Source organism: Myotis daubentonii, chromosome 10 (assembly GCF_963259705.1).
Source record: "Myotis daubentonii chromosome 10, mMyoDau2.1, whole genome shotgun sequence".
Lineage (NCBI taxonomy): Eukaryota > Metazoa > Chordata > Mammalia > Chiroptera > Vespertilionidae > Myotis > Myotis daubentonii.
Window position 1 is genome coordinate 55,072,496 of NC_081849.1, and position 72,089 is coordinate 55,144,584.

Genomic DNA, 72,089 nt, shown 5'->3' on the forward strand with positions numbered 1-72,089 from the left:
GCTACTACTTTGAAATGGTAATCTATTGAATTTTTTTTAAAGGTAAAAATAATAATAAAAATATTATATCTTTGACTATTTTATCACTAGAGGCCCAGTGCATTAAAATTCATACACTGGGGGGGAGGGGTCCCTCAGCCTGGCCTTCGCCCTCTTGCAGTCCAGGACCTCTCAGGGGATGTCTACCTGCCAGCTTGGGCCCGTTCCCCGGGGCATTGGGCCTAAGCTGGAAGTCAGACATCCCTCTGGCAGCCTGGGAGCCCTCGGGGGATGTTGGATTGACAGTTTGAGCTGCTGTCGGACATCCTTAGCACTGCCGCGGAGGTGGGAGAGGCTCTTACCATGCTGCACTCTCAGCCATCAGCCCAGTTTGTGGCTGAGTGGAGCTACCCCTGTGGGAGCACACTGACCACCAGGGGGCAGCTCCTGCGTTGAGCATCTGCTCCCTGGTGGTCAGTGCACATCATAGTGACCAGTCGTTCCCAGTCATTCTGCCTTTAGGGTCAATTTGCATATTACCCTTTTATTATATAGGATAGTTTGAATTTAAAATCTACTCCCTAAACAAACCAATGAGCAATGAATGCTCTTTTGTAATAGTCATTTACAAGGGAGAGAGAGATCTTCTCTGATATTGACCTTTGTGCAAGTATTATAAATTTTCTTTAGAGTACTGCTTACCCAACACATTTTATGGCTTCCTGTATCATAGATTTGTATTAGGAAAAATGTGGTTATATACACATTGGTGAAGTCTTTCTTCTCCCCTACTGAAAGCACCGCATAATGTACATTCTATTTCTCATTATAGAAACATGTTTATCAGACTCCATTTGAGTCTCAGTCAACAGATTTATATATGTCTTCAGCAGGAAATGAAAGCTTTGAAGAGCTTATGATGTATACTGTGTAGTAATACTTCTCTCTGGAATAGATATTTAGCAGATTTTAAAATTTCATCTAGTAATGCTTTTTTGTTTTATTTTGTTTTGTTTTTTTTACACATGATGAGCAACATAGACATCTGTGTGTGAACCTAGATAGTTAACAAAAGCAAATGTATGCCCTCACCTGAAGAAAAGGGTGAGGAGGAAGATTTCTACTTGTAATCAGTATGGTAGAGGAAGCTTTTCTCTGCCAGTTTCCTGGAAAATGTTGCTAGCTGACATGCTTCATCATAATGTAATTCAATGACTCTGAACTAATCAAATCTAGGATCCCTTTGGCAGAGATTGGGGTTCATAAATATTCACTTGAAGTTCTTCTTTGAAGTTAAAAAAAGCTCTAGAAATATGCTTCTATTATCATTAAGGAGCAAAAGAGTCATTACTTTTATGTCTTATTCTATCTCCCCAAATCCCTGTAAAAAGAATCAGTCATAGAGGAGAGTCTCAGAGAATGAAAGATTGAGTCTTGGCCACTATGTGTGGTTGTGCATGTTGTGCAAACCCCTATGTGAGAACTCTAACTTTGGTGAAGCCAAGCTGGGATTTGGATACCATTCAGCTTGCCAACCTAGAAATTTAAGTTTATTACACTTCTTCCTTTGCCAGTCCAACCTCTGTGACTTTCTATAATAAATCCCAAGTCATTAACACACTATCCTTGTGAAGAATTGATATAATTATATCGCTTCTTCAGCACATAAAGACATTTGAGTAAGGTAACCTATGAAAGAATCTTACTACAGTGTCTAGAATATGAAAAATAATAAATGTTATATATCACATTAATAATAAATGACTAGCCCAACCTTTCTCTTTTTATCCCATACTCAAAATCCAATATTGAGCAACTCATGGACTTCTTATAAATATATTCTATCTTTAAAAAGCAACACTAGCTGAGACCGGTTTGGCTCAGTGGATAGAGCATCGGCCTGCGGACTGAGAGGTCCCGGGTTCGATTCCGGTCAAGGGCATGTACCTGGGTTGTGGGCACATCCCTGGTGGGGGATGTGCAAGAGGCAGCTGATCGATGTTTCTCTCTCATCGATGTTTCTAACTCTCTCTATCTCTCTCCCTTCCTCTCTGGGAAAAATCAATAAAATATATTTTAAAAAAAAGCAATACTAGTGGTTTATAATTTTCCTGTTGAGCCCTAACATGTATGTGCATGTGTGTATATCTATATCTCGATCTATCTACCTTCCTACCTACCTACCTACCTTCCTATCTGCCATTATTTTCTAAATATCCATGCAATCAGAATTTGGTAATACTTTTATGAATCAATTTTTACATCATAATATTAAATCATAAAAACATTTGATATATTAAATCTTTTATTACACAAGATTAAAAGTGGTCTGAATTTAGAAAAGAATTTAAAATATTAACCAGGATTAATAACAAAATCAATCAAATCCACAAGGCTATGATGATTCTCCTTTACTTGCTAATAGACTTATTTCAAAAGAATTTAATTATTGAATGTTGAGTTATGTTATATCAGACAAAAGTAAGTCTTTAATTTAATACAGCCCTATTTTATGGAGAAATTTCATCTTAAACTTAGGGTAATACTTATGCTCAGCAATTAAAATTATACTAGAAAATTTTTACATGGGAGAACTAATGAAAACATTCTTATGTCACTAAGAACATAATCAAAACTTTGGAGTCTATTTCATAAGAACTCAAATCCCAAAATATAATAATCTGTTCCTGTCAATATATTTTTCTTGTGAGTTCCTGTGAATCTTTCCATTTCTGACTTAGAAATTTTATAATAAATATTATTTATTAAAGACCATTCTGGGAAAACCAAATAAGTGATAATTCTTATACTGATTCTGTCATACATTTTTCTTTCTTAAAAGTGAAAGACAAATAAATTTGAACTTCACAGCTGATACGGTTTGATACACAGTAGACAGTTATAATTCTTTTCCAAAAGAAGTTTATTATCAGTGTTTACCTCATGGGTGATGTTGAGTCTCCGTGTGAAACCACAACTCCATGACACACGTGGTGCTTCTTATTATTTGAAAAGCATAATGATTATGACACAGGAGACAAGTTCTCTCTTCAGTTTGCTAACTAAAGTAGCATTTAGTCATTGAACTGATCTTAGTGTTTCTTATGAGAACTGAGTCCTCTACAGTACCAGTTAGTAGTAAGCTAAGTTGTTGGTGTGGGGGTGGGAATAGAGAGCAGTTTGTCACAGTGCAGACAGCAAAGGAATTAATTTTCCACTGGCATTTTATAAGCAATATTAAACTCAAAACTAGCTAAAAGTCATCTGCTTTCTATCATTACCATGTGCTGGCAATTCTAAAAACATGTCAATGATAAAATAGTCCTTCTCGTTGGAATTGACTGCTTTCTTTACATCACTTCCCAACATCATCTTCATTATGTATTTGAAAATATTTTATAATTCGAAGTACTTATGGTAAGTTAATTCATCATTAAGAGTCAGCCCATCCATCTTCCTTCTCCTTTGATCATCTGGAATTGTGGTAACATTTAATTACACCAAAAATACCTCCCCTTTCTATTGTCTTGCATTATCTTAACAAATTAAACAAGTGACAGTGGTATGTCACTTAGTTGATATCTTTGAATTGTAATGAAGTTAAACGTTTTATGTAGTTATTCAAGGGTATAAGTTATCTACCTGATGAGAAAACTCAGCTGCTGACTCCAAGCCCCACATAGCTTCTAGGGTGCCCATGGATAAATGCTCTGCTGCTTCCCTCTTAAAATTGTCTTGTGCATTTTGGGGGTATAGGTAATTGCTTCTTACTCAGTCAGATATAATCCATGCATGGACTGGGCCAGAAGGATTAAACTCGGAGTTGAACAAAAAGTTTCTCCTCACAGGATACCAACTTTACCTTCTACCTTAGTACCAGTTTTCTGGAAATATTGAACTCCCCCAAACACCACTGGACAACCTGTTCATAAAGCAAAGGCAGGCGGATTAGAATTCACTGTAGAATGGGAGGACACCACCATGACAGTCTTAACAATGTCTCAGGAGGAGTGAGTCAGAGAAGAATATTTATAGGACTTGAGGGTTTATGCTAAAGAAGTTTAAATGAGTCTTTCAGAATAGAGAACTGGTCGGGATTGGGCAAAGATTGTGACACAATTGTTTAAGATTGGTACATATCATAAAGAAAGGGACTAATGGTGCCCTGGGAGTCTAACTCTACAGACATGGTGTAAACACCAAATGTTTAAAAAATTGACTTTAATGTTGTTAGGGGGAAAAATGGGCCTTCTCTATTTTACCATGATTCCAACTTGTTTTATGGGAAAAACTTTACAAAAAAACATTTTCTACCTGATTCTGGAGACATCTGACCTGTAACTCCTTCTATTACCTACTTAGTGGACCCTATGGTAGTGGTTTCACAGATGTATACTTTGTTAATGAATACATTTAAAGTAAATGGATTTTAGAGCACACACACACATTTAGATAGTCGCTTAAAAGTTTACATTTAGAAAATAAAGTGAACATTTTTAGTGATTTGGCAATATGCTTGCTGTAAGTTTGGGCATGGGCTTTAGAACAGGAGAGTTAAGAGTTAAAATCTCAACTCCACCACTTCCTAGCACTAGCTGTTAACTCATAGCAAAGTCAGGCAACTCTTCTGGGGATAGTGTTCTCAGCTTTAAGTGAAGGTAATAAAATGTTTTGTGTTGTTTTTGTCTTTTATCATAATTAGAAATAAATCTTGAGTAGACTGAATAATTAAAAGTTAAAAATAGTTAGTATGCAACAAATATAGAATAAAATTGAATAGTGGATTTAAAAAGAATTTTCAAAAATTGTTTAAATAGAAAAGAAAATGAAAGATCACAACCTAAGTTTTAAATACTTGACACATAAACCTAGGAGGGGCATACTTTTGTGTGAAAAAAAATACACTAAACAAAGCTAAAGGTAAATTATAACTTGATATTTTAAAAATCAATATATAAAGCTCTAACATGCAGTAAAGAGTAAGCAAAAAACATGGATAAAATTCACTAATAAATATAAAAAGGACAAATTAAATAAGAAAAAAATTCACAACCCAAGTAATAAACAAAAATGTTCAACATTACTCACTATTAGAAATTTAAAAAAATTTAAAAGTTCTAGTTTACTAAGTTTAGGAATCACTGTTAAGCCAGAGTGATCAATATAGCATAGTACTGGCCAAGGAATGAAAGATCAAAGGAACAGAAGGGTTCAGAAACAGTTCTACTTATACAGTCAATTGATTTTTGACAAAGGAGATGAATCATTGCAATGGGAAGAGAAAAGTATTTTCAACAAATGGTGCTGGAATATCCATAAAAAAATGAATCTCAACCCCTACTTCATATCACACAATCCTGGTGTGAGAAAAATGGTGTCTTTTCAAGGAAGATAAATCAGTTGATCCAACAAAAACAAATGTCCTTCTTTCTCTAAATGACTCCAAAGAGGAAATGAGAAATAATTTCAGATGTTATAGCCTTGGCATAGCTGAGCCAGAGAGAAGCATATCTTGTCCTACTTGTCAAGATAAGATCACGAACTTCACTCAGGGATGTCTACTAAGTTATTTCCATAGTCTTAAACCAACCTTTTCATTTTAACTAGGACATTAAAGATGGGGATTCAGTGGATTACTAATATTTCTTCCAACCACATCAATCTAGAGTGTTAAACATCTTTCTTTTGATGGCATCCTCCCCTGGATCCAATACTAGGAAAATGCAAGTGATAAAAGCTTGCCCTTACTTCCTAACCCTAACCCTCACCCTACTTCCAATTTACTTCATCCCTCATACCCAATAAAAAGGTTTCTTTCTTCTTTTGAGTGGCTAGTATTGAAGGTTTACCATGATTTGGCAGATGAGTTAGAAGATTCTGGATGTGTTGAAATAACCAGACTAGCAGCATTCAAAGAGGCAAGGCCTTGGGACCAAGCTACTAAAGAGACAGACCCTAGTTCTGAGGGGACGTGTTCTGGGGATCGAGCACAACAGCACACCATTTCAGGAAGACTTAACAAAGTATGGACTAGCCATGCAGAACTGTTCCTTCACTGGAGGAAGTGGGACACTCAGGATCACACCCATGTGACCTCATAGAGAGTGGGGAGAGACTGACAAAAATTAGGGAAGGCACTGGTGCTAGGAAAATGTTGGTGCTAAAATAGCTTTTTGAAAAAGAACTAATACAGAAACTAAGGCAAAAGCTCAATTGTTATTTAGAGCTTTAGTACTAGTATATGTGGCACAGGTGGGAAGTGGGATGCGATGTGGGGCAGAGAGCCTAGGGTTTGGGAATAAACATGAATGTTGCGACCACAAGTGGAAAAGGCAAAGGGTTACCTTCTGCTCAGCCACTGAACCTGAATCCATTTCACTGTACCTGAAATCTCCAGAAGGTAAGTAATACATAGTTTTGAATTTATATTTCTAAATTCTGAATAATGTTGTTGTCCTGGACTTATACTTAGCCATCTGGTGAAGATGTAGATCAAATAGAATGTTTCATGATCTTTTTATCAACCTACTCTTAAACCTTTGAACTCTGTTTTTAAAAGTATGGCTCAAAGACCTTATTCATCATATTCACTCCTTTTATGGATCCTTTTTTTGGTATCATGAGTAAGAACTCTCTGCTTAGTCCTAAGGTAAGATTCCCCTGTACTACCCAGGCTGAATTATGTATATTTTGGGGGGTGGAGCCCAGAAATTGACATGGTAACTAAGTTTCTGAGGTGACATTCCAAAGTTTCAAGATACAGCTAAATAACATCAGAGAAAATGAAAAGGTAGTGATAAAAATCAGGCAAATACAGTTATAGGACAATCTAGAGAAATCACCTAAAACTGGGTACTAGTTTTTTCTGTCTTCCTTCCTTCCTTCCTTCCTTCCTTCCTTCCTTCCTTCCTTCCTTCCTTCCTTCCTTCCTTCCTTCTTTCCTCCCTCTCTCCCTCTCTCCTTTCTTCTTTCTTTCCCCCTTCCCCTTCCTCTCCCCCATCTCTCTAGCTTTTCCTCTGATTTCTTTTAGTATTTGAGAGGCAAAGTTACACTGAAACAGACTCCAAGACCCAAATCGCTCCTTCTAAGACTGAATACTTGACATGCTATGCCACAAGGAGAAAAGTGACCAATGGTGAGTGCCAGGAACATTACAATTCCCCCGCTTTCCCTGACCCTCAGAGGCTCTTTCCAAGCACATGGATGTCAAAACCCAAGGAGAGAGGAACTCTTCCAGCCTCTCTTTTTCTGTCGCATACTAGGTACACATTTCTCCCTGAAAAGGTACAGAGGAAAGAATGTGGGGTTTACAGGGATTAGCAAGGTAAGAGAACAACAGTATCCCCGGCTCTTCCAGTTTAGGTCAAGTATAGAAAAGAATAGCGAAATACAACTAGCAGAACTGGATCCTCAGGGTCAGAATATCAGGTCAAGTTGTCTGTTACCTTCCGTCTAAGGGTGAAATGGAGCCAATGCCTATGGTTGTTCAGGTGCACAGGAAATAATCAAGTGTTCTGTAAACTGAATCAGAATCAGGACCTCTGACAAGAGTCTGAGCACCTGAGTGGGAATAGAGCTTAATGGGAAAGATAGTTTTTCCCAACTATCATGAGAAAATGTTGCTTTGCGAAAAGGAATGACTATTCCCAGCAAAACCCAGTACTGGCAACATTTTTGTCAGTGCTTTTGATTCTTACAGCATTTGACCATTTAAATACTCTTCTCTTTTAATAACTCCAATGACTCATTCACTTGTTGCCATTAAATGACAGCACACGATCAAGCTTTAAATACAGAACACTGAATCCTATGATCAGAAAGAAAGAGCACTCGCTATGTGGCCACCATGGCTGGCTTTCAGTGTGTGCTTTGATTCCAAAACTGGGTCACAGCGGTCGTAATTACAGCAGTGCCATTTAGCCTACCTGGCAGGAGAAAGGGCAATCATCACGCATTAGAAAATGGTGACCCAAGGCATCCATTACTACTGAGGGCATTAGCTTTCCTGGGCTCACTTGAAATGCACCACAAGCCTGTTTGGAAGAGGGTGTTCTAAGAAAACACTGGCACTCATGAGCAGTGTCAGTGATTATCACAGTTTTAATGACATCTCACCAAAAAATGACCCTGGGAACACTATCCAACCTCTCATCTTAGGCATCTAGCCAGACAAACACGATGGTTAAAAGTAACTGTGACAAAGAAGCTGTGTGGGTTTTAGACATCTAATCTGTGATTTTTTTGCCAGCTCCTGCTGACAGTTTCTTTATTTCAGAGTGTGCGTTGCCTAGAAAAACATTTAGCAGAAGGTGAAAGCCAGCTTCATTTTCTCCTGACTCAAGCCTGATTTGATTACAATAGGCTCTGTGGGACTGTTCGACTTTGCTAGTTGTCACGGAATTTTATTTCATCTCGAGTTGTTTGAAAAGCGTAAGCTCTCCCTGTGTGTGTATAGACTTTCCTTACAGCACCACTACTCCAAAGGAGGCTTGTCCTGTCCTTTATCACTTTTATTGGCCAACAATATTTGCCCGTGTCTATAGTAACAAGCTGCCTTGTTTTAGAAAGAAAGAATTGAAAAGCACATAAACACTGTATTCACATTCCAAATTAAAAATGCTCCTAATAAAGGTAAGCTAAACGCATGTTGCATCCAGTACATGAAAACAAAACAAAAGTTAAAGCAGTTATTGTAAATATCTCTGAAATACCGGCATAAAAATTTTAAGTTAGTCTTGTGTTACATCAAATGTGTTGGTATTTTTTTACATAATTTATTAGTGTATTTAAACGCATGTTACTACTGACAATGATACTGAGCTAAACACACCATTGTATCTTGTTACAATATCAGGCTTTGAGTATTGCAGGCTGGGACTGACTCTCAACTTCAGTCTACAGAGGGATCACCTTAGTTCACTGTGATGGTGAAATAAAAAGAAACAGCCACACAGTCCAAGACAGTGTTGAAAAGACAGGAAATTCAAATGAAACTCAGGTAATGCCACTGTCATAAGCTCACTCTAAATTGGGGACTGGTAGCAAGCAATAGTTCTTGAGCTTCACATAGATTTGCCCACGGAGCTTTTTCTTTCTTTTTTTTTTTTTTTAAAAAAAAACAAAAAACAAAAAACACACACAACATATTCTGTTGGAACCACCATTGACGAAATAAATTAGAATCTCTGAGATAGATTCTTAGTGGATTGTTTTCATGTTACCTTTTTATTTTGAGGTAGTGGTAAGTTAGCATGCAGTTGTCAGATATAATATAGAAAGATATAATATGTCAGATCCTATCTAATAAAAGAGAAATATGGTAATTAGCGTATGTCCGCTACCTTTCCCATTGGCTAATCAGCGAGATATGCAAATTAACTGCCAGCCAAGATGGCGGCCGGCAGCCAGGCAGCTTGAAACAAACATGAGGCTTGCTTGCTTCAGTGACGGAGGACTCCAACATTCCCCGCCTGCCGCTGCCGGCCTCTGAGCTTGCAGTTTGAAACATTATAACAAATATAGAAGCTAAACAAAACCCCAGAAACCTGCTTTCAGCCCACCGGGATCTCAGAGCTGGAGTTGTTACAGTGTTTCGATTATAGAACCCAAACAAACCAGATACCTGCTTTCAGAAGCAGAGGCCTCAGAGCTGGAGCCAGAGCTAAAGCTGGCCCAGAATAAACAAAAAAGGAAAAAAAGGAGCGGTTGGGAGCTTCAGTCACCCGCCAGCCTGAAAACAGCCCTCAGCCCCTCACCCAGGCTGGCCAGGCACCCAGTGGGGAGCCCCACCCTGAAGGGTGTGTGACCAGCTGCAAACAGCCATCAGCCCCTCACTCAGGCTGGCCAGGCACCCCAGTGGGGACCCCCACCCTGATCCAGGACACCCTTCAGGGCAAACCAGCCGGCCCCCACCCGTGCACCAAGCCTCTATCCTATATAGTAAAAGGGTAATATACCTCCCAGCACCGGGATCAGCGGAGCTGCAAGGCCTCCCAGCACCAGGATCAGTGGAGCTGAAAGGCCTCCCAGCACCGGGATCAGTGTGACAGGGGGCAGCGCCCAAACCCCCTGATCGCCCTGCGGCTCTGTGTGTGACAGGGGGCGGGGCCACAACCTCCCTATCTGCCCTGGTCTGTTCATGATAGGGGAAGGCGCCCCAACCCCCTGATCCGCCCCGCTCTGAGCGTGACAGGGGGGAACTCCCCAACCCCCTGATGGGCCCTGCTCTGTGAGTGACAGGGGGCAGTGCCCCAACCCCCTGATTGGCCTTGCTCTATGCATGACAGGGGGTGGCGCCACAACCTCCCCATTGACCCTGCCTTGAGTGTGAAAGAGGGCAGTGCCCCAACTCCCCAATCGGCCCTACCCTGAGCGTGACTGAGGGTGGCATTGCAACTTCCCGATCCGCCCTGCTCTGTGCATGACAGGGGGCGGCGCCCCAACTCCCCAATCGGTCCTGCTCTGAGCGCGACCAGGAGCTGCACCTAGGGATTGGGCCTGCCCTCTGCCACCCGGGAGCAGGCCTAAGCAAGCAGGTCGTTATCTCCCGAGGGGTCCCAGACTGCTAGCGGGCACAGGCTAGGCTGAGGGACCCCCCCCCCCCGATTGCACAAATTTTTGTGCACCGGGCCTCTAGTATAATATAATATTGTATATCCTTCACACAATAGTAAAATCTTGCATAACTAACTGTAGTACAACATCTTAACCAGGAAATTGATACAATTCATCTCCCTTATTCAGATATCACCAGTTTTACAAGCACTCATTTGTATGTATGTATATTTGTATGTATTTACTTCTCTGGAAATTATGATGTGTGTAGATTTGTGGGAATGCAGCATAGTTACGATACAGAGTGGTTCTATCACAAAGATCCCTCATGCTACCCCTTTATAATGGCAGCTACCTGTACATCCTCTCCACCATTTGTTGTCATTCTTATTTTAGCTATAATAATAGGCATGTACAGATATATAATTGCTTTTTAAGTACACTTTACATTTAATATTGTTTTGTAATATTTTCAGGTGCACAGCATAGTGGTTAGAAAATCATATTCTTTTTAAAGGGTTCAGCCCTAATTTCTAATACCCACCTGGCACCACACATAGTTATTAAGATATTATTTACTATACTAGTAGCCTGGTGCACGAAATTCATGTGCATTAAAAGGGAATTAATTGCCCTAACTGGTTTGGCTCAGTGGATAGAGTGTCGGCCTATGGACTCAAGGGTCCCAGGTTCAATTCCGGTCAAGGGCATGTACCTTCATTGCGGGCACATACCCAGTGGGGAGTGTGCAGGAGGCAGCTGATCGATGTTTCTCTCTCATCAATGTTTCTAACTCTCTATCCCTCTCCCTTCCTCTCTTTAAAAAATCAATAAAATATATTTTTAAAAAAGGGAATTAATTGGCGGAGATATTTTAATATTGCTATTTGCCCTTTCTCTATAATAAAAGTGTGAGAGACAAAAGGAAATTAGTAAAATGTATATGAAAATAATATACAAATTTATTAATAAATAAATAGTAACAAAAGGATATAACAACAACAGAGGCATGATATGAAAATGACAAAAACATGATATGTAAACAGCAAAAACATGATATGAAAACAACAGTGATGCAAACGATGACTGATAAAGTGATTAAACTTATTCTAATATCTTCCTGTACACCACATTAAGAGTGAAAACACTTTCAGAGTGCTTGACTAATTTCCCTTGTGATGAAGTACTTAGAACTTTATAACGTCACATGCTCTTCAAACTCGAGAGAAAGCAACATATAACTGACCATGTGCAAAAACGGGTTCAGGTAGGAATATGCCTACTTTGTCTAGAGTTTGTCTTTGTGATTTATTAATAGTCATCACAAATGCTGGCATCACGGGAAACTGTCGTCGAATCAATTTAAATGGGAGGCCAGTGTCAGATGGGGAAAAATTAATTCTCGGAATCAGAACAACCTCTCCCTCTGCAGATCCTGTTAATACTTCAGCTTCAATAATGTTAGGTCATAATCTTTTGATAATAAATCTGGTACCATTACAAAGGCCCTGTGTATGTTTTGTTAGCTCTTAAATTAAATTAAGTATTTAATTTTCTTAGGTCAATTATAAGTGGTATTGTGTTATTAATTTTTATTCTCACATGTTCTTTGTTAGTATACTAGTACAGAAATATAATTGGTCTTTGTACATTGAGCTTTATTTTTGTGCATTGAACTTGTATCCTGTAACCTTGGTGAGTTCATTTGTTTTTGGAGGATTTTATGTACATGACTTGGAATTTTCTAGATAGACAATTATGTCATCTGTAAGTAGAGGCAGTTTTACTTCTTTGTTTTTTATCTGTTTGGCTTTTATTTCTTGTTTTGTACTGTCTAGAACTTTCAGTACTATGTTGAATGAGTATACTAATATTGGGAATCCTTGCCTTCTTAATACCTTAGAACAAAATTATTGTTTTCACTATTAAATATGATGTAAGTTTCAAGTTTTTTTTTTTGTAGAAGCTCTTTATCAAGTTGAAGTACTTTTGCTTTAATCCTAACTTGCTGAGAGCTTTCATCATGAATGGTTGTCAGTTTTGTAAAATGCCTTTTCTTCATTACTTCTTTAGCCAGTTGGTATGACTTACTAGTAGTCTTCTTGGGCTGCTATAACAATATACCACAGGCTGGGTAGCTTATTAACAACATAAGTGCATTTCTCACTGTTCTGGAGGCTGGCTGTCCAAGATCAAGGTGCCAGCATGGCCAGGTGAGGACCCTCTAACAGGTTAAACTCATGTTGCATCATCACATGATAGAGGGAGCAAAGGAGCTCTCTTGGGCCCTTTTATAAATAAGGGCAATAATCCTCTTCACAGGGGAAAATTTAATAATGTATATTATAAGCATTTGTTAGGTTTGCCAATTTCATATTTATTATTTTTATTTGTATTTCCCTGATCATGGATAATTTTTTAAATACCCATGTTAACGAGTCTAAATTTTTTAGTGATTTATCTGCAAATATGACATTTTTATTTTTTTTACTGATTAATTTTGTATATTAGGGAAATCTCATTTTTTTTTGCCTGTTATATGTAATGTATATATGTTCTTTATGTTTCCATTTATCTTTTATCTTTTTTTGCTGATATGCTTGGTCAAGATGCAGGTAAACTAGCCATGTGGTCAAATATGCCAATCTTTCCTTTAAGGCTCCTAGAATTTGCATTGATCTTATGATAGATTTTCCCATTCAAAACTTAAACCACATTTTCTATTGAGATTTTTATGTTTGAGTATAAATTATTCTTTTTAAAAAAATTAATCCATTTGTTGGGACTCTGTCTACTTGTCTGTAACTGAAAGTTGACTAGGGCACTGTCCTAATTCCCGTCCTGGCACCAAGCACACCCAGAGTTCCCTCAGCCAGATGCCCATTAGAGGTCACACGCTTGCGCCTCAGAGCTCTATCCTGGCACCACAGTTACATGGCACTTTAATTAATTACCTTGCCATTTGCCCCAGGGACCTGCTCTGACTCCCAAGCCAGACTTCTCTAATCACGAGGAGCTTTCTGGGTTCCATTTGGAAAAATTTATTTTTTTTAAATGTCCCTTCTGAGTTATCAGTTGCTCACCTCTGTGGGGTTTCATTTTCAATTAAATCCCATCTGCTTTATATCTCTTAAGAGATTCTTCTTATATCAGTTCAATGGGTTTTAGGGAGAGCAATAAGTTAAAACTTAGGTACTTAGTCATCTTGAGCTAGCAAAGAATGATGGATATTTGAAAATTGTTATTACATGCAAACTACAGCTCAAAATGAGGGTTGTTTCTAATTGGATTAGCACTCAAAAGAGGAAATATTTAATTCAGAAGATTTGGATTAGATGAGCAAGAATAATCTCTTGTCACACATTAAAATGTACTTTTATACTTTCGAATGTGCAACTAGAGGAGTCAAAATTTAATTCAAATAACATTAGATTTAAGGGAAAGATTCAATCCTGAACATGACTAATTCCTAACCAAGGTAAAGTCAGGTTAAATTGGTAATAATATTTAAAATAATGGCAGTTAGTGACATTATTAAATAAAATTATCATTAAAATACCACGCACTTAAAAATATGTCCACACAAAAACCTACAGACAGATGTTTATGGCAGCTTTATTCACAATTGCCAAAACTTGGACGTAACCAAGAAGCCCTTTAATAGGTGAATAGATAAACTGTGACAATCCAATAGTAATCAGCATAAAAAAAAGAAATGACCTATGGATTTTACATGCATATTGCTAAGTGAAAGCAGTCTATCTGAGAAGGCTACATGCTGTATGATTCAACTACATAAAATTCTGGATAAAACAGTACTATAGATACAGTAAAAAGGTTAGTGGTTGGCAGCGTTTGGAGCATAGGGAATAAAAAGAAGGAGCATAGAGGGTTTTTAGGGCAGTGAACGTAGCCTGTAGGATACCGTAATAATGGTAGATGTCATTATGCACTTGTCCAAGGCATAGAGTTCCCAACACCAAGATGAACCCTCATTTAAGCTATGAGCTTAGGTGATAATGACATCTATGTAGCTTCATCAGTTGTAACAAGTGTACTAGTCTGGCGGGCTATGGTAATATAGGGTGTCCCAAAATTCACGCAAGATTTGAATTTTGCGTGAGCATTAACAACAACAAAAAAAATAAAAGCCTAATTTTACTTGGTTCATTGAATAAGATTTTAATATCTGTTGCCCTTTGATTTCAATCCCTTCAATTTGATAAGCATTACCAAGTACCAATTATGGCCCAGGAGCAGGGACAATGAAGACTAATGAAGATCACGACTTTGGTATGTGCCAGCAAAGCCATGGAGGCCATTTACCCAATATGCTATTCCATACATAACCCTATACTGTATACTTTATGAATCAATAAAAAATTTACAATTTTTAATTATAAACCTGTGTTTTCTATCAAAATTACTTCTTGCGTGAATTTTGGGACACCTTATAATAAGAGAGGCTATACGCAGGTGGCTGAGAGTCTATGATAAATCACTGTACCTTTCTCTCAGTTTCATTGTTGACCTTGATTTGCTCTTTAAAAAAACTCTTACTTAAGAAAATATTATGCAAATTGTGAGTGAAAGCATAATGTAGTGAGCTCTAGAATGATAATTTAACACCCAACTTGAGATAAAGTTCAATTCGGAACTGTTAATCTCTGTCTTGTTACTGCAGTGACAGAAGCTGATACCATAGCACGCAGGTAACTGGCGGGAAGCAATGAAAGCACAGTCTATGGAAGGTACAGCAGGATCACAGTGCCACTAGGTAACCGTACTGGGCACCAATGACTTAGCAGCAATGAGACAGACCCTCATGAGTCACTTACGGAGCAGTGAATGGTATTGCCCTTTGCACATGATCAGTAGGTGCATCAGCAGTGGCAGAACCAGAGCCAGGAAGATGATATCAGAAGCCACTCAGCTGTTCAGAACAATTTGTCAAGAACAGAGAAGACACTATTCATTCCAGTAAAGGATTTGGTAAGAGTCTGATTAAAAATTCTGTGCTAGGCAACAGTTAAAATGCTTGTTTGACTTCATTTTCACTGTCAGAGAGAGAGAGAGAGTGTGTATAAATGAATCAGGAATTCTAGCTAAGTCTGTGCTAAAAGTATTTCTTAGTGCATTTGGTATTTTAATAACGGGAGTGAAAGAACTCACCCCAGGGGAGCGTGAAGATTGACAAGAAGAGACAGGGCGCAGGGACACCCCATGTAGACAAATGCTTATTAAATATGAACTTAAAAGTATAGATCACAAATCTGTTATTAATCAAGTGCCTACACAACTTATGGAAATAATTGTCATAAAAGTGAAACAATTCATTAAAATAAAATATGTTGACTTTTAGTCTGCAAGTTTCTTTTTTATTATTAAATATATTTGTATTGATTTCAGAGAGGGAGAGAGAGATAGAAACATTAATGATGAAAGTGAATCATTGATTAGCTGCCTCCTGCACTCCCCCTACTGGGGATCGAGCCTGCAACACCGGGCATGTGCCCTTGACTGGAATAGAACCTGGGACCCTTCAGTTCTCAGACTGATGCTCTATCCACTGAGCCAAACCAGCTAGGGCTGCAAGTTTCTTTAAAATATATTTTTATTGATTTCAGAGAGGCAGGGAAAGGGAAAGATAGAAACATCAATGATGAGAGAGAATCATTAATTGGCTGCCTCCTGCACACCCCCCACTGAGAATCAAACCCACAACCCGGGCATATGCCCTGACTGGGAATCCAATCGTGATCTCCTGTTTCATAGGTTGAAGCTCAACCACTGAGCCACGCTGTCTGGGTTAGTCTGCAAGTTTTGATGTAATACTTTGGAACACAAGTTAAATTGTATGAAATCACATAGTCTGACTGCATCAACTCTTCAGCTCTTTCATTCCTATAGGAAGCATGTTCACAGAGATCTATACCAACATTGAAATTAATTTAATTGAGTTAATGTAATATAATAAATATATGTCATGTTTCCAGGAAGAGTAAGACATTGCACTTGGATCTTGTTTTGAGGAGTATTATCATTAAAAGCACAAATCTTACCTTCAAAATTTTTGCCTAAGTAGAGAGAAAATATATACAGAACTAACCACAGGAACAGAAGAAATGTGGCAAGTGTAAATAAAGAGAATGGAAAAGAGAAATTGAACCCTACTGTCAGAATATGGAAAAGCAATAAGCCAGCGGTTCTCAACCTGTGGGTCAAGACCCCTTTGGCGGTTGAACGACCCTTTCACAGGGGTCACCTAAGACCATCCTGCATATCAGATATTTACATGACGATTCATAACAGTAGCAACATTACAGTTATGAAGTAGCAACGAAAATAATTTTATGGTTGGGTCACAACATGAGGAACTGTATTTAAATGGCCAGATGGTTGAGAGCCACTGCTAAGCTATAATTTTAGATAATTCCTAAATAAGGAATATATATGATGCTAGTATGTAGATATATAGAGATAACATGTAAGGGAAAATGAAGAAAAACCATGAGTCAGAAAGATATTCCCATGAGAAAGTATGTCAGGCAGTACTGAAAAATAAGACGTTAGTTGCATTTATTTGAGAGTAGGTTGTAGGTGGGAGATTGGTTTATAGAAACAATATTGGAGAGTGGGTGTGTTCTACTCTGGCTTTGACAGCACTCTACAAAATTAAGATGAAATGTATTTTACTAGGAGAAAGGCTTGGCAAATTATTTGTTATATAGATACTAACCATTTGATTGCAAGTAGGGATACAAAGGAATATTTACACCTCCAAATTATAAACAATGGTGTATTCTGTAATGTTCCTGCATCTAACCTGAATTAGTATTTTAAATATTGTCGTAGGGAGCTGTTACTAGGGATATGTTTCTTTCCCCCTCTTTCTACTTTTAAATACTTTTCTAATTTTCTTTAGTACACATAAATTGCTGTTCATAAAATCATATTTTCCCATTATGAAACAGAGTACACATATTTTTCACTCACTTTATTTAAATTATAGCTCATGAAATTTCCTTGCAGTTGGCTGAGTAAAAAAAAACAAACCACAAACCAATATTGTTTATCATTCTTGAAATATATTCCCATATTTTTCCTAATGAAAAAATTACCAATTTTTATTTTACCATTTTCCTGCCAAGGTTTTTAACCTTGGGTATTTCAAATGTATATGTGTGTTTGTATGTTTGTGTGGTGATTTATATAATTGTGACTGTGATGGGTATACAATTGTATTAGAAAATATAAACCTTTTTAAAAGACATGTTCAATAATCTAGACATGTTCAATAATCTAGTTTACTTGATTTAATAAAGATTCTCCAGAACATAGTTTAGTTGCCTGGAATAATATAGCTGCTTGATTATATATATATATATATATATATATATATATATATATATATATATATATATATGCATTCACAGACAAATTTATATGTTTATCTCTAAGATCACTGTGAGCATTTCCCAGTCTTTTGTTCCCTTTGAGATCCAGAATTTGAGTTAAATCTCTGAATACGTGAAGTCCCCTTTAAATTGGTGTCTGAGGCACAGTTGCCAGGTCTGCTAACAGGCAGCTCGGTTCTTCCTGCAGATGGAAGCACTTTCAGTGTCAAACAGGTCTCCCTCCTTTGGAGGCCAGCAGAAGCGCAAGCAGACTCTGCAGATGGAATAGCATCCAAGGCCTCAGCGTTGAATTGGAGGCGTCCTCCAAACAATAGCACACTGATTGTCTCATGTCTACGCTGGACAGCAACTTACAATTTAAAATGCTCTGTACATAGACAAGCAGGCTTGATTAAGTTACCCCCAAGGTCCATCCCATTTTGAAACTTTTATCTTTTTATACATCTGTGAAAAATTAAATGCATGAATTGACAAGTAATTAACTGAGAAAAATGTACCTTGCATTCTGTTTTTTTCTTCTATGACACAATTAGAGGTCACAATTAAGCATTTGCTACCCAGATGGCTACTCTCAGCTACTCATTAGCATGTGTAGTTATTGTTGAACTGAATGGAGGACAAAATAAGGTCTACTCATAGAGTATTAATCCTTTTGATTTATACTTACAGGGATATTCATTCACTCGGGAATTCTAATGTTGTCTGTGAAGAGTGAGCCAGATATATCCCTGTGTTAACCAATGTCATCAAAATGTGAAAATGCAGAGAGTTTTTGTGTGGGTTTTTTTTGTTGTTGTTGTTTTCATTCGTGAAAAACTGACAGGCCAATTAATTATACCTAATTGATCAGAAGTAAGTCATTAAATAATCATTTTTCTCCCATTTTGATTTATCATTATGTCTTTCTATTGACATGCTTTCATTCATCCTTCCATGGGCATTTATTTACCATACCATGCAAAAATGATTTTGTGATGTTCATTGCTTCTTCTTTTTTTAATCCTCACCCTTCCCATTGATCTTTAGAGAGAGACGGAAAGGGAGGAGGGAGGGGGAGAGAGAGAAACATCGATGTGAGAGACACATATCGACTGATTGCCTCCGCACATGCCTAACCAGGGTTGGGGATCAAACCCACAACCAAGGTATGTGTCCTTGATGGAGAATTGAACCTGAGACCCTTCATCCAAGGGCTGATGCTCTAACCACTGAGAAACTGGCCAGGGCATTGCTTTTTTTTTTCTCCCTATTCATAGTTTCCACCACTATCACTCCCAGTTTTCCTAACACCAGATTTTTTATTGTTATTACCTATAAAGTGAATCTGCCATTATTCCTCCCTGTGAGAGGTTTGCATATATTATGAGAAATCAAGCACAGTGAAGACAGAGCTGAAGGTGGTGAAAAATGAAAAGCCACCTTGGTTACCTCGAATACCCTGTTTTTTTTAGAAACTAGGGAGGCAGAGTAGGAAGAAGCTTAGAAAAAGAGGTCGTAAAGTCCTGACAAAAATGTGTGATTTGGGGAAAATTATTTACCCCATTTAAGTCATTCCTTGCCATGAAAAATGAATAAGATAAGCTAAATTTAAAGTTGTTGAGATTCACATAATTCATATATACCAGTATATAAACCTCGCCAAGTCAGCTAAGTATATTATTTGCCTGTCTTTCAGTAGCCTTTACCGGCTTTATGAATTGGTTCACACAATATTTCATTTAAAAAATGAAATATGGATCTTGTCTGTGATGTACAATGCCCTTAGATTGTGGGAGCACCTTGGGGGTAGAAACTGTATATATTCAGCACAGGATGTCACATGTGCAGGTGTTAAGTAAATATTCATTAAATTGAATTAGTTATTTTTATTGTTTATTCATTCAGGAAAATAAAAGGTATGTATAAAGCATCTACATAGCAGATACCAGTAAATCTTTCACAATACTTAAGTAGTAATTATTCATTTTTATGCACTAAAATAGTGCATTTTTATGCACTATTGTGTGCTAAAAATTATATAGTCAGTACAATTGTTTGGTTTTAACCATGTTATCCAATTACTTTATAAAAAGAAATCAAGCTATTTAAGTATACTTTCATGTATGTAATCAATTAATGTAAGTGTAGTTATTTAGTGACTGTCTCTTAGACTTTGATTAATATACTAATTAGAAAAGTGTATAAAAGCTTAAATTGCCTTTCTCACGGACCTTGATTTTAAGTTACCATATAATATGGTGAATGCACAATATTTTAATACAACTAAATTAATTAAATATTTTACAAACAGTTTTATTAAAAATAAACATACATTTTCTCTTACTTTGAATAGTCCTTAAATCAGTAATTTCCCAACTGTGCAAATTAAAAATAGATTATCAATGCAATCTCAACCAAAATCCTAGCAAGTTGTTCTGTGGATATTGCCAAACTGATTCTAAGGTGTATGTGGAGAGGTAAAAGACCCAGAATAGCCAATTTGATATTGAAGGAAAAGAACAGTCAAAAGACTGCTATTACCAAGGCCAAGACTTACTATAAAGGTACAATAAGCAAGACAGTGTGGTACTGGGGAAAGATTAAGCAGATATATTAATGGAGTAGAATAGAGAGGTCAAAAGTAAACCCACATAAATAAAATCAAGTGACCTTTGACAAAGGAGGAAAGGCAATACAGTGGAGATAAGGTAGTCTTTTCAACAAATGGGCTGGAACATGCGGACACTCACATGGAAAAAATACATCTTGGACACAGACCTTATGCCCTGAACAAAAATTAACTCAAAATGAATCATAAGCTTAAAGGTAAAATGCAAAACTTTAAAACTCCTAGGAGGTTACATACCGAGCAAACAAGATGACCTTTCCCTTGCAATGACTTTTAGATACAACACCAAAGGCATCATCTATGAGAGAACTGATCAGCTGGACTTCATTAAGATAAAATATTGTCGCTTCTGTGAAAGACCCTGTCAATAGAATGAGTAGACAAGCTATGGACTAGGGGAGACTATTTGCAAAAAAAAAAAAAATACATCTAATGAAAAAACTGTTGTCCAAAATATATAAAGACCTCTTAAAACTCCACAATAAGGAAATGAACCAACTGATTAAAAAAATGGGCAAATACCTGAACAGATATTGCACCAAAGAAGATATATAGATGGCAAATAAGCAAATGAAAAAATGCTCTAATCATATGTCATTAGGGAAATGCAAATTAAAACAACAGTAAGGCCCTAGCTGGTTGACTCAGTGGATAGAGTGTCGGTCTGCGGACTGAAGTGTCCCAGGTTTTATTCCTGTCAAGGCCATGTGCCTTGGTTGCAGGCTCGATCCCTCGCCCTGGTCCAGGTACATGCAGGAGGCAACCAATTGGTGTGTCTCTCTCACATCAATGTTTCTCTTTGTCTCTCCCCATCTCTTTCACTCTCTAAAACCATTTAAAAAATATCCTCAGGTGAGGATTAACCAAAAACAAACAAACATACAAAACCAATAAGGTACTATTGCATACCTATTTGTATGGCCAAACCCAGAATACTGACAATAACAAATGCTGACAAGGATGTGGAGCATTAGGAACTTTCATTCATTGCTGGTGAGAATGCAAAATAGCACAGCCATTTTGGAAGATAGTTTAACATTTCTTTTCTCCAAAAATGACAGCAAAGTTATAATCACATCTTCCTTTTCCATAGAGATTCCCTGGAACATAGTAAATAGGAGGTTCCTGATAATCTTCTTGGTTTATGTATTACTTAACTCATTCATCCCTTTCAGTTAATGCAAAATGTATCTCATGAGTGCTACTTACAAATAGATACGAAGTTCTCTTTGGTGACAAGGAGTATGCAGTACATTATAAATAAAACAAGTCAAAACTCAAAATCATTGCTGTTATTTTAGATTCCCAAACATTCTCTTACTGACTAATTTTCTATCTGGTCACATAATATATGCAGCAATAATATATTATAGCATAATTCTCCTTCAATAAAATAATTTAATAATTTGGGGTTTTTTCCCCCCAAAATGTTCTTCCTAAAAATTCAGGCACAGAAAAAATCTAAAATGTAAATATTTTAAAGTTATTTCATCATTTGAATTTTCATATATACAAATACTGCTTCTATAATTAGCAAATCTTTTATGAGAAAATTCAAAACTAACTTGTGCAAAAAAAAAAACAACCCCGCTACCCAACACAGGTGCTAGCCTGGCTTGAACTCAATTTTAATACCATCTGGGAAAATTAGATCAGGAGCAAATCAGATCAGACACTTTTTCTTTTTTCTTTCTGAACAGCATGTGAGAGGATTTAGGTCAACGTGTAAAAGCTGTGTATAGTACGTGAAGAGGAACATAGTGAGCTGGTGCAGGATATAGAGCCACATGATGGACAGGAAATTCTTAAAATTATATGGTGCAAGGCTCTCCTATGGGGAAGGGATGATCTGATGATGTCAGATGTTATTTGTTCCTTTTACACAGTTTAGCAGCATTCTAGCAGTTATTATGTCAGGAACATAAATCATGTTTCCACTTAGAAATTTGTTTCAAGATTTTTTCTTTTGTGCAATTACCACATGCTAAATAGGACCATAAATTGATTCCCTGTCTTCCAATTATCCTCATATTGCTGGTGTATACTCAGTAATTGATTGGTGGTGACTGATTCTAAGCAGTACAAGTTCAAAGTATCATCTTAGTGTCAAAAACAGAAGTCAGTGCCTATGACTCTCAATTGTCTCCTAATGCGGCAACTTTTCAACCACAATTTTTAAAACATGCAATACCTGACTGACCTCTTTTCCCTTGGACTGTCAAATTAAAAAATGACAACAGCCAACACAACAATAGGTGTTCAGTGTGAATGAACCAAAAGTATACCTATTTTGTTGTCAGGTTGGCAAAAAAATATCACATACTTTTTGGTGTGATGCAGAAGTTTAGTAAATAGTTTATGTCTGCCATGAGATGAAAAAGGTTGACAACTGCTGTCCTCATGTGCTTCAGAGGAATTGGTATTGCAGAAAAATAATGTCTGTTCTGGTTTGTACACAGCGCTGAATCATTTAGCGTTTGGGTCTCTCCTTGGGTGCTGGCCTAGTACCCTTAGCATGAATGGAAGCTCTGGGTGCTCTACATGTCGGGGAATTCTTGTCTCTAGCAGGTTTATACCTAACACATTTTTGAAGCAAACTCTACACAAATAGAAGAAAATGTATGACTCCTTGCACAGCCCTTTGGAGACCTGTGCTTAGTGCTTAATGCTCAGGGAAGGGTTCTGGAAGGAGTCATGCTTTCTGGGTAGATAAAGTCCTTGTCTTGATCTTCAAATAGTTTCTAGAAGCTACTGCTATGCCTATGAGCTATCTAGTTCTGAGTATGGCTCAGGCATATACTGTAAGTGTATTTTAGGTAGCTCCTATAATAAAGTCTAATTTGAAAGTCTCCACTTCCCAGCCCTCTAACTCTTCTAAATGTATTTGTCTTCCTTCTATGTTGTTTTGTCCACACATCTAAATGGTGATATACTATAAAAATGTATATGTTTTGCCCTAACCAGTTTGGCTCAGTGGATAGAGCATCAGCCTGCAGACTCAAGAGTCCCAGGTTCCATTCTGGTCAAGGACATATACCTTGGTTGTGGGCACATACCCAGTAGGGGGTGTGCAGGAGGCAGCTGATCGATGTTTCTCTCTCATCAATGTTTCTAACTCTCTATCCCTCTCCCTTCTTCTCTGTAAAAAATCAATAAAATCTATTTTAAAAAATTTCTATGTTTCTCTCCCATCTGGAGTATAATCTACTTGGAAAAAATAATGTGCAATATGTTTTGTGTTACTCTAAGTCTAGAACATAGAAGGCACTCAGTAATTATTTGTTAAATAAAAGAATGAATTCTAGCTACCTTGATATCAACTTCCAAATTAAGTCCATTTCTTTCATGGCAATCATGTGCTCATTGCCCAGAGAGTTGTAGAGTTTAGATCTTAGACAGTGATTGAATAAACACCTGTGGAAGTTAAACTAGTGCAATATGATAGTACTAGAGGCCCAGTGCACGAAATTTATGCACTGGGGGGTGGGGTTCCCTCAGCCCAGCCTGCCCCTCTCACAGTCCAGGAGCCCTCAGTGGATGTTCTACTGACAGCCACAGTATGGCAGCAGAGGCTCAGAGCAGGCGTCCCGTGTGTGTGTGTGTGTGTGTGTGTGTGTGTGTGTGTGTGTGTGTGTGTCTGCTGGGGCCTGCCCGCAGCCGCACCACGTAGGCTTGGAGCAGTTGCCCTGTGTGTGTGTGTGTCCCCTCTGGGGGCCTGCCCCCAGCTGTGTCCGAGGCTTGGAGCAGGCGCCGTGTGTTTGTGTGTGTGTATGTGTGTGTGTCTGCTGGGGGCCTGCCCCCTGCCACATCGGAGGCTCAGAGCAGGCACCCCGTGTGTGTGTGTGTGTGAGAGTGTGTGTGCCCCATTGGGGGCCTGCCCCCAGCCGCATTGGAGGCTCAGAGCAGTCGCCGTGTATGTGTGTGTGTGTGTGTGTGTGTGTGTGTGTGTGTGTGAGAGTGTGTGTGCCCCATTGGGGGCCTGCCCCCAGCCCCATTGGAGGCTCAGAGCAGTCGCCGTGTATGTGTGTGTATGTGTGTGTGTGTGTGTGTGTGTGTGTGTGTGTGTCTGCTGGGGGCCTGCCCCCAACCACACCGTGGAGGCTTGGAGCAGGTGCCCCTCTTTGTTGATCTCTCAGGCTCCTGGCCTCCACTGTGTGCTGTTCTATCCCTTGAGCTGTGGCCAGAGTGGGGTTCTGCCTGCAGGCCACGCTTTCCTGGTCATGGATCGCCACTGCAACCCAGGAGCAGGCCCTCCTGGGGGCTGCCTGCGGGTGTGCTTTCCTGCTTGCAGATCACTGTGGCAACCGGGGAACAGGCCCTGCTGGGTGCTGTGTGCTGGGGGCTGCCTGTGGGTGGCACTTTCCTGTTCACAAATCGCCACAGTGACCTGGGAGCAGGCCCTCCTGGGGGCTGCCTGTGGGTGCAGTTTCCTGCTCTCAGATCGCTGCAGCGACCGGGGAGCAGGCCCTGCTGGGGGCTGCCTGCAGGCCTCACTTTCCTGTTGGTGGATTGCCATGGCAACTGGGGAGCAGGCCCTGCTGGGTGCTGCCTGCTGGCGGCACTTTCCTGCTGATGGATCACCACGGCAATTGGGGAGCAGGCCCTGCTGGGTGCTGCCTGCAGGCCACACTTTTCTGCTCACAGATCACCATGGCAACCCAGGTGCAGGGCCTCCTGGGTGCTGCCTGTGGACTGTGCTTTTCTGCTCGCGGATCGCCACGGGGTCCCAGCTGGTGGTGGGGCTTAGGTGGCACACAGAGGTCCTGGCTGGTGGTGGGGCAATTGTGCCGCCTAAGCCCCACTGTCCAGGGCCACACACGGGGCCTGGATGGCGGCTCGTGCTGGCCCGCCCTGCCTGCAGTATGCAAATTAGCTGCCATCTTTGTTGGCAGTTAATTTGCATATCACTCTGATTGACTGATGAGCATAGCAAAGGTACAGTCAATTAACATCTTTCTCTTTTATTAGATAGGATGGTCACAAATTTTACTATTTTACCTTATGAATGTAGCATGGGAGTAAAAGTTTTTGGAAGAAATTAAACTTATAATAATAGAGTAAGTGGGCAAAAGTAGGCTTACAGTTGTTTGTATGGAAAAAAAGACATGCAAGTCGTGATTCTTACAATAGCTTTATTAACTCAAACGCATGTCACAATGCAAATAAAGACCTACTTTTGCCCAACCCTGTATATAACATAATAAGAAAACAGCTTGATTTATGTAATATAATTCTCTCACAACTTTTTTAATATATATCTTTATTGAATTCAGGGAAGGGAGAGGAAGATAGAAACATCAATGATGAGAGAGAATCATTGATTGCCTGCCTCTTGCACACCCACTCCAGGGGATCGAGCCCACCCAGGCATGTGCCCTGTGCCCTCAACTGGAATCCTTCAGTCCACAGGCCAACAGTCCAACCACTAAGCCAAACCAGGTAGGGCACAACTTTTAATGTCTTCCTGTTGGCTGTGGCCTCCTTAAGAATCAGAACGCCCAGCCGGGGTAGCTTAGTGGTTGAGCATTGACCTATAGACCAGTAGGTCATAGTGCAATTCCTGTTCAGGGCACATACTTGGGTTACAGGCTTGATCCCCAGTGTGGGGCATATAGAAGATAGCTTATCAATTATTCTCTCTCATTATTAATGTTTCTCTCTCTCTCCCCCTCTCCCTTCCTCTCTGAAATCAATAAGAATATTTTTAAAAAGTGATTCACTTACTTAAGAAAAAAGAATCAGAACTAATAGTTCCTTGAGATCATATTCATAAAAACATCTGGGAATGATTTATGACATCAACTCCTTTAAATATACCCTATTCTAACCCTCAGTTATCTACATATCTTTCCATTTTTAAATACTGATCTTTATAAATTATTTTAAAGATTACACAACATTTATTCCTTGGTCCGTAAGTTTTTTGGTAACGTTGGCCCAAAACACATTTCTCACAATTTCAGAGACTACCAGGAGATTATCCTACAACCCTCTCTGTTAGCACTGGCTAAAAAGGGTCTTTTTCTTTTATTCTAATAGGTATTTGATTTTTAATTCCCCATAAATAAAATACTATCCAAACTATGTATTTTATATTTATCATCATCACATGAGATTTAAAACACTGGTTTGAATTCATATGATCAACTGGACACATTATTCCACACTCTAAAAATCTTTGGCTCTCTTATAGTCTTCATAGTCCATCACGGTCTGACATCCAAGAGGTAGATTATGTAAGCCAAATTCTACAGTGAGTCAGTTGCAGTGATGAAGTAAGGCCTAAGGGAGTTATTCAATTGAGAACTGTAAATTATCACATTAATAATCTTTCACATTTTTTAAAAGATTACTTGCAGAATAAAAATTGCCCAGTTTTTTTGTTTGCTTACCTCGTCCCAAGAAGCTTTCTAAGTACTTCCCTTTTATTAGTTTAATTAATCCTTCCAACATCCCTATGAGAAAATTAACATTATTACATTAAATGGAAAGTACCAAGGCATTCATTTTTTTGTCCAATTTCAAGAATGTCGAAGGCACCACAGCATGAACTTGAACCCACTGGCTCTCCTCCAGAGCTGAGAGTCTCAGGGCTGCACATGGCACCACTCTCAGGTGAGCAGCGCACATCCTGCACAGCTGAAAGCCCTGGATGCTTCTAGCCATCCTGCTCTCAGGTGAAATGGGCACATACTTTTGTAGTGGAAAATTAAGACATCTGTGCATTTGTCATTATACCAGTATATCAATTAAATGATACCAATTTGTATGCAGCATTTCAAAAAGTCCTCAACCCTAACTCTACTAAAATCAAAAGCAATTAGCTCAATAACACTTTTTCTAACTACATTCAGGTTAATTTTTAGGGAACAAGGGAATTTTTGTGGCCTCTGGGATGGTAATCTTTCAATGATTATGTCCTCAAAGCATGAAATGTGAGACAGCTGTAGAAAACGAAACTAATATGGAATCACTGTTTTAAATGATCCTCTTTAATCATTTTAAAATAGAAAATGCACAAAGAGCCATACCTTCTGAATGATGACTTTCAGGCTCCCGTGGCCAGGTGCAGGGCCAGGTGTTGGTTTGGTCCTGGCTACGGACAGGTCGCATTATTCGCCAACATTAATGTGCTGAGTGACGCCTTGCAGCCCCTCTCAGAGCAGCATGGGGGCTCCTGGTACTTGCAAATCATTTTGTAAAATTGGCCTCCTGGAAGCATTAACTAAAATATCCATGCATATTAAAATACTATTTTCAAAACAGACAACTTGGTATAATTTGAGCTGATGATCTATGATGAATAAGATAAATCTTATTGATTGTAAAATATTTTAAAAACCTTCTTAATGAACCTGCAATTCTTTGTACTTTCCACCCGTATGAAACTGTGGTAAAGGAGCATGTTTTTATTCCTTGATTAATTCTGTTAGCCAAGCCAATGAAATCAGAGATGGGATTAATTTTATTTTTTAAAACGTCTTTAAAAATGTATCTATGTGGGTTTGTGTTGCTCAGTATCATTAATAAAGTTTTTAAATTTCATTATATGGACATTTCTTTCAAGCTCATCTACTGTGCCAAAATATCCATATCAGTACAACTACGCAGAACAAATAAACTTTTATATGATCACACACATTCATTTTATTGCAGGTTAGTAAAATAAAATGGAGAAAAGCTGTTAATTACTTCAAACAAACACTTCAATCTTTAAAAATATTTTTGTTTCATTTGGATTTATTATGGAAAATATGAAAAGGAATAATTCCTGAATGAACGGATGACTTCAGTATTATTTCAGAATATATTAATCCTCACATTTGCATTTGTTTTTCTCTCTGCTGTAATCCTTTGCAATTGCTTTATTTTTTCTGCTAGAAAATGCATGCATCACTCCTGTCCTCACCTTCTTCAAGTCTGTTCAAATGTCAGTTTTTCAGGAGGTTTTCTCTGATCACTAATTGAAAATTGTGATGAAAGATGATTTGACTTTGGATGGTGGTTACACAATGCAATATACAGATCATGTGTCATAGAAACGTTCGCTTAAAACTGATTTAATCTTATTAACCAATGTCACCCCAATAAACTTAAAAGAAAAAGAAAGAATATTGTGACACCATGCCATTCTTCTGTCCCAATTGGTATTGCCCCAGCCTTATTTATATCTGTAGCCTTTATTACCATGTGCGTGTCTGTGTGAGTGTGTAATTGTCCATGTGTTCTGTTCTCCACTGGCTAGAATGTCAGCTCCATAAGGCAGGATTATTTGTATGATTTATTGTTACCTACAGAGAACTTAGAACAGTACTTGTGATATATTCTAAGTTCTCAATAAATACATGTTCATTACTTTTAACTTCTTTAACTTAGTGCTATATCTTGAAAATTTCCCGATAGCCTTAAATATTTATAGCAAATAAAATGTTAATATCTGAATGCATATCTCTGGTCTATTCTATCATATCCTATATAATAAAAGGCTAATATGCAAATTGTCCCCAAGGGCAGGAGTTTGATCGACCGGGAATAAGACATGTGCTGTCCACCAGGGGGAAGTGTGGAACATGATGGGTGTCAGCGATACAGTGCTGGCAGCAGGTGGCAGTGGAGGTGCTGCCAGCCCCAGTGGGCCCTGAAGAGAGCAGGACCATGGCGGGATGATAGAGCAGGTGAGCGGGCAGTGCCAGGCCACAGTGGGTGCAAGCAGGGGCCCCAATCGCCCTACCAGTCACCCCACAGATCAGCCCTGATCACTGGCCAGGCCTAGGGACCCTACCAGTGCACAAATTTCATGCACCGGGCCTCTAGTTTTTATATAATCCCACAATTTTGAATATTTAGTTTGTTCTGAGTTTTCCCATAATGTGAATTTTCTTGCAGTAAACATGTTTGTTTGCTGTGGTCAGAATCTACTGCAAAATCCGTATGTTGAAGTCCTAATGCTCAAAGTGATGGTATTAGGAGGTGGGGCCTCTGGAAGGTGCTTAGGTCATGAGGGTGGAGCCTTTATGAATGGGAGTAGTTGTTATAAAGGAGGCCCCTCCCCTTTTCTGCCCTGTGATGACACAATGCAAGAAGTCTGTGACCCAGCAGAGGGCCCTCGCCAACCATGCCAGCACCCTGAACTTAGACTTTCAGCTCCGGAACTGTGGGATATACATTTGTTGTTTACAAACTACCCAAGCTGTGATGTGGTAGCAGTCCAAATGGACTAAGAAATTGTTCAAGTGCATGTTTCTCTCTTATGATTTCCTTAAAACAAACTTGCAGAAGTGACATTGCTGGTTCAAAGTGTATGGACACTTTTAATATATTGCCGATTGCATCCAGAAACATTTTACTAATTTAACAGCCCTCAGAACATATGACTGTTTTCATTTTTACACATGCTCACTAACACTTTTTATTAAGTGTTTAAAAAGTTTTATAATTTGATAAATAAAAAATACATTTTCCCGATGTTTGAGCATGTACTTCAACATTAATGTTGAATGCCAGTGGGGATGGCTGGAGCAGAGTAGATCCATGAGCTCACCTTCCTACCTCACATAGAGATTCTGAACTTTTATTTATGGTGCTTCTAACAGACCTGACTATACTAAGTCCTATATTATATAGAACTGGCCTTAATGGAAAAAAAAATAACTATAGCTTTAAAAAATGTCTTGTCAGTTGAGGAGTATGCATCTAAAGAAAAAACTAATTATGATCATTTCCCTTATTATGGCTATTTTTCTCTTTCCAAAAGGAAGATGATTGTATATTCTATTTTAGATGATGGAGATTCACTAAGTACTGCATATGCCCAGAAAGTTTTTGGTCCACAAGTATTGTTTTATAACTAAATATTTTGGAAAGATTCATTTAGTAAGATTCCCATGTTTTAAAGCATGTAAACATGATAATACTATAAGTTGTACTTTTGTAAGCCGTACACTTTGGTTAATGGCCTTTCCGCACACATATGCTTCCTTTATGGATGTCCATTCCCCCTGTTGGAGTAAATCCCCTCTCTCTGAGTTTTGGCAAGAGACAGGCTTCAGCTTCCATTACAGAAGTCCAGAAGGCAAGATGCTCACTTTTCCCACCCACTTCGACGGGTAGACATGTGGTAGAAATCCAATCTTGACCTTCTGTCATAGTCTGATTGGGCTTCCATAACAGAACACCACGGACCAGGGGACTGAAATAACAGACATGTATTGTCACACAGTTCCGGGGGCTAGAAGTCTAAGATCAAGATGACGTCAGGACTGGTCTCTGGTGAGACCTTCCTGGTTTGGGCACAGGCTCCTTTCAGTGCAGGTTATCACAGTGACCCTCCCCCTGTGTTCTCACACGTGCACGGCTTCCTCTCTCGTGCACAGGAAGAGAGGATCTGGTGTCTTTTCCTCTTCTTATAAGGGCATCAGGCCTATCAGATTAAGTCCTCATGCTTATGATTTCATTTAACCTTAACTAATTTCCTAAAAACCCTGTGTGTATAGATAGTTACACTGGGTGTTAGGGCTTCAGTTGTAAATTTGGGGTGGGGCTGGCACAGCTAAATCTATCACACCTTCTATGGAGGACTGGCCCCTTAGGAGGGTGATGTGACCCAGCAAGGGATTCCTCCTGGCTGCAGGGATGGTGTCATCAAGCATATCTCATTCTCATGCTAGCCGGTTTGGCTCAATGGATAGAGCGTTGGCCTGCAGACTGTAGGGTCCCGGGTTTGATTCCAGTCAAGGAAACATGCCCGGGTTTTGGGCTCAATCCCCAGGAGGGGGCGTGCAGGAGACAGCCAATCAATGATTCTCTCTCATCATTGATGTTTCAATGGTGAGGTGGTAATGACCTACCATACTGTTTTTGAGATGTAATTATAGCTCAGTTCTGACTGCTTAGCTCTTCAGGACACAGGCCAAAAACCAAGCCTGTTTGTCCCAGATGTTCCCAGACCACTCTGGAAGCTACTTCATAGTCTCCCAGTATTTTTTCCACTTTAATTAGCCTAAATTAGATTCTGTCGCAGCTGCTAATAACCTTGACTGAAAACAGAGTGTTTAACCTAAAATTAAAATATCACAGCAAATAGAACAGATGATTGAGGTGTGTGTCTCTGATGAGCACTTTCATCAATGCCAGGTTAATTGCCTAAAGAGAACTCTGAGAAGTATGGTAGCGAAAATAGAGTATCAGACTAAAAAGAATAATTAAAATGATAGTTGGAAGTCATCACTAATATGACTAAGGATGAGTAGTTTGAATAACAGTATCAGTCCTTTGGAAGCCTTGACAGGCATTCCACTCACATTGATGTGTGTATGTGTGGGAGGCTGGATGAGAGTTATCACATCATCTTATTTGTGCAAAACATGTTTTCATTTTTCTGTTCCACTGAGTTTACTGCTATATTAGCAGAGTCAGATCTCTTCTAGCAACACGATACACTGCATAATACAACAGAACCTCTTACACTGATAATACATTTCTATATGGTATATTTGAAAAAATCTCTAGAGTGTTCAATATTTCTTATTTTCTCTGAAATACAAAATTTAGTCATTTATTCCATTTTTGCCCGTGTTCATATAGGTTTACTTCACTGCAGTTTTAAAATCCAAATATCCCCCCTGATTCAAAAAAGTATTTTTCTCCTTATCATCTGTTTTGACGCGATGACACTGATCTCCAAATACTTCTCTTTAGCGGATAGATTAGCACGACTTCACCATATAGATGTCTATGTCAGGCTCAGAGACAGAGCTGTACAAAGGGTACGATTTTCCTGGAGTTTTGTCTGCATCCTCTGGGGAAACCTGCCTTCCCAGAGAGGTTTGATTTATAGCCACTCTTTAAAAGATAAGAAGGAAAATTCCTTTGATTACTTTGGACAGATAACACTTTCAATTTGTCAAAGCACTCATTCGCCACTGTTGGAAAAACAATTCTTACTGATAGACACTAAGTTCTCATTAGAACCAACCATATGATCTCTATTACAAACTATATTTATCCTGTGTTTGGTTTATTATTTTTGAAATAAAAATTTTATGCCAGATTATGTCCCACTAAAGTAGTGTTTTGGGTTCATATTTATGATAGTTAATTTTTTTTACTTGCTCATTTTCTATCAGCCACTGTACTATTCCATACATATGTTATTTAATTCTTAAAAAATATATGTGATATACAATATTATGGACATTTAAAGATAACAGAGTTGAAATTAAGGAAATCGACCAAGGTTTAAAATTGTGCCTTAACATTATGTTACATTGTTTTCTTTAAAGTAGTCAGTAAAATAAACCTAAGTATTTTAGAAGGTTTTGGGGAAAGTCATGGGTGTACTTGGCAGAAGTCTGGCATTGCAATGGGTATGTAGCATAAGATGAATAGATTGGAGTAATAATACAAGTGAAATCCGAAGTATAAAAAAATGAGGCAACTTTTTCAAAGTCACAAAGTTTATAAATGGTGGAGCTAGAATCCAATACCAGATTGATTCCAGAGAAGGTAGTTGTGACTCAAATGTTACATTACCTTTCATGATTCTGAGCTGGGGACTTGGTCTAACAATGCAGGGTATGGCCTGTTCTGGCGCCCGCTACTCAGTATATGGTCTGCAATGGCTGTAGCTCTGAAATGCCTTGTCATTGCCCAAGACATAGTATCTTAGTCGTCTCTGCTGCTGAGACAGAATCACCACTAACTGAGAAGTTTCAACAACATTTATGTCTCACAGTTCTGGATGCTGGGAAGTTCAGGATGAAGATACTTAGCTCAAGTGTCTGGTGAGCTAAGTGAAGACGCCAGCAGATTTGGTATCTGGTGAGAGCCCACCTCCTGGTTCAGGGACAGCCATCTTCTCCCTGAGTCCTCCCCTGGGGCTCTCTGGGTCTCTGTTAAAAGGGGTACAGTTTCCATTGATGAAGGCTCCACCCTCATGACCTAGTCAGCCCAAAGGCTCCACCTCTAAATACCATCACACTGTGGATTAGGTTTCAACATATGAATTTCAAGAGAATAAAATTATTCAGTCAATAGCACACAGAAGTACAGCAATTTCAAGTAAAGAAATATCAGGATTTCAAGTGAGAAACCTCAGTAGCAACCTGACGTTGCCATGGCATTCAGTGAGCTCATCTCACTGAACTGGGCATAGATTAGTCCACATGCTCTCAGAACACATATGCTGTATCACATGTATGAGGAGCTGCATATTAGTCATGCTTTGTGGGACCATATTATAGTCTGAGATGATTTTTACAAAGGCCTTAGCCCTCCAAGAAAAATGCTCTCTATTTCATTCAAAGATTTTGATTACAGCCCCCATCATACACCCCAAAACTGACGCTCAGTGAAAACCTGTTTAGATCACGGCAGGGCTTGAGTTAGAGTTTGACTAGAAACAAGAAAATCCGTGTTATTCCATTTTATGAGGCTGAGTTTAGATCAAACCAGATGGGATAACCTGTAACGCATTTGAACAAGCCCCAGGAAATGCCTGTATCTCATAACATGTTGGAAATGAACAATGGAACCAGGGGGACAGTTCTAAGCACTCCATTTACAGTCTTCTGTACTTCCCCTGGGAAACCTTGCTAACAGATGAAGGATGTCTGTGTCAGTGTGTGTGTCAAGTACAAATAAATCCCCCCGCCCTTTTTTACATAAAACTCTAAAGAAAGGTTTGAGAACAGCGATCTACAGAATTTGGGGATGTGCATTATGCTCTTGCTGTAAGCCTGAGATATTTCCACCCACCCCACCCCTTAAGTTTTCACTTATGTTGTCCCAGAAAAATCAATTATTTAGCCTGGATTGGGAACGGATGAGTGATTCAGCAGGTCAAATCTTTATCTCCACGGTGAACAGAGTAGTGTGTTAATAGTATTAATAATGAGATTATTTTTTCTACATTAAATTGCCACCGGATATTAAATAGCAGCACCACACACATGCTGGTGAGGGAAGCTCGGAAAGAGGCAGGCCTGTGTCCCAGGAAAGTGACAAGCATGGAGCATAAGGGCAGCCAGGGCTTGGGAGTTCAGGCCGGGGGACATGTGGGAACTCTTCTGTGCCTGCCTTTGTCAAAACTAAAGTTAGTGGCATTTACCTAACATGCAATTTAAGGTACATGTTCTGATAAATGGATGTCACTTTTAAAATCAAAGTTCTCTGGAGGAATTCAACAGTGGAAACAAAAAAGAGTCACGGGAGTTAGACTGCCAGGCTATTGTTTGGCAGGTTTTTAAGGCTGAGTTTCTCCCCTTTTCCTCATCTTTGGGAGAAGAAACTCTACCTTTTCCTTAGAACTGAGGTAAAATCTAGCCGGCTGGTGGGTGAGTGGTTTCTTTGCAAGGAATTGAACCTCATAGAGCAGTGGTTTTCATCCCTGTTCATCTCATGGCACACATAAAGTAATTACTAAAATTCTGAAGCACACTAAAAAATACATTTTTTTTTGCCAAACTGACAAAAATAAGTATAATTTTGATTGATATAAAAATAATAATACTAGTAATTACCTACCCTTTTTGATCCAAAGTGACTTAAAAAAATCATGAGCCTATAATCTATAATAATAAAAGCGTAATATGCTAATTAGACTGGATGTCCTTCCAGACATCCTTCCGGACGACCTTCTGGACAAAGCTGCGGGGGGGGGGGGGGGGGGTATGAGGGAAGCTCGGGTCCTGGGTGCCAGAGGGAAGCTGGTGCTGGCAGCCAGGGGGAAGGAAGGCCTATTCTTGCATGAATCTTGTACATCAGGCCTCTAGTCCTATATAAAAAAAGCCTAATATGCTAAGTGTCCGGTCGACCCATCGGCCATTCAACCAATCAAAGCATAATATGCTAATGATATGCTAAGGCTGCTCAACCGCTCACTATGACATGCACTTACCTCCAGGGGGCAGACAGTCAACCAGTCGCTATGGTGTGCATTGGCCACCAGGGGGAAGACGCTACGACCGGTAGGTTAGCTTGCTGCTGGGGTCTGGCTGATCGGGACTGAGCGAGACAGGTCGAACACATCCTGGAGCCCTCCCATGGTCCCTCCCCGGCTTGCCAACCTCCCACATCTCTCCCTGGCCCTGATCGTGCACCGGCGGGGTCCCTCGGGCTGGCCTGAACCCTCTCGCAATCTGGGACCCCTGGGCGGGGGGGTGGTTTCGGCCTGATCTCACAGGCCAGGCCAAGGGACCCCACTGGTGCACAAATTCGTGTACCAGGCCTCTAGTTGTATATAAGGACTTCTGGTACCACATATTAACCAATCAGATGTGACCTTATTATTCAACGTGATCAATAAGATGCAACTTTACTATATGACCTCTACATTTATACTTGAAGACAGGACATGCATTATGGATGGCTATTGTCATTTTTTAATTTGGCAATCTAACAGAAAAGAGGTCAGTGTCCTGACTGAATAATCAGTTATTGCATGTTTTAAAAATTCTTGTCGCACAGCGGCTGAAAATCGCTGTCATGGAGCTAAAAAACATGTTCACCTTGGTCGGGAGTGTTCGTTTCCTTGTGCTCCCCTCAGAATGCCTGCCCGCACCTTCCCTCCAGCAGGATTCATCTTACAACCTCAGTCACCAAAGGGAAGCTTCTTCGGGTGAGAGTCCTGGTTCAGATTTAATGATGGTGGAGATATTCTGGTTCCTGCAGCCTCGGAAAGTGCTGAGAAATGACATTCCTGAATTAGCTCCCTTCATTGTAAGGCCACCAAAAATAGCAGAGAGAGAGAGAGAGAGAGAGAGAAATAGAGAGAGAGAGAGAAATAGAGAGAGAGAGAGAGAGAGAGAGAGAGAGAGAGAGAGAGAGAGAGAGATTGAGAGAGAGAGAGAGAGAGAGAGAGAGAGAACAGGACATGTTCTCTTAGAGATGAGGGTTAGAGATATCAAATGGTTACTCTGGATCCTGGAGCCAGGGAATGGCAACTGGGTCCTTCTCTTCAGAATCCTAATCGTGTCTGCTTTGCAACAGTTGTTTCATTGTAAAATGCTTCCTTGGGGGAGAAGGAGTTACAGATTCTATGGCCTTTACAAGTCAGGATTCTGAGATGCTTAGCACTAGCCCATAACTGAATTACAATCCTCTACGCCACTACCTTTTGCTTCACAGAATGCCCAGCACCGAGCTGCCCCTGGTTCTTTCTCAGTAACACTCATTTCTCGCACCAGATGAGTTCCCCTGGGATAGGCCTGGAGTAGAGGTGCTCCCCCAGTTTTTTAAAAGACAAAGATTCCTTGACCTTTTTACACCTTTATTAATGATGATTCCTAGACATCTGTGGGTAGCTGAAGGAGTAAGGTGCTGTAGGGAAAAATACAAGAGTTGTGTTTCATTTATTCATTCACTCAGTTATTTCTGGTTTCTAATAGCAGGTGCTACAACAGATTGTGGGCAGTTAGAATCAGGAGGCACAAGTCCTGTAGGGTTATACTGCCACCTCGTGGGGAAATGGAAACATAACCTTAAAGGTTGTTTTTAAGGAAGCATGTCTGGTAAAAGGTGTTTTACTTAGTGACCTTTATGCTTTGAAACAAAGCAAAGGTTTGTCCTAAATATAAAGTAACAGGTAAACACAAAACTGTACGAATACAATATGCTCACTTTTTTTCAAATATTTTTTGTCTATGTACATGACCATTTTTAATTACAGTCTAAATCTTCGTCTTCTGATCTATAAAATAAATGCCTTAAACTAGGTATGGTGGTGTGATATAGTGAGGGCATATGTAACATACCAGGTTTCAGCCAACAACTACCTCCTCGTTCTGCCTACCGACTTAAAGAGAACAGCCATAGCCAGATAACGATATCCCCCTCAAGGGCAGATTATATTTGCTACTATGGTCCCATAAGATTATAACAGAGCTCAAAAAGTCCTGTCACCTCATGACATGGTAGCCTTCCTAACCTCCTAGTACAGCATTACCTATATACTTACCAATGTGTTGGGGGGCACAGGAGACTTGGTTGGAAAGTTGTAAGGAGGACATTCTGAGAAAAGGGAAGTGTGTGGAAGGCCGCCTGCCCTGTTTATTGGAATTCAACTTAAGGGAGTGTTGAAGGCGGCGCCCCTAATTATTCCTTGACCTTTCCAAACAAGTCTGTGTACATGCAGACCCCTGGGTGTTTACTGGAATCCTTATGCCTAACCCCTGGACACCCTTGCATAGAGGACAATGTAAACACTTGTGTCCTCCCAAGATTACTCACCCTGCTGATTGTATCTAAAGATAAAAATTCCAATAAAAGCTTAAGGAGGCAGGTGATGGAGGCTGCCTGGTTGCTATCAGCCAGGCCATCCCTTAGCCCTCTCTTTCACAGTGAAACTGTGTCGGAGTAATCTGTTCATCGGCCGTTCAGGGGCTGCTGGTCAGCCCCCGCAAGATGGTTCCCCGTGTGAGGAGCCCCAGCAGCAGTGTGTTAGAGTTGTCTATAGTGTCCATACAGTAATATGCTGTACAGATTTTAAGCTTTGGAGCTGTAGGGGAACAGAATTTGCCACCCCAAATGGTGTCTATTTGGCATAATGATTACTTTAGGCTGGTTAATTTTGAGAAACAGCAGGCATGGGAGAAGCTCTGAAAACCAAGTAGAAGTTACCCTTTGTAAAACGTTTACATTGATAAGGGAAATCTCCTCTGCGTGCCTCACTCACTATACCAGGAGGAGGGGTTGACCTTGTCTCTAGAAACCCTTCAATGCGTATAACCACCTTACTGATGTTTACTGAACCTTCCTTGACAGACTTCTCTAACTGACCTGCCACGCACCCTGGCATCTTCTTTTGTCTTTAGATGGTATTTAAGTGGTGGCTTCAGACACTGTGGGGAAGTCCTCAGTTCTCCTGGGTCTCCCATACACAGACAGGAAGTATACAAGTCATTAAACTTTTCTTTGTTAATCTGTCTTTTATTACAGGGATGTCTCAGCCAAGAACCTAGGGGAAAGGGAAAATCATTTTTCTCCCCCACAGAACAATAGGTAGACCTCTGGGTTTGTGTAAATGCACTCTATGATGTTCCCACAACCATAAAAGTCACCTCATGCCACACCCCTCAGACCGTGTCTGCATTCCATCGCTAGCAGGGCGAGACTGTATCTAACGCTCTCCCCTCCCGCCAGTCTTCATGGAGGCCTCTCAGAGGACGATCCCCACTCTTTGCTGAATCCTTGGCACCATTCGCTCTCTCTTGAATCACCCACCTCTTCTACTTCCTGGCTTCTTCTTATCAGAATTCAAACCTGCTCAACGCTCCCCCATCTTAAAACATGTAAAAGTAAAAACAAATAACTACTATGCAAACAACCAAGGCAGCAAAGAAACAACCAGTGAACCACCATCTTTAGCTGCCGGCTCCAACTATCTCTCTTCTCCCTTCCCCACACTTTCCGCTTTATCACTAAGCCTCTTAGAAGCAAGACCCACTCTTCTCTATTTTCTCTATTTACATATATCTGTAGTGACCCACTTTTGTCTAGATTTTTGACCACAGACTCCACAGAAACTGCTTTTTTCCTGTCAAGGCGCCATTGGCTTCCTCCTTAGATGATCGATGAATGTGTTTTAAAGCTGATCTTCCTTAATCATCGGGTGATATTTGAAATTCTTAGTCATTCTCTAATTTTCCAGACACCGATACTCTCTTAAGATGCCTAAAGCCACACTTTCCTGATTTTACCCCTCCTTACCTCGATACCCAATTCTCAGTCTTCCTCTCATTGTATTCCTCTGCCCACCCCTTAAATCAGTGATGGCGAACCTATGACACGCGTGTCAGAGGTGATACACAAACTCATTTTTTTGGTTGATTTTTCTTTGTTAAATGGAATTTAAATATATAAAATAAATATCAAAAATATATTTGTTTGACTATGGTTGCAAAGATCAAAAAATTTCTATATGTGACATGGCACCAGAGTTAAGTTAGGGTTTTTCAAAATGCTGACACACCGAGCTCAAAAGGTTCACCATCACTGACATAAATGGTCAGTATTCTCCTTCTATTTCCCCTGCTGAGCTCATCACACTCGATGACTCCAATTAGTGTCAATGCATGCTCATGGTCTAAAATGGCCATCTCATCTAGATTTCTATTTTATACCCTGAGAACCATTCTTTTATTAATTCCGTTATTCAATGACAATGCCACGTGTTTTATAGATATCATTTCGCCGCATTTAAACACCAGGTTAATGCACCTCTTGTCTGGTTTCGAATGTCACCATTTTAAAACCATTTTCACATACCTCTTTAAATGCAATTGCTCCATTTTCTAGATTTCTAGTGAGAGATCTTGTGTAAATCAGATTTTGATTATTTTGTAAGTAACTTTTCCTCTCACTTCTTAAGTTCATTGCTCTGCAGCCTTTAACATTTTCTTGATGCTTTCACAGCAACATGTCTATCTGTGAATTTCGTTCTAAAATTTATCTCATTAGGCATTTCAGTTTGATTGAAGACATATATCTGTACCCTGCTCAAGGGCATTTTCTTTTAATATTTCTAACATTTTGTTTTCTTTCTTTGTTCATTCTGGACCTTCATTAGATGAATACTATAAATTAAGAACCTGTCTTCCTAGTTGCCTTAATGCTTTTCTGTTGCTTTCCCCCTTCTGCGCTGTATTTGGGGAGCATTCCTGGGCTTATGCTTTTAGTATGCTAGTGCATTTAGCCTTGTTAATTCTTGTGTGCCAACCTTCCCTTGCAGATTTGCTCTAGTAGCTCTAGGAACACCAGAGTCTTCTTCCGCCTTACGGCAAAACCTCGGTGCTTTAACCTGTGGGCAAGGCCACGTCTGCCGTTTCTCAGCACAGATAGAATCAGGAGAAAGGGCTTCAGTGCTCCACTGATCCCGCTGTGGTTCTCTACTTAATTTCCTAGAGGTTGCCAGAGACCTTTTTCTGTTCCTCACAACTACTAATTCTTGTGCTTGGAAACGTTACAGGGCCATGGCTATTTTCTCCATGTTTGTTTTTTTTTAAAATTAAAGTATAGTTGACACACAATATTATGTGAGTTTCAGATGTACAACATGGTTATTCAACGCTTATAGACCTGACAAAGAGATCAGTAGTAGCCATCTGCCACCATACAAAATTATCGCAATGCTATTGACTATGTTCCCTATGCAGTAGGTACATTGCATCTCCTTGACTTACTATTTTATAACTGGACATTTGTACCTCTTATTTTCCTTCACCCTTTTTACCCATCCCACACCCTCCTCCCCTTGGCAACTCTTCGTTTTTCTTTGTATTATGAATCTGTTTCTGTTTTGTTTTATTTATTTGTTTATTCTGTCACTCTTCCTCATATGGCTCTGTTTTAAGGAAGTCCTCAAACTTTTTGGTTTGCTGATGGCACTTTTTCTGTTCTTCCATAATGTTATCTATTTGTTATTTCATGAATTTGTGGTACAATGAAAAGGACCACATGGTAAAGAGAAAAATACTCCTTATCTGTTCTCTTGATCCTGTCTCTTACTGTGCACTATCTTCCTAAACAATTAAAACTCCATGATAATAAATATATCTAGTTTATTACTGTAAAGACTGTGTCCCTTGTGCTAATATAATGCCTGGGTTGGATATAGCAAGTACAGTAATAATCAACATATTAGCTGTTGTCAATAATACTATAAATGCATTAATGTAAATAGTCAAAATGTTATCACTATTCATAACATAAATCTTTGCTTAGTTATGTTTTTATAATTAGAATAATAATCATTATTAATAATAATGTGAGGTCATACTTGATAGAGCCCGTGAGATTTTGTGTTTCATCTTTTGATTTCTTGATATGTGGAATTATAATTTTTGGGAAGGGCACCCACAGATAATTCCGGCATTTCGAGGGGTCTGTCTTTGAACAAAGGCAGCACGTTACTATCTGACATGCCTCCATCATGGCAGTGCCCAGATTCAAATTAGCTGAAATTATCATCAAATTTTACCCCAGTCAGGTTTTTTTGGGGGGAGGGATATCCTTTTATATAGTAAATGTAGACTGGCCATATGCAGGCACTGCAATGACTCTCCAGGGCGGAGATCTCCCAAATAGTGTGGGTATTAGGAGAATTATTTTACATCTCCTGTGTTTGGAAAGACCTTAGGATGGCTTGCAATATATAAATGCACAAAGAGAACATATGTTATAAACAGGTAAAGAAAGAAGATCAGAAACAAGAGCTATTAATGCTGAGGCATAAAACAGAACCAGGAATTAAGCCAGTACAGAAAGTGGTCCTGTAATATCACACTTGCTAGACTGGGCTATCGAGTTGGCTCTAAGCGGACAAGCAAATATTTTAAATAGCAAAGATATTGCATCCCATCATGCCATTTAAAGTATTTATACATTTATAAGCAACCTAAAGGTATTCACAACAATTACAGAGTCTAAATACTAAAAAAGAGATCACTCAAACTGTCAGAGGCTAGAAGCAAACATATTTTCCTCCTTTTCTTGTTGATGTGTATACCAGCTTGACAGTTTCTATCTAATAATGTTGGTGCTGATGTCTTGTTCATATGTATGTCAGTTTGACAGCCTTCATATAATAACGCCCTCTTGTGGACATTCGGAGAACAGCACCCTAGTAAGGGATTAGTCCCATAGTGCTCTCTTATGGACATTCTTGGAATAGCACCCTATTAAGGGATTAGTCTCAATAGTACCCTCTTGTGGACATTCTGAGAACAGCACCCCAGTGAGGGAGGAGTCACAATAGTGTTCTCTTGTGGACATTCTTGGAATAGCACCCTATTGAGGGATTAGTTGCAATAGTACCCTCTTGTGGACCTTCTGAGAACAGTACCCTAGTAAAGGAGGCATTTCCTCAGAATGCTCCCTAGTGATGTCTAGGGATTCTCAAGGTGTGCCTGTGCATGTGCAAAACATTTTTATAACATTTATGGCTGTTGGCTTGTTGTCTTTAGAGAGTTGACTCTCTAAAGTGATACTGCTATTGAACTCCCAGTGAACTGCCCACTAATTCCTCCCCTTGGTGGTCCTCTCTTGCAGCCCTGGATTTTCTGGAGGGTGGAGATCCTTCCCACAGGCCACAGATCTCATCCAGGTGTCCATGGCTCATTGCAATGGCCTCTCTAAATGAGTAAGTGGTCTCATTTGCTAAGTTACTAAATTTAGACTCATTGCTAAATCAGGGGACCTGAGTCCTCCGCCACTCATCAAAAGGCCCCCTTCTTTAAATGAAAGGATCTTTGTGTTTTCATTAGTAATTAATGTGCTATATATAAATATATTTTAAATATTTAAATATTTTATGATAGTGTAGTTGCCATCATCCAAACAATAATGGTTTGTTCTACTTAAAATGCAGAATATTTTATTCTACAAAAATACTTATAAGAAATTTTTGGATAAAACTGGAGAAAAGCCTACATATTTAATACTATGAAGCTAAATCTCTTTTTATTCTTTTGAAAATACATTTATGTTCATTGGGGACAAAGCAACAAAGGCAACACTAAACACCTTGATTCAAACATTCAATACATAAAGCATTCTAAGTTGAGTATTTCTGGGCTCAGTTTTATGTAATATTCTAACTAGAAAATGCACTAGGAATTATGCAGTCCTGAGGTCCAGAGGGATTGATTTGTTCAATGTCATTTAGTTCTTTTAAGGCGAATTAGACCCCAAATCTAAACTTTCAGTAAAGAGTTATTTTCATGTTCATCTCTATAATTTCTTTTATCCATAAATAAATAAAGAGGTCACATGCCATATTTCTATCTTATCACCTCTATAAAGGCTAACTATTCAATGAGAATATTTATTTATTAAATATAATTATATATTTTTATATTATTTTGCTTATAGATATTATTTACATACCAGTAATACAATATTATGATATATAATGATATATTACTTGTATATAATTAATATTATATATAAAATATGATGTTAATTTTAAAATGTATTATCTATCTATCTAATCAAAGTACTTATTCTGTAATTCCTCCAGTGTACTCTTATTTTGGTAGTATGGCACTTCAAGTAAGAAAACTTAAGTGCAATATTTCTACTGTGGGAAGAAAACAATTCAAAGTTAAGAAAAATATATTTTTCAGAAAGAATGGTTATTATTTTATTTTTTAATATAAAATCAAGGAAATCTCAACACTTGCTAGCTATTAATTATGTATAAAATGGAGAGACCAAATAATTTCATACCAGTGAAATTTTGTAACTGTAATATATTTGAGAAATCATTTACATAAACAGTTTAAATTTTTTTTCTATTTTGCGCCTTTTTTTTTTGCAGTCTGGATGTTGACAGTTCTTTATATGCTTACTAATTCTGCAAATACACTTTCCTTCTCTGTTTCAATTCAAATCTTAACTGTATGAAGAAAAAATAACTATGAACTATGAGAAGTATACTTTTAATATCTTTTTTATGAGAAATATTTATCCATAAAGAACCTTTTAAACTTTGAAGTTGGAATAATTAAAACAATGAATGTATGCACAAGGATATGTTTTGGTTGTTGGCATTGCTCTAAAACAACAATTAACTCTATACTTTTAAGCTTTTAAGTCATATTTCTATTCTGTAACAACTTGGTGGCAAAGTTGTCTTTATTACACATTTTATTTTGAGATCATATCAAATTCACTTGCAATTGTAAGAAATAATACCAAAGGCTCTGTTTCTCTTTGTTGTGAACTTCCCCAATGGTAACATCTTGTAAAACTAGAGTGAAATACTGCAGCTAAAATGTTAACTTTGATTTTTTTTAATTTAAATTCTTTATTGTTTAAAGTATTACATATGTCTCTCCGCCCCCCCCCATTGACCTCTCCCCGTCTGCTCCCACCCCCTAGCACATGCTCTCACCCTACTTAACTTTGATATTGTTCCTGATCTGATTCAGATTTCCCCAGTTTTACGTGTGTGTGTGTGTGTGTGTGTGTGTGTGTGTGTGTGTTAGATTTCATACAATCTTATCACATGCAGGTCCCTGCATCCACCACAACAGTGAAGATGCAGAGCAGTTCAGTCTCCATGAGGTTCCCTCTCATAGCCACGCCAAATCCCTTCTCCTACAGCCTCACCATCCCTAACCTGGACCTCCATGACCTGTGGGTTATCTAATTCTATACTTTTGTCACTTCAAAATATTAAATAAATAGGAGCATATAACCTTCCCCGATCAGCTTTTTTCACTCAGCACAATTTCTTGGGCAGTCCTCCCAGTTGTTGCAAATATAAATAATTTCTTGTTATTGCTAAGTTGGATCCCATGGCACAGATGCAGCAGCATTTTTATAACCAATCCTCTTTTGAGACGTTTCCGGTTTGGCTACTATGAATAAAACTGCTATAAACATGTATATACAGGTTTCTATGTGAACATATATTTACATGTTTGTGCGATACGTGTCTAAGAGTACAATTGCTGGAGTGTATGATAGTTACATGTGTAGATTTATAAGGAATTGAAAAACTTCCATCATGGCTCTACCATTTTCTATCCCACCAGTGACGTACGATTGACACAGTTTCTCCATCCTTGCAGACATGTGGGCTGTCACTCCTTCTTCTGTCTTCTCTTGGACGTGTGGTTTGGAACTATTTTCTCCCTGTTGGCATGTAGCTTGTCTTTCCATTCTCTTAACAGGATGGAACATTCTGTCTTTCACAAGGCAAAGCTTTTTTGTTAGGATGAGGTCCAGTTTTTCAACAGTGTCTTTTAGGAATCAGGCTTCTGGAGTCAAGTCTAAGAACTCTTTACCTGGCCCTCATCCCAAAGATGATCTCTTATGATCCCCCCCCCCCCCCCCCCGCTAAAGTTTTATAGTTTATGTTTTACATTTGACTCTGTGATCTTTGAGGTTTATGTTTTGTCTTATTTTTAAATCGTGGGGGCCAATGTTCATTTTATTTGCCTATGAATATCCAATTGCTCCAACCCATTTCTTAATAAGATAACCTTTCACCCACTGAATTGTTTTTGCACCTTTGTCAAAATACGTGCACCATCAGATATGTCTAGATTGTTTGCGTTGTGTTAAATAGGACTCCACTGACTGTAGCCTTAAACTCACATTTCTCATCGGGAACCACCAGGTGGCAAGATTGGCTTTTCTAAATTTGTTATCAGCAACAGGTCCCTAAACATTTCAGTATATTCTCAGTAACAATTATTTTATACCCAAAGGCTGTGATTCATGAAAGTTATAAAAATAAACTTATAAGAGCTCTAAATATTTAATTAAGGATAATTACAATGTTAGTGCATTTTAGAATGTTAGATGTCCTAATCAGTTTAGTGGTGAACTTTGAAAATGAGAGGAATGAGAGAAATGTTGAAAATTAAGACAAGGCACATGAAGTCCTGATAAGTCCATTTTTAAGAACTGTATTCTTTCAAGTTTACTTTTCAAAGATAGAAAGACTACATGGATCTTTTTCGAGAATAACCTGTAAAGCATTTCTTATAATTACATGTTTGTATTTACATATTATAGTCCTGATTTTCAGCAAATATCCCTTTCAGTTTGAGATGTGTACATATTATAGTCCTGATTTTCAGTGAATATCCCTTTCAATTTGAGATGTGTACATATCATAGTCCTGATTTTCAGCAAATATCCCTTTCAGTTTGAGATGTGTATATTAGCTTTGGAAACAAAGAGGTGAGTGGCAAAGTTTCATCAAGTAAATTCAATGCGAAATACATTTATTAGGAAACATTTGTATTTTACTCTGTTAAATGTCTACAACTTTTTCATAAAGTATTTTAATTCATTTCATTAGTGTCAAATGTTGTTAGCTACAATTATATTAGTTAAATTAAGATATGTTATCAAATGTACTTCTAGTTTGTTATTCTTCAAAAAGAAATACAGTGGGGCCTTGACTTACGAGTGTCCCGAATAACGAGTTTTTTGAGATACCAGCTGTCTCTCAGCCGATTTTTTGCATTGAGTTGATAGAGTAATTTGAGTTAACAAGCTCCTTAACGAGCTCGGTCTCAGAACGAATTAAACTCTTATAAGTCAAGGCCCCACTGTATAAGACTTTGAGTACTCTATAGAGAAAAAATGGGATAACCTAAAGTGAAGAAAATTTCACATGTTTCTTTAATAACTCATCACACACTGTCCTATATATCTGCTAATTGTTAATGATCATTTTTACTTCTTTTCATGAATGAACTGATTATTTAACATGGGGTCTTATCGGAGTGGCATTGAATGAGAGAAGTAGTTTCTGACACATTTTCACATATTCTTGAGAAACTTGACGTGTATTACATATATACATAACTATAATGATTAGTGTTATAGTTTTATATATAATAATGATCGTTTTAAAATTGCCAATTGAGGAATAATAAATAGTTGTTCACTTCCTATAGCTATATTCAATTTTCTCCTCATTTAACTTTTAGAGGCATCAAGTTATTAAATCAACAATTACTATAAGCACTTTCTTTGCTAAGCTTCATGATTCTACAATTTTGTCATGAAGCCTTTAAAAATAATCTAAGTGTATCTATATGGTACAATGGGAAATCTGGGTGTAAGAGTTAGGCACAAAACCCAGGTCTGTCATTTTAACTTATTATGTAATGAACTAGGTTTTTGTTTCTTTGCTTGATTTTTTGTTTGTTTGTTTTTTACATTCTTATTTTTATCAATCAGGCACTATTGTAAGTGCTTTGTGAATCTTGCTTCTTCTTAATAATAACCATATACTGCAGGTATTCTTGCTCACATTTTATAGACTGGAAACCATGGCTTAGTAGATTTAAGTCAGGGGCCTCGGATCAACGAGTTTGTAAGAAGCAGATGGGAGTGTTCGAAACCAATTCTCTTTCTTCACACACTTTTCCTCATGTTCATCCTTTAAATGCTCTGAGCTAGCTCAGTGTATTTCCACCTGTAAAATGGGCAGAGTAGTGAATATAAATTCTAACATCCTCTGGTTCTAAAACTTCCTTTTTTGGGTTATGAGGAAAGATTGTCAGCTCTGGCTGAGTCTGCTCCAGTTCCCTGTGGCATCTGTACTTACCAAAGCAACACATACCAAGGAAAATGCTTAAGAAATTTAAGAAATCTAGCCCTATCTAATAAAAGAGAAACATGGTAATTAGCGTACAACCGCTACCCTTCCCATTGGCTAATCAGGGGCGATATGCAAATTAACAGCCAGCCAAGATGGCGGCCGGCAGCCAGGCAGCTTGAAACAAACATGAGGCTTGCTTGCTTCAGTGACGGAGGACTCCAACGTTCCCCGCCTGCCGCTGCCGGCCTCTGAGCTTGCAGTTTGAAACATTGTAACAAATATAGAAGCTAAAGAAAACCCCAGAAACCAGCTTTCAGCGAGCCGGGATCTCAGAGCTGGAGCTGATACTGTGTTTCGATTGTAGAACCCAAACAAACCAGATACCTGCTTTCAGCAGCAGAGGCCTCAGAGCTGGAGCCAGAGCTAAAGCTGGCCCAGAATAAAAAAGAAAAAGAAAAAAAGGAGCAGTTGGGAGCTTCAGTCACCTGCCAGCCTGAAAACAGCCCTCAGCCCCTCACCCAGACTAGCCAGGCACCCCAGTGGGGACCCCCACCCTGAAAGGGGTGTGACCAGCTGCAAACAGCCATCATCCCCTCACCCAGGCTGGCCAGGCACCCCAGTGGGGACCCCCACCCTGATCCAGGACACCCTTCAGGGCAAACCAGCCGGCCCCCTCCCATGCACCAGGCCTCTATCCTATATAGTAAAAGGGTAATATGCCTCCCAGCACCAGGATCAGCGGAGCTGCGAGGCCTCCCGGCACCGGGATCAGCATGACAGGGGGCAGCGCCCAAACCCCCTGATCGCCCTGCGGCTCTGTGTGTGACAGGGGGTGGGGCCATCACCTCCCTATCGGCCCTGCTCTGTTCGTGACAGGGGAAGGCGCCCCAACCCCCTGATCAGCCCTGCTCTGTGCCTGATAGGGGGGAGCTCCCCAAACCCCTGATCGCCCTGCAGCTCTGTGTGTGACAGGGTGTGGTGCCCTAACCCCCCCCCCACGGGCCCTGCTCTTTGTGTGACGGGGTAGAGCCATAATCTCCCCATCGGCCCTGCCCTGAGTGTGACAGTGGCGGTGCCCCAACTCCCCTATCGGTTCTACTCTGTGAGTGACAGGGAGGAGCTCCTCAAGCGCCTAATCCGCCTTGCTCTGTGCGTGACAGGGTGCAGCGCCCCAACCCCCTGATTGGCCCTGCTTTGTGCGTGACAGGGGGTGGCACCGCAACCTCCCTATCGACCCTGCCTTGAGTGTGACAGGGGGTGGTGCCCCAACCACTCAATCAGCCCTACCCTGAGCGTGACTGAGGGTGGCATCGCAACCTCCCGATCCGCCCTGCTCTGTGCATGACAGGGGGCGGTGCGCCAACTCCCCAATCGGCCCTGCTCTGAGCCTGACCAGGGGCTGCACCTAGGGATGGGGCCTGCCCTCTTCCACCCCTGAGCAGGCCTAAGCCAGCAGGCCGTTATCTCCCGAGGGGTCCCAGATTGCGAGAGGGCACAGGCCAGGCTGAGGGACGCCCCCTTCCCTGCCGAGTGCACAAATTTTTGAGCACCGGGCCTCTAGTTCCATAATAAAAAGAAATACTAATAATTATGAATTTCATTAATGTGTTATACTGCTTTATATTTTGCAGAAACCCCTTTATATTCAACATTTGCATTTATTCATCTCATTCATTTCACCACGCAATTAAATAACTGCTCCACTCATCAAGTTGAAGTCCCAACTTTACATTCAACTAATGGGACAGAACGTGACTCCCCTCTACAAAAATAGTGTAGAAGCAGGGAAAAAAAGACAATTATCACGTAGTATATGTGATTCGAATACTTTTAAAAATTTTTTTATCTTCATCTGAGGATATTTTTCCATTGATTTTTAGAAAGAGTGAAATAGAGAGGGGGAGAAAGAGAGAAACATCAATGTGAGAGAAACACACCAATTGGTTGTCTCCCGCAGGAGCCCCGACCAGGGCCTGGTCTGGGGAGGAGCCTGTAACCTAGGTACATGCCCTTGACCGGAATTGAACCTGGGACCCGTTGGTCCGCAGTCCAACAGTCTATCTATTGAGCCAATTAGGCTTGCGCTAACTTATTTACTTTTTAAGAGCTATATAAATGTACAGAGAATCAGTAATAATGATTATAGGATCGTACTGAGCGCTTTCTAGCCACTAGATGGAGAACTTGCTTTGCAAAACAGAATGTAAGGATGAGGGTATCAGGCCAATTGAACTTTGCTGTCTGGGCAAAACTTGCTAATTTAGGTCATATATTAGACTTTCTGTTTTAGTGGTCAACCTGGTTCAATATCAAGCTAGGGCATAATTTGTACAATAACTGAAGTTGAAATTCATACTCAGAAACAAACCCTGCTCTATTTAGAACTAAAATCCATTAAGTTGTCTGCATTAGAGGAAGAAGCTGACCAGTGGAGATAAGGCCAATTTGTTATATTGGAATAGCTGAACTGGTGAAAGAAATTAATAAAGCATGCAGCAATCAAAGGGTAGCATTAAACTCCATGAGGTCACTTTCTTTTAATTTTAACTCGTAAGAAGAACATAATTTAAAGATTCAAATGGCCCCATGGTTAACATTATCATGGGTTCTTTTATTTATTTTTTTTTGACCTAGCAAACTTGAAAGAATGGTTTTAAATTTCTTAATTTCCAGCTTTTAAACAAATTCACCTGGGCCTTAAATTTAATGATCTATATGGATGGTAGCATGCCTACTTTATATATGCTTGCTTACCTTTTATTTATTTAAAATCAGACATCATTATGCCAGATTTATTAGAAATTACATGAAATTACATGCCAATAGCTTGGTACATCAAAATAGAGATAATGGTTTCAAGATCTGATTCTGACTCTCTTGGTTAAATGTTTATATTGAGAGTCCATATTGGCAACCCATTTATATGGGAGGAAAAAAACCCTACAAATAAAGAATCTCTATGAATAGGATGGCAGTGTGGTTGATTTTTGATGCCAGGGGAGGAGCTGTATGTTTGGGGCAGTTTTTCCGATGTTACTGTCCAAGAATGAAAAAGAGGCTCTTGCCAAGATAATTCAATGAAGTACAAGTGTAACACCGTATGTAGGTGCCAAAGTAGCTTAAGAGTCTCAAATGCATCACATAGTTTTATGTTAATTGCTGTGATTATCTATTTAGTAAACAGCACCAATAACCTATACACCAAAAAATGATTGGGATGTTGAAAAATACATTTGAAAAAAATGAAGTCTTAATTTAAATTACTTAAAAGTGATATTTTCTTATTTTCATTTACATAAGTGGGTTTTATACCATTATCTCTCAGGAAAGTAACTACTGCCGCACTTTTCAGGTGCAGTAATGGAGACAAAACCTTGAGTGAATTAGGGAAACTATTTCTCAAATGCCAAAGTTCAGTAAAAATATCACATTTAATTAACATTTTAAAAATAAACTAGGGAGTAAAGAAATTTACCCTCCCCCCCCATCAAGAAATAAATCTTTGTCGTATATGAAGTGTTATCGACTGGCAAATGTACAGAACAATCTCTTTGTTTATCTCTATAAACAAAGTGCTATCTAAATGTGATTTTGTTTTCTTTGAAAGCAATTACGAAGTTCCAAAGTCCTGCTTTGGAAACATACACAAGTTCTTAAAGACTGGATGTGAAATTTTTTGATATAAAGGGAACTGCCCTAACCGGTTTGGCTCAGTGGATAGAGTGTTGGCCTGTGGACTCAAGGGTCCCAGGTTCGATTCCGGTCAAGGGCATGTACCTTGGTTGCAGGCACATCCCCAGTAGGGAATGTGCAGAACGCAGCTGATCAATGTTTCTCTCTCATCAATGTTTCTAACTCTCTATTCCTCTCCCTTCCTCTCTGTAAAAAAATCAATAGAATATATTTTTAAAAAAGAAAAAAGGGAATTTAAAAATAAGAAACATCCCATTCATATTTGTAATATGGCTTTTCAGGAAGGGGTGGTTGGTGAGGAAGAGATTATATCTGAAAGGAATATGATTCTGAGGGTGACTTATAAATATTGTAGTCTAGATTTCAAAGGCAAAGAGAGCAATAGGAAATCATGAGCCCTGATGTTGAAAAGTCTATGAGAACCTATCAAAAAGATATGTTCTCCATGTTTTTAGTACATATATGAAAGGCTTTGTAGAATTGCAGGGAAGTAGGATTCTAATTCAGTGTCTCTCAGGCCCAATGCTCCTCTTCATAAAAGTCTCTGTCATTTCCCAAAGACCCAAGAGGGCAGCAAAGCAAGTGGAAGTTACACTCACATACTCCCAGGACCAAACTGGAATTACAGTGAAAATATAGAAGTCTACATGAAAAAAGCATTCAGAACCAAAGATTTGCAGAAGAAGCCACACGGAGACTGGTAAGAAAAGCAGATAAGCGAAAAGGACTGGCCCCGCACGCAGTGCCACAGCTGAGCATCCGAAGGGGTGTCCCACCTGCAAGCCCACCCCCCAGGAGCTTGGTGTCTCACCCCATGCCAGGCTCCCCAGCCCAGAGCACCAGAGCCTGGGAGGAGAGCCCACATAATAGCTACCTGTGCAAATGAACGGGGACTCTGTCCTCCAGGGAAAGACAGGAGTCTGCTAGAAACCAAGGCAACCTCTTAAAGAGCAAGCACACAATCTTGTTGGCAGCTCCTCACCCTGAGCTCCTGCAGAGGGGGGGGGCGGTGTGCAGCTGGCCAGGGAAGTGTAAGGAGAGACCGGGTGGTGTGGCTCCCGGGAGAGAGCTGAAGGGACAGCAGCCAGGGTCCCTGTGTTGAGTCCCTCTCTCACAGCACCCACAGATGCCATTTGGGGGGGTCAGTCTTCCCTCCAATATGCATTGGCCTGGGGAATGTAATTCCCCCGCCTCCACCCCTCCGCCCATTCCCTGTCTCCCATCCTGCTGAGCTCATGGCCTGCAGAAAAGTCAGCTGCTGAGCCTATGGTGTAGAGGTCTGGCAGACTCAGGGAGTGTCAGGGATTGAGTCATGGAGCTCTGAAGCAGGGACCATCCCCTCTCCTCTCCTCACGCACCTGACAGGAGCTGCCCCCACAGGAGATCTATCAGCTGCCCCCTCCCAATTCCCAGCGGCCCTGCCCTGCCGAGCACAGCTCTTGAGTCTTAAAACTTTTTGTAGTTGTCTGAGATGGAAGTAGCTCAAATAAAACAGCAAGCTCCTGCTTACTGACATCATCAACAACAGGAAGACTTCGAATTCAAACTTCTGAATGGAAGACACATAGCACTAAAGGACAAGGTGCTGAAGCTGGAGTGAGCCGTGGAGTCCGGAAATTCTTATACCACCAACCCAGGAGACACCTTCGTTGGGTCTGGCATCACCATCATGCTGCAGCTTGCAATGGGGATGATATAGACTTTGTTGACCTGATTTCATCACGATAGGAGATAAACAGATGGTCGGATACAGTTCTAAGACTGGAGGCTGAAGTTAGTCATTGGAGAGGTTTTGTTCAGACTTCCACAGCTAACAGCTTGGCTCACAATGAAATCTACAAACTGCAAAATACCGTGGAGAAACTTCAAAAGAAGTGAAATAAAGCAACTGATGAAATAGCAGTATTGCAGCATGTTATCCATAGAAACTGGCGGAAATAGGTGATAGGCATCAAGATAAAATAAGTGAATATGAAGAAAGAACTGGAAAATCTGTTACATCAGGACAGCTTGGGAGTTGGAGTAACTGATGCCTTTAACAGTCCTGATATGCAAAAATCTATTCAAGTTCTACAAACTGAAATAAAGATCAAAGACCTTGAGTTTGGAATTAAATATTTAATTCTTCTGCAGAAAACGAGAGTGATGTTTTTTTTTTGTTTGTTTGTTTTTTTAAAATATATATTTTTATTGATTTTTTACAGAGAGGAAGGGAGAGAGATAGAGAGTTAGAAACATCGATGAGAGAGAATCATCGACCAGCTGCCTCCTGCACACCTCCCACTGGGGATATGCCCGCAACCCAGGTACATGCCCTTGACCGGAATCGAACCCGGGACCTCTCAGTCCGCAGGCCGACGCTCTATCCACTGAGCCAAACCGGTCTCGGCGAGAGTGATGTTTTAAGGAGAGAATAAGACCAGATAAATGAGGAAAAGAAAGAAACAATGTAAGAAGATGAATTGAAGCCTTGTATGAAAAAAGCAAGGTGATACCGTGACAGAAAAGGAATGCATTCTTCCACAGAGGTCATCCGTGGAGGAACTGATGCTGAAAATGAAATAATGACACTGCGTAGCTTGAACCAGTGTAACAGTCTCACCGATGACAGTCTGAAAATTAAAGACTGAGTTCAAGTTTTAGAAAAAGAAAATTCATTATTAAGTAAAAAAAAAAAAGAAAGAAAGAAAGCATTTCAACTGCCACTTTTAAAATTAAATAGTGAGTGTAAAGCAGCGGTTCTCAACCTGTGGGTCGCAACCCCTTTGGCGGTCGAACGACCCTTTCACAGGGGTCGCCTAAGACCATCCTGCATATCAGATATTTACATTACGATTCATAACAGTAGCAACATTACAGTTATGAAGTAGCCACGAAAATAATTTTATGGTTGGGGTTGGGTCACAACATGAGGAACTGCATTTAAAGGGCCAGAAGGTTGAGAACCACTGAAGGAATTAAAAGTACAGCTATAAGAGATAGTAATTTGGATTCAAAAGTAAATCATTTAACATGCGACTTGAAAGCCAAGGATTAAAAACTCAATCAGATAGTAGCTGAGTTAAGGGAGCTGGAGCAACCAAAACAATCACCTGCAAATCACATGGTTTTGATAAAATATCAGCGATCAAAACAACAAAATGAAGGAGATAGCATCATCAGTAAATGAAAACAAGCTCTAGATGATGGAAAATAGAGGGTTCGTCAACTTGAAGGTGATAAAATGAACATCACCGAAGTCAGACATGCAGAAAGAAAAATTAATTCAATGTGAATTGACTGTTAATGATTTCTATGTAACCAAGGAGAGGCCTAAATAGAAGATTTAGTAAGTTAGCTATATCAATCACAAAAATATAATTTAAATCTCCAGAAGCAGAACTGTGAGTTTAAGGAACATATTAAACAAAATGTAAGGGAGCTTTCTTGAGTCCAGTGTTTGGAGAAGGAATTAGCAGATTCCGCTCAGCACAGGGCAGCTTCCCAATGCCAAGGATGCTCTTTTTGGTCAGTTGGACCTTATTTCACCACAGCCCTCCACCTGAGTAATTACTTCAGAATCCACAAAGTCTCTTAAGGCAATTAAATCGGATGAACTGAGTGAGTCTTCTAAATTGTTCCAAGAAGAGGTATAAGAGCTGATAAACCAGTGCAGGACAAAGAAGCAACAATTAGAAGCCTCAAGAAAGAAAATCAGAGATTGTCTGACCCAGTTGCTGCCACCTCTAAACTAGGTAGATAACTACTTGAACAAACTGACTCAGAAATTGAGCTGCTAAAGGAGAAACAAGATGTTTTTACAAAACTGACTTAAGGACAAAGAGCTCTTAATCAAAGCAAAAAGTGATGAATTGCTTTCTTTAAGTGAAAAATTTACCATGAAGTGAGCAAAATGAACCTTTGAGTCAGACAATAACCAACTTGAAGGACAGAATATTGCATTTTGAAGTGGACATGTGTAAACTAAAACAGGAAAATGAAAAAAAATAGTAGAAACATCAAGGGAAAAGGAAACAGAAAATCAAGTGGCAAATATGTGACTTTCTAGGACAGTGGTTCTCAACCTTCCTAATACCGTGACCCTTTAATACAGTTCCTCATGTTGTGGTGACCCCCCCAACCATAAAATTATTTTCGTTGCTACTTCATAACTAATTTTGCTACTGTTATGAATCGTAATGTAAATATCTGATATGCAGGATGTATTTTTATTGTTACAAATTGAACATAATTAAAGCATAGTGATTAATCGCAAAAACAATATGTAATTATATATGTGTTTTCCTATGGTCTTAGGCGACCCCTGTGAAAGGGTCGTTCGACCCCGGAAGTGGTCGCGACCCACAGGTTGAGAACCGCTGTTCTAGGATGAGGAAAGGGGAAGAATTGGAATATGTTGCAATGACGGAGAAGGCTCTTGCTTTAGAGCAACTATTGAAGGAAAAAAAAACAGGGCAAGACCAAGGAATTAAATCAGCTTTTAAAAGCAGTTACATCAATGCAGGAAAAGACAGTTATGTTTCAACAGGAGAGAAATGAAGTCATGTTGGCAATAAAACAGAAACAAATGGAAAACCGTACCTTAGTTAAAATATGTTCAATACTTGTGTGACAAAGAATTATGCTTAAACCAGGAGGTGGAGAGATGGCTGAACCATACTTTAGAATCAGAAGGTCCTCCTTTGTTAGAAGCTTGGGCTGCAGAAGATACAGCAGCTAAAGTAAGAAGGAAAGCTGCAGTATTGGAGGGAAAGCTATGCTCATCTTCTAACAAAGTGGAAAAGGCAAGCCACCAAGCCAGTTTTCAGGTAGAGTCATTGCAGGGACAATTGAATCGTGGTCACCAAGGAGAGAGATGGAATTGCATTATGGCTGTTTCTCGGGGACAAGAAAAGCAGTCAGCTCACGCACTGCTAGCTAAGCTGACGCTGGTATGAGCTGAATGGGTGGAGAAGGCAGACATTTAGAAGGAAAACTGGTGGTGTTACAGGGATGTCTGGATAAAGCGAATCTGGCTTGGATCAGAAGGGAGAATAAATGACAGAATTTATAAAACAAAATGAGGTCCAACAGGAAGTGCTGGATGACGGACAAAAGAAATTGATAAACTTGCTAAGCAGCACAGAAGGGAAAGTTGGCAGAATCCAAATGAGAAATCTTTTTATGGGGTATTTTCAGTCCCCAAAACATAAAAGTCATGAAGTGTTACAATTAATGGGAAGCATTCTGGGTATCAAGAGTGAAACAATGGAACAGATGTTCAATGAAGATCAAGGTGGTGTTACCAGGTGGACCACTGGCTGGCTTAGATCACAAAATGTCCTCAGCACATCTCTGAGACCAAGGGAGCAGTGCATGCATAAGAGGTTTTTTTCTCAGAACTTTTTGTTGAATATCTCGAAACAGAATCCCACTTAGCTTTTTCCCCAGCAAAACACTCTGCCTGTGCCCGGCGGGTATGGCTCAGCAATTGAGCATCGACCTATGAAGCAGGGGGTCAGGGTTAGTTTCCCTGTCAGGGCACATGCCTGGGTTATGGGCTTGATCCCCAGTGTGGGGTGTGCAGGAGGCAACTGATCAATGATTCTCTCATCATTTCTCTCTCTCTCTCTCTCTCTCTCTCTCTTCCTACTTCCCTTCCTCCCTCTCTGAAATCAATAAAGAAACCCCACTCTGCTTGTAATAGGAAGCCTCTAGCTCAAATTCAAATGTAAACAAGGTTTACGTTTATATGGGCTACAAAAAAACAAAAGCTTCAATTTTCATAGAAACGTAGGTTTATGTCGATAGAAACATACTGAATACAAAGGGCTAAAATAAATGAGTAATCATTAACATAAAATAATAGAACATTTTAATAAAAATTAATATTTTTTCTTGAATATTAACTCACCAGACACTGAATAACTGCACAAATAAGTGTAATGCAAATAAACCTATTTTTTTGTTCTCCAAAAGGGAAATATTTCCTGTTGTGCACACCAAACAAGTCAGTTCAAGACTAATGACTTGGCAATCAGCTGCTAAAATATTCACTGCTGGTATTAGTGGAGAGAAATAGTGCATCTGCACATAAGGCACGTAAGGGAAATGAATGCAACACAATTATAGTAATCAGGCATTAGTGAACGTTGTAGCTCGTTATTAATAACTAGAGGCCCAGTACATGAATTTGTGCACGGGTGGGGTCCCTCACCCTGGCCAGCAGTCGGGGCTGATCTGAGCCATCTAGACCAGTCCCAATCGGCTGGACCCCAACAGCATCTGCCCCCTGGTGGTCAGTGCACGTCATAGCGACTGGTCGACTGATCGGTTGGGCACTTAGTATATTACGCTTTTATTATATAGGATTATGTCTAACAGGATATTGTAAAATTTAAGTTAACAAAATTTTAATTAAAACATTTCTTATATACTGGGCTGGGCCACAAAATATTCATTGTGGGCTGCATGTGGCCCGCAGGCAGCGAGTTTGACATGCGTGCTCTAGGTTTACCAGGAAAGACAAACACACCAGGCTCCGTATTAACTGGGCTGGGTTGCTGCCTGGTCATTCAGATATTAAAGCTTCCAAAGTGACGCAAATGTACAGCTAAGGTTGAAAAACACCATCTCACAGTTTTATATTATTACTAGAGGCCCTATGCATGAAATTTGTGCAGCCCTGGCTAGCCCCAGCCAGCCCTCTCAGCCCCTTGCAGCCTTGACCGGTTCTTGCAGCCCCGGCTTCCTCCAGAAGGTTGTCCTGAGGGTCGATCTGCTGTTTGATCTAATTAGCATATTAGCTCTTTATTATATAGGATATTAAAACATTCTGTTTGCATGTCTGGGCTTTCCCTGTGCTCAAGAATTATGCCATGCTTCTTGATTTTCCTCAGAGCCCAGAACAAAATTGCTTCCAGCCAGCTTTTGCGTGCTCAAAAGCACTTGGTTTCATAAAGGAACTAATTGAGAAGAAACTAGAAAGAACCCAATCTGAGGATGTCATGAGGATTTCAAAAGGTTGAATGTGAATAAAAAGAGCAAAAGAGTAGGTGAGGGCTACTTGGTAGGAACAAATTGTTCCCTGAATTAATAACAGAGTTTGTATATTTCTAGGCAGAAAGCTAGGGAAAGCGAGAGCAATGGAAATGGAAAGCCTCTAGGAAGAGTGTAGTTTGGAGGGCGAGAAAAACGTGGCCTCGGAAGCTTTGAACTCATGAAGCTGAAGCATAGCCCAGTGAAAGATTCTTTAAATTTGAAAGACCAAGTTACCAGTCACACCACTAACCCGATGCAAAGCAGGGTCTCTTAGGGGCAGGAGCATTGCCACCGTTACTTTTACCAATACAAACAAAGTATAAGAATTTATAATGATACTTCTTTTTTTATAATGATAGTTATAAAACAAAAATGCAAACAAGGGTGAATTCGAAACGCAGGGAATGTAGTCCCTAAAATGTGATATATGTATAACCCGTTTCCTTAATTTCATACAGAATTTTAGTCTCTATTTACTCATTATGTTTTGCTGTTTCCCCTATGCTTTTTCTCTTCTTTCTTCTTTTTCAAAAAATCATTTGAGATATTTACTTCTCAGAGCACCAGAGAAAAGAGTTAACTGAAAATTGAGGAAATAAGCAAATAAACAATGACCTCCCCTCCCCTCAGATAAATACACATAACACATTTACATGCCTTATTGTAAACATTCTGCTACATCTTTCCTCCACCTGCTACAAGGAGTTAGATAATCTGTTTTTAACAGGAAAGATAAATGCACCAAATGTCACTGAGCCTCAGGGGGATCAGAGATGGTAAAACAAGTGCTTTAATGTTCTGATTTCCTTTTTCTAATGTATGTGCTGCATTATATTTTCAACCCAATCTCTGAAACCACACAGCGGAGTCTGGCCCCTGCGTGGGCTAAGGAACATTTGCACCGATGAATCAAGCAGATATTTAATCATCTGTTCATTTGTAGGTATGTGAAGGGTTTGGAAGGAATGACATCACTAAGTGAGGATGAGGTATGATGACATTGGGTAAGGGCTATTTGCGCACAGCCTAATAATGGTAGTACTTGTATTATTTCTAAGCTGGATTCTTTTAAGCCCTAGGTATCTTTGTTGGCGGTGCTTCATAGCCGACCTTCAACATAATCAGGCAGGCGATTAATGAGCACTGATAAGCTTGAAGACTATAGTTAGTGTGCTTCACAGATCTCACAACTTACTGCCATCGATGGATATAAAATTTACTTGAAAGGGAAGCAGAATTACAACGGTGATGAATGATATTTAGTCTGCAGGAAGAAGGAAGCAAGAAAGAATTAAAGCAAAACATCCAGAAAGCAAGCTACAAAAATAGAAAGAAAGAGAAGGAGGGAGAGAAAGAGGGGGGAGTTAGAGAAGGAGGGAGGTAACAAGCTACAACATGGAGGATTCAATATTTTTGGAGCCAGAATGGTGAAGTTGAAATTTACATAAAGCTTTGAAAGATTGTGGTAGCCTTTTGACAAGTGAAGAAAATAAGAATCAGTATCACAAAGGTGATTAATTTCAAATAATATTAAAACTTCTGTGGTAGATAGTGTGTACCATGATTTTGCCATCTGTTTGACCAGTGTCCAGCCTGGCTAGCACTGACTTGATGCTTTGGGAGTTAACGGGCAAGGGGCTGTCCCGAAAGAAGCCTGGCATCATGGAGACAGGAATATGCTTAAAATAACTCAAGTTAAAAGTGGCTTCTTTGAGGTCACTCTAGATTATTTAGATTATTGAGTCTAAAAGACCTAGGCGAGGATGATGCCACTTAGTTCAATTTTATTCTTTATGTAATATGAGTTTTTAAAACTGTATTTAAAGAAAATACTCTGACAGTTATTTGATGAATGAATTAGAGAAGTAACAGTATAGAGATATCAGTCAGGAGAATAATAAACCATAAAAAATGTAAATAAAGACGGAATACTTTTTCTTTAGCCATCATTTAAACTTTCTCAAACAGGAGTATTTTAAACAAAGTAATTATAGCTAAGTCCATAAGTAGATTTCTTTGTTAGTAAAATAAACTAAATATATTTTAAAATATAATTAAAATGTGGCAAGGAATATATTTTTACATAAAGGTGTGTGTCTATAATTTGTGACTCTATAAAATGTTTTAAGGGCTGGATATGGAAAATACCAGGTAGGCAGACTTAACAATGATTAAAAATAAAACTCACCTTTGCTAGTACGTTAATATTTAAATGTTTGTCTCTCCATAAATTAAAATATTTCAGTGTATCCTGATTGCTAGTGTCTGACTCATTTACTGAAATGCTACTGTCATCACTTTGTTCACCTACTTTCGGTGCCTCCTCACATCTTTTCCAATAAATCCGTATTCCACAACTCAAAATTCTAGGTTCTTCTAAAGTTATACTAGTCTGTAATACCATCTTATTCCTACAATTAAAAAAAAACACACCTTCTGGTTAGCTCAAGGTAGCGTTTCAGTACTCACGGAATATAGCATGTGCTTTCTTGCTTACTCTGTGCCTGTGCTCAGGTAGTTCTCCGTGCCAGGACCTTTCCCCATCCTCATCTCTGTCTTCTAGATTTTGGTCCATGGGCCCTTCCACAAATACAATGACTCTTCTTGCATGACCACTTCCTGATCATCCCAGACCATCCTTCAAAATTCTGCACGCTTTGTTTGGAAACCCACAAATGGTACATTAATTTTCCTTTATGTAAGCCAGTGTATATGTAGTACAAAAAGAGCTTTTTACAGAGTGATAACTAAAAGTTTGAAAGTGGGGGAAAATCAGTCTTTTGTTATTTGTATATATATTTTAGGAGTTTTTTTTTTTTTCCTGTATGACAGTCAACCTTGAACTACATGGTGATGGTATGTGTGTATACATGTGTGTGAGTGTGTGTGTATGTATGTGTATTTGTACATATATTGAACAAGTATCATCCAAAGTCAAATTTTGAACTAAATTCCTAGTAAACTGCATCACGAGATGAAGATAAATATCTTGACATTGTCTATCCTGCCATGTTAAATATGCACAGTGATTGTTAGCACCTTTCTTACTGTCCTACATCAACCGCAGCCATAATTGTCCAAGTAGTCATGTGCCTGGTCTCAGCCATCAAGATTTTTATACTTGGAAAAATTCAAGGTTCTGCCTGGCTGTGGGGTCCCTACCCTCCCTGACTGCCATGGAAGTTCTCATTGTGCTGATTGCCAGTGATTGAAGGTACTGCACTCTCCATTACTAAAGTTCAAAAACATTCCGTTCTTAGATAGTAGGTTTTCTGATAACAGGGAATGAAATGTAGAATTATTAGAGAAACACTGTAAAATTAAGATATTCCTGACTTAATAATCAGTCTGGTTTTGGTGATAAACAAAAAGAATGGATCTGTACACAGTCAGTGAAAAAAAATGTTTTCCAATGAGTCAGTGACTATTTTAATTTATCTCAGAACCAGAATGCTCCAGTAATTAATTAAATAGAGAGACTTAGTTCTTTGTCAACACAATCTCTTGCCTAATAAGAGTTTTAATTCTCCTTCTTTCATAATGCAAACATTAATTGAGTAGCTGCTTTAAACACATCATTGTGTTTGGCACTAGAGATAGTAGAAACATAAAATAAAATTTAAAAAAAACCTATTTGCACAGTCCAGATTTTAGACCACTTTATTTTGATTATGTGTGCATTTATATAATATCTGGATAAATTATTGGATATCTGGTGACAGGAATTTTGCCATAGTAAAATTTTTTGGATCCCAGCATATTTTCTGGCACCTGGCACATAGAAATCCTTTGTTTTATGTTTGTTGAATTGATTGAGTTGAGTGGACTCAATTTCAGTTAAAAAGGGGCTTTCAAAGTTTATAGTAAAGGGGCACACTGGTATATATTGAAATATGTATCTATTTCTTTGGATTAGTTTTCCATTCACTCTTAATCCATCCGTAGATAGCATAATACTATCTAGATGGCATAATTTTAATTTTCATCTTCATGCTATTATTTAAATTCTGCCTATGTGAATGTTTTTCTTTGGTATTTAGTCTTATTAAGGGTATCAGTCCCTCATATTTGACCCATCCTTGAACCTGCTTTATTAAAACTTATGTCATTCTAGATGTGCATATCTATAAAGCAATTGCCATGAAGGACACATTGCCAGCTGACTACTTTAGAGATACTTGGGGCGACATATGCACTAAGTAAAAGTGTTTCTTAGAATACAAGATTTATATTTCAAATCTGTTTCCAGCTGTTCTATTGTAAGGGAAAGTGAATGATACTGAACCAATTATGAAATCATGTGTCACTCTCCTGGTGATGAAAAATTGGCTAGACATTGAATGTCATCAACTCTACTAAGTACAGACATTCCATCAACCTTACAAACTTAGTGTTTCCAGGCAACCAGGGTTACCTAATGGCTGTCAGGTGGGGACAGAAAATTTGGTACTCCCTGAGGGTAATCATCTATAAAGATTTAACTGGTGTACCTTTCAACATGCATAGATCATTTGCAACATCCTCTGTCTCGTATACTGTCAGTTGGGTTTTCACTGGATCACCGTGATTGAGAAAGGCTTTTTGTCTGGACCGCAGGCTGGAGTGGAACTTGTAGGTTCTTTCACACTCACCAAATATCTTCATGGTGGAACTAAAAGAGTAAACAAATGGTTAGAGGAAGACTGAAATGATATCATACTCTATGGGGGAAAAGCCTATCAATGTTTAAAATAAATACAACACCAAAAAGCTTCCTGCATCAGCATGAAGGAGCAAAATATGTCTTTGAAATATCTGTCAGTAGCTAACCTTTCAGCTACATTTTAATGTCCATATGCCTCTCAGAAAGCCATAATGCCTCTATTTTTTCCATTTATAATTGGGGGAAAATAATGGAAGATTTAAGATCAACCTGAGGAGTGGCAATGGGAAAGTAATTGGAGATTCTGTAACACATACAGTTGTGTTTATCTACACTAATAAAAGACAAACATGCAAATTGACCATACCTTTGCTATGCCTTAAGCCATGCCCACCAGCCAATCAGAGCAACTATATGCAAATTAACCCAACCAAGATGGCAGCCTGCAGCCATGGAGCTGGAGCAAGCAGGAGGCTTGGTTGCCCCAATGATGGAGGAAGCCAAGCTTCCCGCCTGCTGCGGCCTGGTTCTGAGCTCCACTCAAAGCAACAAAGTTTCAATTATAGAAGATAAATAAACCCTAGATACCTGCTTTCAGCCAGCCGTGGCCACTGAGCTGGAGCAAGCAGGAGGCGTGGGCTGCCCCTGGAAATGGAGGAAGCCAAGCTACCTTCCCACCACCCTGGCCAGCTCTGAGCTCTTCTCAAGGCTACAAAGTTTCAATTATAGAAGGTAAATAAATCACAGAATAAAAAAAAAAAAAAGAAAAAAAGGAGAGTCTGGGAGCTTCCGTGGCCCAGGGGGGCGGGTAGGCTAGCCTGAAAATGGCCCTCAGTCCCTCACTCAGACTGGCCAGGCACCCCAGTGGGGACCCCGACCCTGAAGGGGGTGTGACCAGCTGCAAACAGCCATCAGCCCCTCACCCAGGCTGGCCAGGCACCCCAGTGGGACCCCCACCCTGATCCGGGACACCCTTCAGGGCAAACCAGCCGGCCCCCACCCATGCTCCAGGCCTCTATCCTATATAATAAAAGGGTAATGTGCAAATTGACCCTAACAGCAAAATGACTGGGAATGACTGGTCACTATGACACACACTGACCACTAGGGGCCAGACGCTCAATGTAGGAGCTGCCCCCTGGTGGTCAGTGCGCTCCCACAGGGGGAGCTCTGCTCAGCCACAAGCCAGGCTGAAGGCTGCCAGTACAGTGGTGGTGGTGGGAGCCTCTCCCACCTCCTCAGCAGCACTAAGGATGTCTGACTGCAGCGTAGGCCTGCACCCCGCTGGCAAGTGGACATCCCCTGAGGGCTCCTGGGCTGCCAGAGGGATGTCTGACTGCCAGCTTAGGCCCAATCCCCTGGGGAGCGGGCCTAAGCCAGCAGGTGGTCATCCCCCGAGGGGTCCCAGACTGCGAGAGGGCACAGGCCGGGCTGAGGAACCCCCCCCCCCAAGTGCACAAATTTTTGTGCACCGGACCTCTAGTTTTTATAAAGACAAAAAGGCTTATTTTCATGTGCACATATAAAAATGTGTTAAAAGCTTAAGGCAAAATTTGAATTGAATTTTGTCTAAAGAGTCAGTTCTATAGTTCTTTCTGGCACAGTTCAGATATAATCCAAAATGTCAAACTAAATAAACATTCATGATGACAAATCTTTAAAAACATAATATTACGATCATATCAGCAATATTAATAATACAAAACATTTGAATACATATTTCCATGTTCCTGGCTCAATAATATATGCCATTATATTTTAGATTAATTCTTACAACACCTATTGAAATAGATACTATTTTCCTCCCCATATTTTATAGATAAGCACACTGAGGTTCAGAGGATGTAAGTAATTTGCCCATAGCTAACTAGGTGAAGATGGAGTTTTAATCCAGACACTGTAGGTCAAGAAGCTGTGGTATATCCTCAAAAAATAGATCATCTCTTGTTATTAATTAATAAGATAATTTGATTCTTCTATTCATGTGCAGACACAAGAGTTGATATGAAACCTCTCAGGTATGTGTAAATTGTCTGTCTAATCCCTTTCTTTGAAAGGCATTAGTACCTACATTAAATTTGTGATATTTAGCAGCGATGATTTAAATGTATTTTTCTTTTATTTCATTCATTTATTTAAGAAATAGTTATTAAGTGGCAGGTAATCTAACTGGTGCTGGAAAAACACTACTGAAATAAGCATAGCGCAACCCTCGTGGACTCCGCGGGAAGGCCGGCATCGGCACCCATTTAGGTAAGTGTTACACAGGAAAAAGGTCTTTGAGAATATATACTACTCGGACAAATTTAAATGAAAGGCTTGCAGGAAAGGTCTCTCCAAGGAGGCTGTATTTAATTAAGCTTGTGTTCAAAGGATAAGTTAGTGTGTTAGTCAGGCATTTTGTTTATTACATAAACAAAAGAAGCAGTAAAGTCACCAGAAACCACCTCGCTGCTGAATTCAGTGGACATTTTATCCTTTGGTTTTCCTGACTTCTTTAGTTTTTATCACCCTTGACCACATTCATCACCTCACCCAAGCACTGCTATCAGGTTGCTCTTTTTCAGTTTCCTTTGTAAATATTTTCTTTCCTACACCCACACTTTAAATATTGTATTTCCTCATAATTATCACGTAGGCTCTTTTCTCAATTCATTCTCTCTTACCTAGGTGAGTCTGTCCATTCCTATAGCTTCAGCTACCATTGCTGTATTGATGACACCCACATCTAGTCTGTGTTCTATATCTTAAAGCATGTCTTTCATTACTCAGTGGCTTATACCAGACATATGAACATCACCCTTGACTTCTATTTCTCCCTCTCCCTCACTCATATCTAATCAGCCTCTAAGTCCTAAATATTATATTTATAGTTACATAAATACTATTTTTATTCCCACCTGCCATTACCGATCATCTCATGTCTAGAATACCACAGAGCATCAAACTGTGGGTTTAGTTTTATCACCTAATCATTGCTTTCCAAAGAATCCAGAGCAATGTTTTAAAAGCACAAATCTTTTGCCCTCGCTGGTTTGGCTCAGTGGATAGAGTATCAGCCTGCAGACTGAAGGGTCCCGGGTCAAGGGTGCATACCTTGATTGCAGGCTCAATCCCCGGACCCTGTCAGGGTGTGTGGGGGAGGCAACCAATCAGTGTGTCTCTACATTGATGTTTCTCTCTGTCTCTCCCTCTCCGCTCCACTCTCTCTAAAAATAATGGAAAATATCCTCTGGTGAGGATTGGAAAAATAGCACAAATCTTTTGTTACAATTTGCCTAACCTATCATAACTATATTAATTGGAAATATTTCAGTTATACATGAGAGAAACCAACTCAAATTAGGTTCAGCAGGGAGAGAGAATTTGTTGGCTGTCATAACTGAAAATTTTCAGGATGATTTTCAGCTATCACTAAATTTAGAAAAACAATTAATCAATTGATTAGTTTAGGTTTTTCTCCTGGCTCTTTATTATGTGCCAGCTTTATTCTCAAGAAAGTCCTTCCCAAAAGAGGATAAAGATGAACATGAAAAACTATAAGCTTTTAGTAAATCAGTTTATAATGTTTAGCAGAAATAGTTACTCTTTTTCCAAATTATTTTAATAAAATGCTAGCCTAATTGGTACATATTTATTTAACCAGGCTGGCATAAGCACCCACTCAAAAAACTTGGGAATGACGATGAACTCACATGAAACCCATGTACTGAGATTAGAAAACTATTGTTCATTGAAGATAACATTTCTAATATATGGGCATTAATATGCAATAGCCAAATTGCCAAATATCTCCAAAGACCCGCTGAATTTTATGCTCTTATACCTGCTCACCTGTCCAGCCCATCTGTAACTCTTATCACCTCCTATCTCCTGGTCCACCCATAATGAGCTCTTTGCTGTTCCCCAAACATGTCTCATATATGCAGACATTCACAAACACAATTGTATTGGTCAGAAACAATTTTCCAATTTTCTCAAACTCCCTAAACTTCCTTCATGTTACTATTTTGACATCATTTCCTCCAAGAAACCTTCCTGACCCTCTATTTGTAGGTTAGCTGTTCCTTTATTGCCTAACTACCAGCCTGTCTTCCCCTTATAGGTATTAAGGTCAGGCCCAGTGTCTTGTCCATTACTGCATTCCCAGCTCTCAGTACAGTTCTTGGGCTCAAGAAATATAAATAAATAATCCTGGAGAAATTAATAAAACTTTCCGGAATTTCTTCATTTGCAACTTCACTGTAACAATACATTACTAACAAGGTTATTTTGTGCTTTTAAAGAGACAATGTCCATAAAGTATTTAATCTATTGCTTCATGGAGCTAGAAGTTATATAACTATTTCCTCTCTTCCTTCCTATAAAATGGAAATAACTTGTCAATTCACGTCATGAAGCTGAAAGCCATATAATATTTTAAAGTGTAATTGTTGTTGTAGAGCAGAGTTCTTCAAATTAAAGGGAGAGAAGCCAAATTGAGCCTACTGCCTAATTTGAATTTTATATTTTTAAAATGTTTACATTTTAAATAGTTATATATTTATCTATACAATATCCTTAATGTTATTGCTTGTCTCCCAAATCCTAAAGTATTTCCTATATGGTCCTTTAGGAAAAAGTTTGCTGACTCTGCCCTAGAGTATTCCATAATTAATTTATATGTGATTGAAAAGTAAAATTCAGCAACCCTTTGGAGGGCTGGGCATTGTAAGTACTAAAGCCCTTTTTGTCATTCAGTGTAAAATTTTTAATTCAAGCCGAAACCGGTTTGGCTCAGTGGATAGAGCATTGGCTTGTGGACTGAAAGGTCCCAGGTTTGATTCCGGTCAGGGGCATGTACCTGGGTTGCCGGCACATCCCCAGTAGGCGATATGCAGGAGGCAGCTGATCGATGTTTCTCTCATCGATGTTTCTAACTCTCTATCTCTCTCCCTTCCTCTCTGTAAAAAAATCAATAAAATATATTAAAAAATGTTTTTTAATTCAACTTAACATATTGAAAGTCTTATCAATAAAATTATTAAAAGGAAAAAGGAATCTGTTACTGTGCTTTGAGGCACTGGCTCTTTTTGAAAATCTGGGATTTCTGCTCAGATAAAGGCATGTATGCAAACACATTAAAATTTTCATAGATTTCCATCCGAGCCTAGCCTTCCTGCTTCCTATCTATGAACTATGCAAAAAAAATTCAAGGACCATGAACTTAAAATTTCTGCTCTATTTTTGTTGCCAAAAATTTAGTTGTATATTAAGAGTGAAAATGAATGCAAAACCCACAGAGACAGACTTTTTCTATTTGTATCAGATGTTTATTTTCCTTTTAGAGAGGGGAAGTGAGCTGGCCTCAGTAAGAAACTGGCTGATAGACATTACTGACTCTGAAGTTGATTTTAGCTGCTCTTCTTCCTTCAACAGCAAGATATTTTAAAAAGTAAATTATAAATATGGGCTATATAGGAAGCTATATTATAATTCTCCAATGGGATTGCCATACCTCATCTTTCATTTGAACATTGGGGAAGCGAAATATTCATGTCAAAGTAAAACTCTTGATAAAGCTTTCAGGAATTTACTTAATGCACTCCAACCTCATGGGTTTGGCTCCATGCTCTGGAGCTGAAAATAGCTAACAAATGGCTTTCCAGCATTGCCTAGGTTTGATTGTATTTCTGTTCTGTTTGTTGGCATGCATGATATAGAGAGATGACTTCATATCTATTTAATTGTTCTCTCATTAAGAAATTTATTTTAAGTGTTTCTTAGTCAGAGATACTTTCATTTCATCTCATCCATAGTCTAGACATTGCAGGGTTAAAAACAAATTAAAAATCCCTTCCAAAATGAAAGCAGCAAAAAGACAAAAAATCTGGAACAAATGTTCAAAGTTCAAAACACGCACACACATGTTGAAGCACAGGGTTTTGCCTAGGTATGCTGTACATACCTGGGTAGATATACATGCATGTTTCCCAAAATTAAAATTAATTTATTAACTACTTGAAGGAAGTATGGTCATTTCAAAAAAATGTTCCCAAAACCATATTTACATTGAATTCTCCCTGCCCTGGGGGAGAACTCAGGAAGATGGATTTTAGATGAAGTAAGTTTTCTAGATATAAGATGAGCTCTTCATTTTGCTCCATGGTGGGTGAGAAGAAATTTGGGGAAACTGAGAATTGCATTGAGACCCAGGAGGGTTCATGAGCAATGCCTCTGGCTGCAGGTCAGAACAGAAGGTTTCAGGAAAACAAGACTGTTTCTGTGGGAGTGGTCACTCATTTCCTGTCCTAACAGTTATAATGCAGCCTTGGCTAATTCAACCCACAATTGTTTGAATAAACTTTTGGTGAAGTATCATTGAAGGTCAGTGTCAAGATAAATACACAAGCCTTTGTCTTCAAGGGGCTAACCAGGGTGAGAGAGAGGATGCATGTGACTAATTCTAACAGAAGGCATGCTAGACTTTTTAAAATTAAAAGCAGAGATCTGCCTCAAGTTATAGTAGCAAATGTGTCCCCCAAAAGAAGGAAATCACCCAGGATAATTTTTATGCACTCTGAACATTCAGTCCTCAGTGACACCTTAAAAACTACATGCTGTGGTTGTTATATTTAGGATCATTTATTTTTACCCCAGAAGGTATCCAACTTATAGTAGAGTCGGTTTTTCAGCATTTTAATTCTCCAGTATCTAATGCCAATTTAGAATCCCTGACTTAAAAGGTAGCTCCTTACTTCTCAAGTTTTCAGAGAAATGCTGAATGTTATTTATAGTTAGTTTTCATTCTCCCACTTCACAATAGATACCATCAATACAAGAAAATTAAAATCTGTCTGATGATTGGCCCAATGCAAACAAACTGTTCAATAGTATCCTGAAATGAGGTGGAAAAAGACCCTCAAAGAAAACAGACTATTTTTCCAACTCCTCCCACACATGGATAGATTTTCATCAAAATATCCCAAAATTTTTAAGAATTTATTAAATAACTAGAGGCCCATTGCAGGAAGATCCCTGCAAGAATAGGGCTTCCTGTGGCCGGAGCAAAGCAGAGAAGGGAGCGGAACTCTCCAAGGCAGGCTTCCCTCTCGCCTCCACTGCCCCACGTGCTTCCCTCCCATCTCTGCTGCCCTGCTTGCTCGTCCGCAGCTTCACTCCCTTCTGCAGCACTTGGCTTCCTTCTACATTGTCTTCAGTCTTCGCTCTGCGCCTGCATATGCAAATTAACCGCCATCTTTGTTGGGTTAATTTGCATACTCATCTGATAGGCTGGTGGGCATTGCAGAGTTACACAATTTGCATGTTTCTCTTTTATTAGTGTAGATTTTCATTATCTTAAATATTATGAGCTGGAGAAATACCTTCTATGTTATTGAAAAATATGTATCAAAATATTATTAAAAACACATTGGAACTGGAAAAGAAAAAAATTAATTATCTGGAAAATTAATTTATGCAGAATACTTTACAATCCAGTATACCAAAAACATATATTAGAAAGCAGGATTAAAGAGAGTGATCACACAGTGATATGTTATTTGATGTAATCCAGTAGATAGTGGGAGTTGGACTTCTCAGTGTGATTTCTCTTGAAATCTAAAAGGCATGTTAATATTTTAAAATTCAGACCCTATTCAGCACTACTTTGAAAACAAACAAACAAAAAAGAACTATTGAATCTTCATCTCTAAAATTCAGTGCCTTTAATATAAACAGACAAGTGGTCAGGTTCCTAACCTATATCTCATCTTCAAGGTGAAGAACTGTTTTTATATTTATCGGAGAAACTCATAATGAAAAGTAACGTGCTCTTCTGACACATCAAAGAACATTGTATGAAGAGCCACATTCCAAACCCTGGGCCTCTTTAGAGTTTTGTTTTTTTCACACAAGGAATTTTATGATTTGACACTTGTGAAAATTATACCTTGAGCTTACTTGGGAAGTTGACTTCAGGGTGGACTAAACTCAGTGTCTTCCCACTATCCTTTAAATACAGTTGTATTTTTTATAATTTGTAACTGTGATTAATAAGTAAATAGAATATTTACTCTATTTTATAATGCTCAAGAATTAAATACTATATACCAAATAGACAAATGTAAAAATAAATACCATTCCCTTTTTATTTTTTTGGAATGGATGCTAACTTAGACGTTACTGATATTTGGTGAAGAGATTAACAAATAAAATTTACACATTATTTTTTAACAGCATTTTACCCTATATATTTCTTAAAGCAAAGCTTTATTCCATTTATCCTGTGAGGAATGTGTGCATGAGGTCAGACACATGATAAACTCTAGGTAGACATGAAAAATGTTCCTTAAAATGTAATGACATTTGACTATATTCAGTGTATGCGTATGTTTTTGATGGGATATACTTGAATTGTCTCAATGGTAAATAATTTATTAGTTTTATATAAAAGCTAGCATATGTTTTAAGTTTTCTTCCTTCTCAAATATTTATATCTGTCACCCTATACCCCCTATCTTCCCTGTCAGTCTCAGTGGATAATCTTTACCAGAAAACAGGTTGGCAATTTATCCTAAAGATAAACATAATTGTCATATGACCCAGCAATCTCATTTCTGCAATTTTACTAAGATGTATGTTCACACAAGAAAATGACCATGAATGACCATTGTAACTGTATTTGTAATCACAAAACCTGGAAAGAGCCCATATGTTCTTCAGTGGGTGAATGAGTAAGCAAATCATGGTTCATTCTTACAGTGGACAGCTACTCAGCCATACAAAGCAAAAAAATAATTGCTAAGCATAACTTGGGTGGATCTTAAGAGCATTGTGTTGAATGAAAAGAAATCTCAAAAGGTTACATATTGTATGATTCCATTTCCACAACAGTTTTTTAAAATATATATTTTATTGATTTTTTACAGAGAGGAAGGGAGAGGGATAGAGAGTTTGAAACATCGATGACAGAGAAACATCGATCAGCTGCCTCCTGCACACCTCCCATTGGGGATGTGCCCACAACCAAGGCACATGCCCTTGACCGGAATCGAACCCAGGACCCCTCAGTCTGCAGGCCAACACTCTATCCACTGAGCCAAACCAGTTAGGGCACAACAGTCTTTT

At 39.2% G+C, this 72,089-nt stretch overlaps 1 pseudogene; it reads left to right on the forward strand.

Annotated features, from left to right (window-relative positions):
- The first annotated feature begins 32,225 nt into the window (after positions 1–32,225).
- LOC132242534 (thyroid receptor-interacting protein 11-like) lies at positions 32,226–56,793 on the forward strand (annotated as a pseudogene).
- The last annotated feature ends 15,296 nt before the right edge of the window (positions 56,794–72,089 follow it).